General features: G+C 42.1%; 1 protein-coding gene and 1 pseudogene across 2 annotated transcripts; both read right to left on the bottom strand.

Moving 5' to 3' along the window:
• Nucleotides 1-24191: 24191 nt before the first annotated feature.
• On the bottom strand, nucleotides 24192-49708 carry LOC129837516 (intercellular adhesion molecule 5-like). Of its 2 annotated transcripts, XR_008756723.1 has the most exons (13): nucleotides 49412-49708; nucleotides 47563-47608; nucleotides 41903-41989; nucleotides 31835-32107; nucleotides 31428-31754; nucleotides 30650-30724; nucleotides 26908-26958; nucleotides 26343-26399; nucleotides 25867-25896; nucleotides 25644-25718; nucleotides 25464-25509; nucleotides 24678-24802; nucleotides 24192-24572 (listed from the first exon to the last, which is right to left on the bottom strand). XR_008756723.1 is itself a non-coding variant. In XM_055903752.1 (12 exons), the coding sequence occupies exons 1-12, from the start codon at nucleotides 49421-49423 to the stop codon at nucleotides 24778-24780; spliced, it is 1104 nt and encodes a 367-aa protein (XP_055759727.1). In that variant the 5' UTR covers nucleotides 49424-49708; the 3' UTR covers nucleotides 24192-24777. The 2 variants fall into 2 exon arrangements, 1 of the variants encoding a protein (XP_055759727.1); XM_055903752.1 differs by having other exon boundaries at nucleotides 24192-24802.
• Nucleotides 49709-66864: 17156 nt separating this feature from the next.
• The window catches only part of LOC129837134 (nephrin-like), a 78549-nt pseudogene continuing 73324 nt past the window's right edge, over nucleotides 66865-72089 (bottom strand).

Raw genomic sequence — 72089 nt, 5'->3', positions numbered from 1 at the left:
CTGTTTATCATATCCTGATGCCTAGTCACCTTACCCTTATACATACATTATCAACCTCTATCACTCCAGTAACCCTGCACATTGTAAAAATGGTATTGGATCATATTTATTGTGTGTTTTTGTTCTACATTACACAGTGGTGTAAGGTACTTAAGTAGTACTGTAAAGTATTTTTTACTTAAGTACTATTTTTGGGTATCTGTACTTTACTATTTATGTATGACAACTTTTACTTCACTACATTCCTAAATAATGTACTTTATACAGTTTCCCTGACACCCAAAAGTACCTGCTACATTTTGACTGCTGAGCAGGACAGGGAAATGGTCAGATTCACGCACTTATCAAGAGAACAGCCCTGGTCATCCCTACTGCCTCTGATCTGGCGGACTCACAAAACACAAATGCTTTTTTTGTAAATGATTGCGTAAGTGTTGGAGTGTGCCCCTGGCTAGCCATAAACATAAAATAAAATAGTACACTGTGCAGTCTGGTTTGCTTAATAAGGAATGTGAAATGATTTATACTTTTGATATATTTTAAATCAAATACTTTAGACTTTTACTTGATGACTCACTTTTACTCTGATAATTTTCTATTAATCTACAATATCTTTACTATGACAATATGGTACTTTTTCCACCACTAACCTTTTTTGTGCTACATTGATTACTGCATTGTTGGGTTTGGAGCTTGCAAGAAAGGCATTTCGCTGTACTTGTGCATGTGACATTAAAACTGCATAAAAGACAAACGACACTGCAGAGCCATGTCAAATACATTTACATGTCTGAATGTAACACCAGTCTGAATGCTTACGGCAGAAGGTGCTGCTACTCCATGGCTTGATTGGGACCTGGGAGAACTGACAGGCAGCGGTTTAGGCCTGCAGAGCCTGGCACAGGACTTCCTGGTTCTTTCACTTACTGATGACATTAGACCCTAGGGTCCATCACATCATGGCACCAACTGAGAGGGTTTTTCTATGCGACCAGATCCCAGACGTCCTGGAGCTTTCCTTACTGTACTTTAGATCCGTGTCGGAGCAGGGGCCTCCACAGTCCGCATGGCAGGACTGACCCTCCTAGTCCAAGACCCTCCTCCAGCTCCAGCCGAAGGCCGCCTCATCCACAGCAGTAGCACCCTCTGGTATGCGAAGGTCATCATCCTTGTTGCCATGGTTGTTGCCACACATGTCAGAGCGTCTCTTGGGCAGGCTTACCAGGATGTAGTAGAACCAGTCGTATTTGACATGGAGGCCGAAGCTGGTGTCAACGACCGAGAACAGACTGCTCTGATGGATCTTCAACGAGCCAGAATGGAGAGTCACAGGCAGGAGCCTTCTCTGGCCATTCACCTTCAAAGAGAGAAAGGAGACAAAGGGTAATTTCAGAGTAGAGGGTTGATGTATTTAATGTTACCATTTACTTGTGTGGAATAATTAATATAATCAAATGTGTCAATAGGCAATGATTAACTAAAATGGCATTGGAACATGTGATTGGCAGCTCTCAAATTGTGCAATCAACCCGAGTAATCATTCCACTTCAAAGTCATTCCACTGAAACATAACTTATTTTTATCTTATTAAAAATGTCGTCCCTGAAAGGCTTTGTACAATTCTGTAATCTCCATTTTTCACCCAGTCTGGCTAAAATGCCATACAGACTTGAACTTGACACAAATTTCTATTCAAACACAGCCCATCAGTCACCCAGAGAATGACCCAGTGAACTCTTATTACAAAAGGGATGTTAAACAATCACTCGATGGAAAACAATTACAGAACGGTTGACAAATAGACATGCCCAGAGGATGCATGTGTGTATTTGTAATGTACTGGCGTGGGTGCATTTCTGGACCAGAGTAGTTTCCATGTTAGTTAAACACCAGGCCATCAAAGGTGCAGTAGTGGTGGCCTGGTGCAGTAGTGGAGCACTCAGCAATTAGCTTTCTGGGCCAGGTCAACAGATTAAGGGCTTGGGCTGGAAAGACAGGCAACAAGAATTAGGCTCTTGAAAGAATTCACACAGATTTGACGACTACTGCAGTTGACCGTGTTCCAAATTGAATGTATCAAATTTCAAAGCATATCAAAATTGTCCATTGTTCTTGTGATTATTACAGTCTGTTCGTTTAAAGTAGATGATTATAAATGCGTTGACTATTGAGTGGCATCAAACGTTCCGAACAGGCATTCTAATCTGCACAGAGGAAAAAAGTGCGCTGTTGGAATCTTTCTAAAGTTGATGTATATTCAACCAGCAGTGTGATAGAGATTGACATGCATGCCGCTAGCTTCTGAACAATTGACAGGTTAATTAATTCTGACCAAGTTTTTGATTGACAATAACAATTCCACTAGCCCCTGTAGGCTAGCATTCAAGATTTGGTGTAAAGTGTGTGCAAAATGGTGAAATAAATAAGGTTATTGCCAACTCAGGGAGAATGAAAGCATTGAGGAAGTATGAATCATAGGTATAGTATAAATCCTAGTAAATACGTCAGGCCGAATACATCCAACGTATACGGAACAAAAAAATAAACGCAACATAAAACAATAAAGCTCTAACTGAGTTATAGTTTATGAGGTAATCAGTCAATTGAAATAAGTTCATTAGGCCCTAATCTATGAATTTCACGACTGGGAATACAGATATGCATCTGTTGGTCAAAGATACCTTAAAAAAGAACGGCCCTCAGGATCTGACCATGGTTTTTCTGTGCATTCAAATTGCCATCGGTAAAATTAAATTGTGTTTGTTGTCCGTAGCTTATGCCTGCCCATACCATAACCCCAATATGGGGCAAACTTCTCGCTTACACAACGTCATACATGTGGTCTGCGGTTGTGAGGCCAGTTGGACATACTGCCAAATTCTCTAAAACCACTTTGGAGGTGGCTTATGATAATTTAATGTTCATTTCTCTATCTGGCGACAACTCTGGTGGACATTCCTGCAGTCAAAATGCCAATTGCACACTCCCACATCTGTGGCATTGTGCTGTGTGACGAAACTGCACATTTTAGAGTGGCCTTTTATTGTCCCCAACACAAGGGGCACCTATGTAATGATCATGTTGTTTAATCAGATTCTTGATAATCCATCCACCTGACAGGTATGGCATATCTTGGCAAAGGGGATATGCTCACTAACAGGGATGTAAACAAGTGTCACAAAATGTGTGTATGGAACATTTCTGGGATCTTTTATTTCAGCTCAGGAAACATGGAACCAACACTTTACATGTTGCTTTTATATTTTTCTTCAGTGTAACTAAACAAACAAGCCCTCCAAGTTTGGTAACTTTCGAGCTTCTGTGTGTGTCAGTGAATCCAGCTGACCCAGCGGGGCAGTGATTACCTTGCCCAACACAGCCCAAGGAACTTTCAAGAAGGGTGCAGCTTGACCCTTAGGGCAGAGGCTGCCATCTCAGCGCAGGGAGCCAGGGGCGGAACATGTACACCTCAGAGCACCCATCCAACCAGGAAACCTCCCCCTTCTGCAGAAACACAATGAGTCCGTGTGTGTTTGTTACACAACCCTCCCTTCAACTGACACCCCACAAAGGTTTTGGGATTAGTCAAGTCCTGTACACAGGTGTAGTGACTCACATACAGTTAAGACATTAATCATAGGGCTGTTTGTGACAGCCTGGGCCAAATGAAGCATGGCACATTTTGGTCTGTGGTGTAGTTGTGGCAACATGTCAGGGATTACAGCCGCATTAGAGCTGCATAAATTCAGGTTTGGGAATTGATGATAAATAATATGTCATAATAAATGTGATAATGTGTCATTACTGACTACGCCCTCAGAGTAATCAAACCTCTAGTCTTGGAACATGAGAAAACAGTCAAATGTTCTGGTCAGAGCATGTATAACAGAAATGTATTCCCTTGGAACCAAACAGGACTACTATATACAAACAATTATTTTCTGATGCAAAACATTTTGCAAAGGTGTGTACCAATGACTACAACTCAGAAAATGCATGCTGAACAAAAATATAAACGCAACATGTAAAGTTTTGGTCCCACGTTTCATGAGCTGTAATAAAAGATCCCAGAAATGTTCTATACGCACAAAAAGCTTGTTTCTCTTAAATTTTGTGCACAAACTTGTTTACATCCCTGTTAGTGAGCATTTCTCCTTTGCCAAGATAATCTGTTCACCTGACAGGTGTGCCATATCAAGAAGCTGATTAAACAGCATGATCATTGCACAGGTGCACCTTGTGCTGGGGACAACAAAATGCCACTCTAAAACTTGCAGTTTTGTCACAACACAATGCCACAGATGTTTCAAGTTGAGGGAGCATGGATTTGGCATGCTGACTGCAGGTATGTCCATCAGAGCTGTTGCCAGAGAATGTAATGTTCATTTCTCTATCATAAGCTGCCTCCAACTTCAGGCATTGATGTCCACATTGTCTGTTAGATAGTCCTCTGGGCCTGTGTTGAAGTTGCCACAGAGGGAGCCAGAGAAAACCCTGGGCACTTGGACAGTCAGGAGGTCCCGGTTGTATGTGACCAGGACACCGAAGTCAGTCTCAATACACTTGGAGAGCCCAATCATGTAGATCTTCACTTTGTCTTGGCTCAACACTGAAGGAAGGCTCAAAATAATCCCATTCACCTGAAACAAGATTGAGAAGTAGTCAAAAGGGCATGTCCAAGACGAGGTGATATTACAAATCTTCTAACACTGATATTTTTAGACAATAGTGCAGACAGGAACTCTGTTCAATATGTATCCAAAACAGGCCAACTCACCACAACTACTTCATCCCAGTAATGAGAGATCTCAATAGAGTAACCATGTGTTGGTGTCGGCCCCCTCTTGTTCTGCGTCGCCACACTGGAACCAGGCAGGTCTCCCGAGCTAGGGAAGTGCCTCACCAGCTGGTACGCACAGGTGCCTTGGAAGTCATACCTGTTCCCGTCAAAAGTGGTGCAATGCCGATCCCTTTGAGCTGTGCACACCTTTAGCTCTTCCTTATGGTAGCCCAGCCAGAATATTGTGCATCTTGTCCTCCTGACATTGGGCTTGGACACAGGTGATGTTCTTGGAGGAAGGCTGGCAGGTGCACTGCTTCCGACACTGGCAGTCCATCCAGAACATCTCCTTGGGGAGGTAGTAGAGACGCTGATGTCTGCAGTCACACCTGCTGTATGGGACACAGTGGCTGCCACTGAGCAGGTAGCCAGCCTTGCACTGCGAGGTAGCCGGCCTTGAAAGACTCTGAGCCCCAGCCTCTGACATATGTCAGAGTAGGCCTGCATCGACCTAAACAGCAGAAGGATCTCCATCAGCAGCACGCTGGTCAGCCTTGCAGCTGCGGACGTCCGGGTCAGGATCAACATGGCCGTGGCTCTGCAGCAGCCTGAAACCGAACCCACTGCAGGTTTAGAGTTCACTTGGCCTGTACTGCACACAGGACATGAGGAGCTGCAGTCCTCTGTGCATAAGGCTCCGTCAGTGTCCACTTTCCAGCGAAGCGCGAAGTCCACAGCTGCCACGGTTCCATCAGGGGTGGCAAAGTCATTAGTTGCATTGTGGTTGTAGTTTCCACAGAGACCACACAGTGAACCAGACAGCTCCGGTGCCACTTCCAATTCAAGGTTGTGATGCCAGTCATACCGCAGCATCAGGCCAAAGTCTGTTTCCAAGACAACGGTGGAGCTGCTAGGGTATAAAGGCAAAGAGCCGGCGCCCAGGGCTAGGGGCAGGTTCCTCTTCTGACTATTGATCTGCAAAAGCAACGAGACGGTATGGACACGTACTAGCCACAATCATGGCAAAGTGTTACTACGACGAAGGTGCGGTAGTAAGAATCCCCCTATACAGAGCAGATCTTAGACTCTGAAGAGAAGACAGGCTTTCCGTGCTTCTTTACACACAGCCTGTGAGGTCCACAGTGCATCTCCTCACAAGGATCTGCAGATACAAAAACAAAGTAGTCAGTGGTTATGTTGCGTGTACCTACCTGAAGAAACCAAATTTTACATTTTATTTTCTTAATTAAAAAGGTTGAAAAGTAAAATCACCTATGGAGCCATGAGCTCGTCTCTAGTTGTAGTACATACCTTGTTTTTTACACATGTCTGGATAGTTCATGTTAGCATTAGTCAGGGGAGGGAAAACAAAGTCAGACTCCAAGTTAGAAACTGGCTTCAGGTCAGCAAAGCCGTAAGTGCAGTTGTCAATGTCCTGTTTAGAGCATGTGTAACCTGTTGCAACACCTACAGCCTTCTGAGAGAGAATCCCTGTCCTAGACAGGGTGGCCTTACTCTGGAGCTGAACCCTCTCCAGCGCCTATGTGGAGGATCAGGATATAGGACATTGCCATGTTAAAACTAAAATGGGGCTAATGAGATGTCTTCAATCTGAAAAAGCTATAAATTGTACAAACACTAGTCGAGTGTTAACATTTTATGAAACTAATTGTTGGAACGTTGCATTTGCAGAAAAGTGATTACTTTCACAGCTCACACTGATCACCTGTAAGTAAAACCTACTGTATATGTTTCACATCAAGCTAAGAGCACTGAGCAGTGTGCAAGTACTGGAAAACAGATAACACTATCAGGACAGGTGTCAGATTGCACCTGGCTCAGCAGCCAATGAGAGAACTCAGAGCACAGATCCTGGTTCCTGACCTCTGTCTGATGTGCACATTCTCAGGAAGCTCCCATGTTGCCAGGGATCACAACGACAGTGGAACAAAACATAGCAGTGGTCTAGAATCAACTCAGCACAGCTAGAAGTGTCAACACGACTTGAGGTGAGTGATGATTTCCAGTATAAACTTAGAATACAGCAAGAGCCTTGATTTTAATGTGTCAGATGTAAGGCTAAAATTACATTAAAACTATCCACTTTCAACACCATCTTGTATAATTTAGGAGGTGGGACTGTGATGAAACGGCTTTAGTATTTTTTGCATGAGCAGTAAAACTAAACTCTATAATACACAGGTTCGGAGCTAGACTAGTTGATGATTGACAGTCAACAAGGGGGTTACAGTATAATGCTTACAGAGGGATAGCCACTACAGAAAAGCTTTGTTTTAATATGGACATTCCCTAAAGCATAGCCTACAGACAAAGGTGCTCTGTTAACAGTATGTTCAATTTAAACCCAAACCTCAGTCACTGCGCTGTCAACAATCCTACAGAGCTTAGTTTTAATCAAGACTAACGTGAATAAGACAGAAAGGGAAGAGAGGTGACTATCTAAACTGTAGCTACAACACTTTACATGCTGCATGTCAAAAGCCATTATAAGCTGCCAGACAATGCACTAATCCTGCATTGCTTGTCAGATGGTTGAAAGCTTCCATTGGAGGACACATGACCACCTGACTAGCAATGGGAGAGAGGGGCCTAATTAGGAGTCTACGAAGGTGCCCCCAGCATTACCATGACATTAAATGGCACAATATCCAGGGAGGTCAATGTCTTCATTATCTCATGAACAGACACAGGTAGCCCCACCCCACTAATAACACAAATAGTTACTCAACTGATGAGTTTTGAGTGGCTTAAGGGAGAGGCAACAAAGCAGTATGTTGCATGTGTGGATTACATGAGATATTTCACAAGATATGTCATGTATATGGTCTACCCTGAGTGATGATTCACACCACACATACCTGCCCATACCCAATTCTGTGCAGTCCCATTTTAAATAAATTTTACCTTTATTTAACTAGGCAAGTCAGTTAAGAACAAATTCTTATTTTCAATGACAGCCTAGGAACAGTGGGTTAACTGCATTGTTCAGGGGCAGAATGACAGATTTGTACCTTGTCAGCTCGGGGATTTGATCTTGCAACCTTTCGGCGTTGGAGGTCCAACACTCTAACCACTAGGCTACGCTGCCGCCCCATTCAAGTGATACCTTTTAAATAAGGTATATAGATATAGGGACTTTTTATTAGATAATCAAATAATTGTTTGACTTGTAGCATAGGGGCCCCATCTAACAATACATATCAAATAGCTATGGTATAACTTATTAAGAGAAGGCTTACAACTCAGTATTGGCCTAATTGGCCTGCATATCAATCCAAGGCTTGGGCCAAGACCTACAACCTTTGTCTTGCATAATCAAACAAACAGGGTGATCTTTCATTTGAGAAACAATGATGGGAATGACATGGGATGGCAGACTTTGTAACAGGCAAAGGCAGCATGAGGGAACCAGGGCCAGCCTTATCCTTTTCGGGGCCCCCACCTCATGGGTAGACATTTGAGTGGACGCCCCCTTGACGTGCCCAGTCGGTAATTCAGCCATTATTATTACAAGTTTTAGATAGCTGGGTAAACTAACTTACCAAGCTACATATTAAAAAAAAGTATTAAAAATAATAACTGACGTGAGCTAATTCAATGACTGATTAAAAATAGGTAAACTACTGATGCTCAATCAAATTTGAAATTGCACCTTGTGTATTCTACTACTCAAATGCTAAGTTGAGACCCCGACTGAGTTCTTAAAAAAAACAAACACGCAACTCAGCCGGGGCCCTAGGCGACCGCCTATGTGACATGTCCAGGGCCGGCCCACGAGGGAACACAGAAATACCCGGAAGGGCTCCATCAATCTATTTCAAGAATTTTCCAATGACCTTGCACACAGAAGTCACATACACAATATATGGAAATGTACAACAGGCAAAGGCTTGCTAAACCATAATAAGAATGTAGTACTTACACCTGGAACGGCAATTACACTTAATTGTTGGGAACAATAACAGTTATTTAGTTGGATAAAATGAAATTTAAGTTGTCGTATTTTTTGTTGAAAAAATACGTTGCTAACCGCAAATTCACACACATGAGCATCATTAATGAAAATTGAAGCATTTGCACAGGTAGCCCAATTCTGATAGTTATTCCACTAATTTGTATTTTGACCAATCACATCAGATCTTTTAACTTTCAATATACCAATTAGTGAAGAAGATAAAATTGGTTTGCCTGTCTAAACGCAGCCATGGACTGAATTGCAGTTGGTGACTGATCTACAAATCACCTTGCATTATAAATAACTATTCATTGTTATTCATAGATCAGTCAGACAGTGACACTTTGCCCGCAATGTATCACTGTCACGAGAATTATGTTCTCAGTGTTCATAAACCCAATTGTATTAATTACTAAGCCTGAAACCCAGTTACAATAGTCAGATAATTTATTCACGAGAGCGCGCTGCCTATCATTTCCTGTACATTGGTCTATATACCTCACATTTCGTCATAAATGTCCCTCCTCCTCTCAGATACAATGGCAACATAGTTCACCAGTCTTCTCCTACTCACACGTTGTCTGCCACCTGCTAAACAATCTACTACAAGCCCAATGTCTCTCCCCTCCCAGGGTGGGGACAGAATGTCCTGTAAGGAACATAGTATTCCAGCTTGTCTGACAAAAAAGGAACAGAAAGTCCTTGTTCTAATTCTTGACTAAAACTACACACATTATATTTAGTTTTATGATTCTAATAGGTTTCATACAATCATACAGTGATAGGGTAGTATTCTGTTAGTTATAGCTCTACGTTAAATGTATACATCATTTCATTTTTCATAAAATCCATAACAATCACGGATTTGATTCTCTCGAACACCGGCAAGGTGTTGACAGCTGGCCCTAATTTGCTCAGATTGACAGATGAGTTTGAGCTCATGGAGGGAACAACATGACCACGTCACACTGAAATACCTCTTTCTGTCGAAGAAGGGCTGTAAAATTGACTTAAATTTTACAACCAAATGATAGAGCTTTCATTTCAGAACATTGCAATGGAAAATTCAAACTTTCAGACAACTGCCGCGCTGCATATGTGTCTGTGTATTGTATAGGCCTAGGCGTACTGTAACACAAGGGAATTTTTCATATCTTCCCTGCAAAACATCCGCACAAACATGTCAACAACATATTTAGGGTATTTCTTTCTACTTAGCGATGTGATACACCGCCAATGAATTCCCTTTTTGCTTCGAACAAGTTCCTCTGAACTTGGCCCTTGCTGCATCATAGTGCTTCCTGCCACCGGCGCGTGTACATCTTGCAGGTTTATTTTAGTCTCATAATAGCCTTTTGTGAAACACAGCCAGTCGCACGGTGCAGAAAGTCAGTGTAGGTGAGTACCTTTTGAGTGGGCGGCAGACAGACACAAATCTATAATATTAAGACAACCCTATCATTTATAGACTATGATATTATAGAAGAGAGTAAGGAAGTTTACTATATCAAAATGCTTTATTTTAAATCTTTTGGTGTTATTGAAATATATGGTTTAAATGGTCTTGCAATGCCTCGACACAAGTTGAGTAAATGTCAGCTCATGTTCTGTTGTTGGTTGTCTGGGGCTGATATATTAATACAAACATGATCAATTAGTCTACAGTAGCCTCAGTCTTGCCTACATAGGCGAACAGGAAACCTTTGCTCAGATTCTGTAATGTGTTGGCTACCTGAACAAGGTGAACATCTTTTTGCATCTTTTATGATCATTTTCATATGAGAGCAAAAACAATGGCGAAAGTTGAAGAAAAGGGTATTATGGATTTCCACCAAGGCTAAATAGGCTTATTGGTATGTGTTTTGTTGTCTTGCCAATATTGCTCTCAGTTGGAACAGAAACCATTCACCCTGCATGTGCACTGCAGTGTACTGTCTTGTCTTCTGCACAGCTGCCAAAGCAGAACGAGTTTGCCTTTATAAATATCTTCTCAGCCAACTAATGACTAAGATTGGGAATATTTTTTCCAACCACCAGGCAGGCTACTAAACCTAAGCGCTGTTTGTAAGCTGTCCTAACTGTGTAATGATAATGAATCACAGAAAGTTTTCTCATTCAAAAAGTGTCTGGATTGAAACTCTGAAGCAGTTATAACATTTTGGCATATTTATTCTCAACCACATAGTTGAGGTGATACTAGTGTTTTGTGAAGTTTGTTTATTAGCAGTCATTAACATTGGACCTGTAGGCTGCTACCTGCCTCACTGTCCTTTATATGATGCACTCCAAATAGTTACAGTAAGCTACATTTGCAATTCAAATGTAAAGACCCATAAGTAAGCAGGTTTATGGTCTGCACTTTTGCCTTTAACCAGTTGTGTTGAAAAGGGCTGTTGCTTCAGACAGATAAGGAGCGATCACACAGTCAGGCTTCATGATTTAGCATGAAACACAGACAAGGCAGTCATTCTCTCACCTCCTGTCTTGTACACGCGTGCATATGTTGTGCCTGTGTGTCTACAATGTGTTTTTGTGTTTGCATGTGTGTCAGCCTGACCTAAAAAAAATTCTCAGATCAAACAATTCCGTTTTTAGAGACCTTTAGTTCTACTATACTAACTCAAGTTTCCTCCCAAAGACTGGTGGGAGCCCACATTGACATCATATGGTTTAAACTTGGTGGGAGAAGTCTGTGCACAGAGCAGCCAAGGCAGAGGATTTTGAACATTTGTTGAATCGACCTTATTTCTGAGAGGCATGTGAGACCCAGCTATGAAGGTCTAGATTATAAAGAGGCTCGGATGAACATGGAATACTGAAATGCTTCAGTGGGCTTGAAACCTCAGGTTTGAAGGATTTCAATGAAGGATTTCAAGCTCACTGTCTATGTCAGTGTTAGACTAGATTATTTTCCAGGCAGGATGGAAAGGCCCATACATCAGTATACAGGGCTTCTAAAAGTTTCAATTGAAATCACTTGAAGACTTCTTCTCTTAGAGATCAGAGCTAGGTTGAGGAGCCCGCCACACCTTTACAGGTGTAGGGAAAACACTGGTCTGGTCTAGGTGTAGGGATTAGTCTGGTCATGGTGATAGTGCTGTTGAATTAACAAAACAAAGAACAGCAGTGGCATCTCTCCATCAGATGGCTGTTAGAGATGTTTTGTCTAATTGAATAGCATTAAAGTTTCCCTAAAAGAGACACAGTATAATCCTGTATAACACTGTTATGCAAGTCAGCGTGCCATAGGCCAACCACATCACATGTACAATGTACTGTACTTCAGTAATGGTGGTAGTGGCAGTCAGCACAGTGGTCATCATCATGTTAGAATCACTTCCTTAGTCTTGTGACGGTCTCTGTTGTATGTAGTTCCTTTTGTTGGTCAGACAGACAGACATACAGATGGTCAGACAGACACTCAGGCAGACAGATAGCAGAATCTGGGGCTTTGTTAAAAATGTTCCATTTGGTTCTGTGATGACGATGATGATGGCATGTCTGCAAAAGGATTGTCACATCCTCTCTGTGTACTTTGCCACTGTGGGTTTCATGCTGAAACGGCCCATTTCTTCATTTGGTTCACACACGCAGCCAGCCCAATGCCACACTCTTATGTTGCCTGATGCTGAATTGCTTCATGGCAACCTGTGTGCATTCTCTCAATAGCAGGTAATGTGCTCTGACTGTACTGTTTGTGTTTATGTACGTATTTACCTGCTCCATAATTGCTGTTTGTGGCCTGTTGCCATAGCTTAAGGGACATTTGTTGTTTATGGGTTATAGAAAGAGGCTATTTGCATTTAACTCACCTAGATAAACAGCTTCTGTGGAGGGGGCAGTTGAGTAAACATTTCAATATGAATATTTTCTCACTGAACAATAGAAAGCAGAGCTACCACATTTTGAAATTGAATGGCAATGAATAACAAATCATCAGGTAGCGTTCACCCTTTCTCTCCCTCTCCCTTTCCCCCTCTCTTGCTCACTTGATTCGTTCTGTCTGTTATTATTTTGCTCTCTTTTTATATTTATGTATGTTCTTACTGTGCTGTATGATAAAAGCTTAATCTAGCTTTTCTCTCTCTCTCTCTCTCTCTCTCTCTCTCTCTCTCTCTCTCTCTCTCTCTCTCTCTCTCTCTCTCTCTCTCTCTCTCTCTCTCTCTCTCTCTCTCTCTCTCTCTCTCTCTCTCTCTCTCTCTCTCTCTCTCTCCTCATTTCTCAGCTATCTTGCCACATCAGTGTTTTTTTTCACTCACGTCAGTCATAACAGCAGTGTGTGTTCGTGAGAGACAGAAATAGTGGCATTTATTCATCTAGCTGCCTGTATGGGAAAAATTGTATGTTTGTGTGCATTTTTCTTAGATTTGTGTGTGTGTTGGTTTATGTGGTAGTGTGTGTGTGTGTGGGGGGGGGGGGGGGGGATGAGTGTTATCAGTCAGAATAAACCCTGTAAATAAAATCAAGATGTTCTCTGGGACGAGCTTAGAGGTATGCTGCTCTGCTCAAAATACGTGTGTGCTGGGAAAAAAACATAAGGGATACAAATGGCAGAAAAACAAAGCCAGTTTACAAAACACCTTTCCATGACAGACTGACCAGATGAATCCAGGTGAAAGCTATGATCCCTTATTGATGTACCTTGTTAAATCGATATCAATCCGTATAAATGAAGGGGAGGAGACAGGTTACATAAGGATTTTTAAGCTTTGATACAATTGAGACAGATTGTGTATGTGTGCCATTCAGAGGGTGAATGGGCAAGACAAAAGATTGAAGTGCTTTTGAATGGGTCAATGGGTCAAGAACTGCGGTGCTGCTGGGTTGTTCATGCTCAACAGTTTCCTCTGTGTATCAAGAATGGGCCACCACCCAAAGGGAAGCATTGGAGTCCACATGGGCCAACATCCCTGTGGAATGCTTTTGACTACTTGTAGAATCCATGCCCCGATGAATTGAGACTGTTCTGAGGGAAAAAGGGGGTGCAAGTCAATATCAGGAAGGTGTTCCTAATGTTCTGTACACTAAGTGTAGGTTGCAGAAGCAGCTTCCGCTTAGTGTTGCGCTCTTGATTTAGGATGCATAGATTTATGATAGTCTAGGATCTTTGTAGCTCTGTTGCTTATCTCTCTCCTTTATTGGGAAGCCACTGCTTATGATAAGATGCAAATTGGGGCCTAGTAAAATCCTACATGGATAGCAATGCAAATTCAGTCACCATTCAAATATACAAGAATGTATTACCCAATTTAGAGAAATAAAACCATCTCGCAGGAGGCGTTTTGATTCTGAGGCAATGGACTGTGTTGATAAATGTTTCCAAATTGGATCAGCTTATTATTTCACCCAAAGCATCTCTGACTAAACTAGATTGGATACAGAGGGGGATTTTATTTGGGGCTGCTGCTTAGGTTGTTGAGAGATTTACTGCAGCTCTCTGTGAGGCCTGAGCAGAACGCAGTACACTGCAGCACACTGGTCTCCCTCTGAAATCAGTCTCTCTCCTGTCATCTGATTAACACCTTCAACTAACATATGTCTCCCTCCATGACACGCTTATTCAAGCCTGGTAATTTAGAAGCCCTGTCCACGCATCTCTCCCCGTCTCCCTCTGCGACCCTCCAGGATGGTGATTTGTTTACCATGGCAGTGTGAAGACATCTGGAGCCAAGGCAACACGTTCAAATGAGATTATAACCCATAGACTCCCGATCCTCAGGCCTTTCTCAAGCATCAAATCCCCTGCTGAACTAGTGAACTGAGATGGAGGAGACTCAGTTACTCTCCACTCCCTCCCCCGCCACCACTATAGTCCACCTCTCCCTCTTTCTTTTTACTGACTTCCCCTCACCATTATGGTTCGGGAGTCTATGGGTCATAATGTCATTTGTACCTGTTGCCTTGACTCTTGATGTCTTCACACTGCCATGGTAAACAAATGTACGGCAACACTGTCCCAACTGGAAGTTCAGCTGGACTTCCGTAACATATTAATGGTGTAGAGGGCAGTGAGGATAGGGGGTAGGAGGTTGGTGGAAACTCCCCAGGCAGCCTCTCAAAGCCCTGGTGTACAGCCTGTCAAATGGCCCAACAATGCAGTTCACCTCCGTTCACTTCCCAGAGCCCTCACATAGTAGTGTAGTCATTAGCTAAAGGAAGTAGGGTCCCTGTACACAATGGGCATTGCTGACAATGAGAGGGAGGGCAGTAGCAGCAGCATTTGCTCCAGTTCTCTAAGGGGGAATTCTCCACCACTCTAACCCTGGTTCCCTGGTAGAGCAGAGGCTTCTGGGCCCGTGCCAGGGAGCCGTGTTATATTTGAGCACCAAGGAGTCATCCGCCCAGTCGGACATTGACTAGGGAAGAGGTCATTCCCAAGCCTGGGCCCGTTTTAAAAATACAGCCAATTGTACTGCGGCTGGCCAGCTGGTTGCCGAGGCTTTGTTTAGCTAGGAACAGCTGTGTTCCACATCTGTGTGTTGGAGAGATGAGCGAATAGAGGAAGAGAACAGACTCTGTTCTGGGCCCCCTGCCAACAGGAAGTAGCGTGAAGTTTCTCAAGAAGGTGGCAGGAAAAAAACTCCCACTTGCAGCCAGACAAAACGAATGTGACTGTTGGGCCATCTTCCAAAGTGGAGCTGACAGAAACTAAAATATTTGTTTTAGTTACAAATAACTTTTCAGTGTCTTAACAGAGGGTGACAGAGTTTAATGGCTAACACGACATAAATTAATTACCTTTACCAATCCTAATGATTTATAATGTCTGGTTAGAACAAAGCACTGTGGCCTTACACACCATTCAAACCGTTACACACACAGTACACACAATACACAATACAAAATGTAAAAGTACACCGAGTCACACACGGTCCCACACAGTCCCACACCGTTACCCAGGTGGGAGGGGAAAGTGTTGAAAAGCCAATTCATGCCAGCTGGCTGTGACTGAGTGTTCAGAGAGGGACAGGGTTACTTTCTGCTGAGCACTGGGAAACACAGTTTACATCCACCCCTACCCCTGAGACAAGATATACATCGTCCTTTAACATCAGTGCAGTGCTTGTGCCACCTGTATGGAGTTGTGTCATCATGGTAGTCCGTGTCGTTATTGCAGAAGATAGTGTTCCCGATACCTGTAATTTTCCATTGACTACCTGTGGTTCTGAGGTAAACGTAAATGTTTGAGTAAACTACAGACAGCCTCAAAAACAGACTATAGATGACTCTTTCTCGCCATCTCACTTTCGCTTTTTCAAGTGGGAAGATTTTAATTTTTTACACACATCAATAGCAGAATATTAATGATCGGTATTTATAACTTGGTTTCTTCTCTTCTCTCCCCTCCAGCATTGGAAGATGTTGCGATTGCTGTTTCTGTGTCTGATTGTGACTCTGCGAGGAGCTGCTGGTACGTATTGCATGCTCTCACCTTCCCACAATGCTCTGGCAGCAGACACTGAGACACTGATAAAGATCTAATCACAGAGATCAGCTTTAATTTGTTTTTATGCCCTGTATGTGTTCCACATGAGAAATATACACCGTCTCTCTCTGTGTCCTATAGCTTCCAGAGATAGCAGAATATTAAGTGGAAAACTCCTTAGAAGAACCTAGGCTGATACTTAAGTATATTTTGAAGAAAGAATACATACATATTACATAAACCACAGTTCAACATAAAGAAGATATGAACCTGTGTATGCTACAGTAGTGTTTTACCATCTATCTAAAGGTATAGTTAGTTATTCCCACAAAACTCTGAAACTGGTAATATTAAGATGGATACCTTTACCATGAGCTAAATGCCCTAGCCACAGAGGTATAGAGTTCATGAGTGAGTATACCATCGGATGGATGGCACCTCAATCATTCTGTATATCCCACAGCAATAGTTCATAGGCGAGTAGCTCTGCTCCAGTACAGTGCAGAGATGTAACGAATGACCTTCGTGATGCACAGTAAGATGTTGCTGTGAGTTAATCTGGTCCCATCCTCCCCATCTCTATTCCCACACAGCTTCCTCAGAGGAGAGTGAAGGATCAGCAGACGTAACAGGTATGGAATACATCTTCATCTGGAAACCAAAGGGGACAAAATCACAAGTAGCATGAAATCAGGAGAATATGAAAAGCATTTTTTATAATGTTACAAAAGTGATGATTATGTTTAGGAGTACCGTGATGATCCGATAATGTTCCATGAGTGAACCCTCAAATGAAGCACAGCAATATAACTACTGCTAATCTTTAAATGTAATACAAACTACTTTATATTGATGCTGAATGGGTTTTTCCCTCTTCCTCTGTTCTGAATGTCCCACAGATGGAGACGATGAAGATCTATTCACGGAAAACTGTGAGTTTAACCCTTTAACTCGCCCCCTGTTAGAAATGTGATGGGCAAGCAGCCGTCAGCAGAGTAAGAGAGATCACACCTCTGTTACACCACCGTTCTCCTCATCATTACCCCAGAATGGAATCAATTATCTGTGGGGAGAACCCCCCCCTGTGTATCCATCAAGCAGAAGTTAGACTAGACAGACACGTAGAGATCCCCTCCCCCCCGCCCTGTCAGGGCGCTAATCCACATTGGCATTTTCATTTTCTCTCGGCGTCGCTCGCTGCCATTCTTCATCTTCCCCATGATGTTGCTTTGATATAATTACAGTGCTGTTAAGGACAGGGAGGGCTGTCCCACAGGCAGGCAGGCCACATCTTCTGGAGAAACACCTTCTCTCAGCCAGGCCAGGAGTGGAGCTGCACTGATGAAGCCCTCCTTCCTCCCCTTCATCAGAACCCAGGAGTGAATGTTGAATGAGTAATGATTGGCTGGGAGTGATATCGATCCAATCAAAATGATGATCTGTTAAATCTGCCAGTTCTGTTCCTCCTCTGCCACGTTGATCAGACAGTGATAGAATTAGTCCATGAAGTCAGTGAGCAGATGAATGAATGTTTGTTTGTATGTCTCTGTACCGGTGATATCCTTCTGAATGGAAATGGAGGTCGGAGAATAATTTGGTGTGTTGTTGCCTGTTTTAGTGAGCCCAAATCCCCGGCAAGATTCTACGCTTATCAAACCTGAAACTGATGATACTGTGGACACAAACAAGGCAACAGGAGAAAAAGTAGAGGAAGGTAGGAAAAACTTTATTTCCAAATTGTTCTACTTTTACATTATGTAGAATTTAAGTAACCTTATTTCTGCATATCAGTAGGCCCATAGATCCCTTCTTACTTAATGAACTGTAATTGAAATGTGCTATAAATCCATTTCTAAGTAAATATTTAGGCAAATTCATACTTCTTGGTTTGTATGAACATTAGCCATGTCATGCAAAAATAATTTTGTTAATTAAGTTTGTACGTTCATTTTGTCTCAGTGTGTTGCAACCATCAACTCCTTTTGTCGTGTGTTATCTGCTCTCAGATGGATTTACTACCATTGTCATCATCGTAGCCGTGAGTGTGGTGGCACTATCAATCGCAGTGATAGTAGGTAAGGATTAAAAGTCAAGATAAGACTGAGACAATATCAGACCAGATATACAGGCTACGTAACTGGCAGACCTCTTTTCACACCTTACAACACATTACAGGGCCTGTATCTGGCACATTATTACTGATGGTTTGATCAGGGACCAGATGTAGCATCCTTTAGAAAAGTGGTTTGTTGAAGTCAGTGAGTTCGCAGGCCTACGGCTGTTAGGCCCTTGAGTCAGGTACTTGACCTGATTTAATCCACTTCCAGGGTGTCATGTAAGCTCTAATACTAAGCAAATGTGAACTATTCTCCAGCGGCAAGGAGAAAACGGTGACCTTTTCCCTTTTCTGTTTGGTTTCAGCCATAGTGCTGGTCCGGCGCCGCATGCACAACCGACCACAAGGGTAAGGCCACACTTCTCCATTCACTCTGTTTGACTGAAAGTCTTACAATAAGTTGTGCATATTAGATCTCAGTGTAACCTAGCACCCCTAATTCCTCCACTGACACCATTGTCCTGATAAAACTATCAGGGGTGCAATTTTTGTCCATGGGGGATTCCATTGAGCAGTTATGGAAATTTCGTTAAATTATAGTTTTTAAAGCACGTTGAACTGTACATTTGTCTCTCCATGTTATTCCCATCGGAGTGTTTACTTTCCCTAAGAGGAACAGGCCTTGAGTGGGCCTTGCGATAATAGAGATAATAGAAATCAGTGTCTCTCAGAGAGATGTTCCACTTAGTCCTCCGCTACCTGACTGCCCGGCTGGAAGGGAGCGACAGAACCAGTCGAGTGAGTAACAGTCAGTCCATCCACCACACCGCTGGCTTGGCAACACACTCCGCCACGGCATCATGCCAGCATCATGTAAAACCAGACAAACGCTTGCTGGGGTTGCAAAACTCAATCAGGAGGAGCAGATCCACCCAGCCGCTGAGCCATCGAGCCCGTCTGGACTTGTGCTGCAATTACCTGCACAGCCTGAAGCCATCCAGCCCACTCCACTGCTCTACCTCGCCCCACCCTGTCAACTGTTAACAATAACCCAGAGAGAACGGTCGGCCCTTCATGACCCCTACAGGGCAAAACCCAGCCTGCTCCCAGAGCCCAGAGCAGGAATAGCATGTCCATAGAAATCTAGAGTATAAAGCACATTGCACAGTGAGCAGTAAATCCCAGCTCTGTCTCTATGGTATGACGACATTATCTGACAACAACAATCATAGCACAGAGAACAGCCTGAACCAGTTGAACAGACAGTGAGAGATAGTCATTCTGTTAGTCATTCTCCTGGGGCCTCTGAGGGAGGAAGGGGGGGGGGGGGGGTTCTAGCTGAGAGCTCTACCGGTCTCTTTCTCTTTTTTTCTTTCTTTCTCTGGGTCTGTCTTTGGGGTTGTGTAACTGTGCTGAGTGCTGTGGGCTGTGGGCTGGTGTTCTGCAAAGTAAACAGTTTCCTTTGTCCCATGCTAGCTGCTATGTGACCTAGCCAACGATAGAGGTTAGAGAGTTTACCTAGCATGTAGCCACCTCGGCACTATAGATCTGATGATGCAGGCTTAGAAAGAGAAAGGGGTTAAATTCCTCTGCAGGATTAATGCTGGGCTCCCAGGGCTGCAGTCAGCTCTGGCTGTGTTGTGTGTTGAGTGATAGGTGTGCTGAAAAGAGGCTTATTCGCACAGCAACCCCCGGCTTGTTGGATCAACAGGGAGGCTTGCCATGGCCATAAGTCCCACCTGGGGAGGGGATGTGTGGAGGTAATGCAGTCGCCATGTAGCACGCCAAACCCCTGCAGCGCGCTATAAACCGACATGCATTTCCTAGATTCCGACAAACAGGGATTGTAGCTACCTGCTTTCCATGTGCGAACTCGAACAGGCTGTTTTATGGGAAGGATCTCAAAAATTGTAATCCCCAATTCTCAAAAATGTGTAATGTTTATATACTGTAGTCTGGACATTCAATGTTTCTGTAAAATGATATATCCCCAATTTCTAACAAGGAAATAAATATCACTGAAGTATAATGTTTTTAATATTTTATAGTGGTGAATTAATAATATTTCAGATGTGTAAAGTCCCACAGGGTTTTTGGGATTGGTATAATACATTTCCCCCTCTTCTCTTCTCTTCTGTTCTCTCCTGTCCTTTCTTTAGGATCTACTCAGTTCCCGCAGAACAGGGAATGAAAGGAACGGTCTAACCACAGGATGAGCTCCAGTCCCATTGGACACCTGCAGGGGAGGACCAATGAACTGAGCTCTACAACATACTGCCCTTTGACCCAGGAAGGGTACACTTTCCATCCCAGCCTGCTCTTACTGAACCACTCCCTACTGCTCTCCTCCAAAGGAAACTTAGTTTCCTATATTTGGTCTCTTGTTTGTTTCTGTCCCACATATCCCAAAGTATGTGTGTATATTTAAAAGGGAATTCTGCAGTTGCTGCTTTTGTCCAATGGCATATTTTACAAGAAAAACAAATATCCCACTAGAGATCATTTGCAATTGTTCCGACAGGTTTCTCCACTCCTTCGCTACACTAAACTGTATTCAGAGTTGTTTTGGTGCATACAGAACATGCTTTTTTGAATGAGAAAATCTAGTTTAACCCACCCTAAACCAGCCCAGTCCTCACTAAATTTCCCCATTCAGTTCTGTGACATATCCTGTCCTTGGCCTATTAGTGACAACAGCCAATACAGTTGAAAGATAAAGCTTGTTCTCCCGTCTTCTCAACCTATGAAGGGAAAAAAGGAAAAGAAATGGGTGGAAAAAGCCAGAGGTCTGAGATGGAATTAATCAACCTTTGTGAATGATGATGTTTTCTTTTCAACACCCCCCCTTCTCTTTTTCTTTTTGAAATGCTTCCTTTCAAAACGTCAACCACATCACTGATTGTAAATAGCTCTTGGATGGCTGAGGAATGCCTGATTTTAATGGTTTATAGTGCTGGGACGGGGGTATGGTGGGGAGAAATTGAGAGGATAAAACAAAGTGTTGGGGTAGGTAGAGTGGGATGTGAGTGGGGAAATACCCACGATGCCCATGTTTCATTCATACTGAGTATAAGGCCACTCCACCATCGCTCCCTGGCTCTCTTTTCATTTAAATGGAAATCAATCGTGCCCCGTGAACAAAAGATTTAGGGCCGAGGTGCTGGCTGGCTTATTTCTTACTCTGCATTACAGAGAAAGGATGTTTTTGGGCAGGGGTCAGAGGAGAGGGGGAGTTGGACACGATGTGCTTCGGCATGACAGGGCTATTCATTTGTCACGTTATCATGAGGGGACAAGGGTTGTTGTGAGTGTGTGCGAATTACACCCAAGATCAAGTAGTGTTGAAATCACTGGGTCTGTCAAAACAGCGTGCGCACTGTCTTTCTCCACTCAACCTTACCGCTGTGATGTCATCAGCTGGGGATGGGCTTGGCTGGGTTCCAGGCTGTACAGAAACACCTGTGTGTTATTAGTGCCTCCATCTCATTTTGTGTTCTCTGGTTCACTCAAATCAGAATTGTCCCAATCTGTTTAAGTTGACGAAATTCAATTAGTAAACAGATTCTAAACGCATACAGTGTGGTATGTGTGTGTCTGCACTCTGCAGGTGTTTGTGTTTGGGGAGATTGTGTATGTGGGGTTTGATTGAAGCATCACAACTAGCCCAGTAAGCCGGAGATGTAGTCCAGCTCTGACAGCATTTCAAAAGGAGAATCATTTGACATACAGTAAAAGAACAAAACAACTTTCACTTTCTGTTTGTTTACTGACCACAGTCACATTCAAGAAAGCCTTTTTCCCCTACTCAGAAATACCCGTAGAAATTCCCTTCACCTACAAAGTTGACGTTGTGGTTACGAGTCAGCGACTAGTCTCACTATACGATGAGGTTTGCATAGAAGAGTTTTTCTTGTTTGCGATACAAAGTACATCTAAGAACCATTCAAGCAAGCATGTTGAATAAGCCATGAACCAAACAAAGTGCAAAAATCCTAAAATAATTGGTTTGACGTGTGTAACGCTCTGTACATTCAGCTACACTCGCACATCTCCATGGCATTATGCTCCTTCAAAGCCACTTCATCTGTTGCATTGCTATTGTGAATGCATCAAAACTGATTGTCCTTCATTTATTTCTTCCAGGCCTTACGTTGAAAAGGGTATGAAATGTTCAAATATTGGAAAAAATATTGTATTTGCAAAAGAGCTCCATGGGCTTTTTCAGCTGTGCAAAAGTTTCTCAAGGCCAATTTTTCATCTAATCTTTTTCAAAAAAATTGTCAAGAGAAAGCATTACTGAGTTCAGCCAATCCCTGACACTGTCAGACATGGCTCTCCAAGAGCCCTTACCTATTACACAAAAGTCCTTACACCACCCCCTCTCCAAAAAAACTGAATCTGCTTAGGGTTTAGATTTGTAATTTTTACAACAATGTTTCAGGATTGTGCATACTGTCTTTTGATGAAAATAGGAAAACGTATCAACCAGCAGATTCTGTGTGATGAGCTTGATGCATTTCAGGGATGATGCGTCCTTTGCACAGCAATACGTAATGCAAATGTGGACAACTAAAAAATATTTTAGCTTTTGTGTATTATTATATTGTGTTTTTATGAGATGTCCTATTGTGAAGTCAATATTCAAATGATAATTTAGTCTTGATTTTTAAGCACACGTCTTCATCAGTACTCATAATCAATGCTGATAAACCCTGTACATTCTGTTTGCTCAGGATCATTATCTGTTTGTAACGTACAGTAGCGAAGTGTTTCTACAATACTCTATAGCTCATCTATTCCTATGTCTATGAATCTGAGTGTGTTTTAGAATAACGAGACCTGAACTAAAAGTGTAATCTTGCTGTTCTACTTGTACTGTAGGTTTCCACAGCCCACACATTCTCCAATCATTCAATTTGGACTAGCATTACTCATGTTCTGTATATGGCTCTTCTATATCATGGATTATGACTATTTTTACATTAAATGTGTTCTGCTATGCTTTGTCTCGGCGTGAATGCTTCACAATATGCCATATGGACGCAGAGCTGGTACACTATGTGGCATAATCCAGAGTTTTGCTCGTTTAAATTTTTAATTCTACAATGAAAAGCCACCTAAGAAGCTTAAAATAACTTTCTACTAAAACATTTTGTCAGTCTGTTTTCTGAGTAAAGAACATGCTGGAACTACTGACCATCTGTTTTCTTTGTGAGTTATACAATACAGGAAAGGGAAGCAAACAGGTTTTATTTTTACATCCTGATCGCTTTAGGGGTATTTTGAAGATTAACAGATAGTGGAATGTTTTTTAGAACCATTTTATTCACTGGCTTGTATGAGGCTCGGCCGTTTCTGAGGTAGTGGTTTTAAAAATGTTCATAAGAACAGCTTGGCTAGAGTTGAGCAGGCTGTTCCATAGAGGTGGAAACACACCTAATATCAAACATGACTCATCTTGTCATTATCCAGCCAGACTCGCAATTCATTTTCATTTCAAAGTTGGATTCGGTAATGGAAGTAATATTTAACAAAGAGTAACAGGGAAATAATGTCCCTATTCTTCACCTGTCAGTGTGACTCATTTTTCCATAGTTTATTCTGGAGTTTTTAAAAATTCTCTCCACCTTTCTGTTCTGTTATAAGAACAATCATGATGTGGCCAGTGACACTATGCTTCTTCAAAGTCAAATATCTTGACTGCTGACATGTAAAACATTTTGGAAATGTATTAACAGTGCATTAATGGAAAACAATACCCAAATATAGTTTGAGTAAATTTTCCCTTTAAAGGTAGAACAGGGAAGCCTCTCAGACACCTATGTCTGCATTGTCCCTGTGGCATGTAGTATTGGCAATTCCCTACCCGGAACCAGAGGGACTGTTCGGTTAGATGAGGCTGTCAGAGGCATGATGGACCTCCATAATATCTGTGGAAATGAGACCATGAACAGGACATGTATGTGATTTATTAGAGAAAATATCATCCAAGTTGGTGACAAATCTACAGATAAAATCTGCACAATGATCTGTGAAAAGCTAGGCATGAAATTGCTTTCTCTGGAATATCAGAGAGAAAAAAGGATCAGTACCTCTTCCAGTGCTCTTGGGGGCGCCTCTGAGCTACGTAACATCTACAGTATGTATTCTGTAACATTTTGTAAGCATTTGAAAATATACATAGAAACATGAGTGTCAAAGTATAATAAAACTTGCATTCAAAACCACAGGTAAGTCTTTAGAAGAGTGAGGGAGGGGTCATTTCAGAATGTTGAGTGAGTCTCACTTGTAGTCTGTGGGAAAGGCACATGAAACACATCTCACGTTCTTATCTCTGAAATGAGAGACAGAGTTTTGTCCAACAACGTTTTCACACACACATAATGTGCACTGTCCCTGTAAAAATAAAATAAACTCAAACTCAAACATACACACGCACATGGTCGATAATGTCTGTTGTATCAGTGTAGTTTCTCCATGTCCCTCTGATGAACTCTTTTGGTGTCTTGAGGCCACTCAGTAACACGTTTGTCCCCTCACTACTCTCTGGCCACTTGGTACGACCTGGGAAAAAACACACATGACATCAATTAATGAAATGTCCATTTACAGTATCCAGGGTCAAGTCATCTCAGGTCAGATAATCAAATTTAAATGAATCAAACATTGATTATTCTAACATCAATTCATCAAACAATGCACTTTTTTTTTTTTTTACAGAACTGTACATGGCTGACGAACCAATCGATTACAGCCAAACAATGCTTTAAGCCATTTGTCAACAATAGGATCTAAGTCAGCAGTCCATTCAGTGATTATGACTGATGTCAGTCTGACTTTAAACACTTACTCTATACAGTGATTTATCCATGTTCACAGTACTGTATCTACATAAACTAGTTTAGGCGCACAGATCCTCACTCATGGTATAGATAGAATACAGTGGCATTCAATACCAACACAGAATGATATCCCTAACCATTGCAACCCTGCTGGTCCACTTGGCTTTTTACCTTGTCCCTTTATAGTCAGTCACTTCACTGGAACATTTCCATTACAAATACTGTTGCATGATTGGACCTGTGTTCCATAATGAGGTCACAGCCACAAAAGCGTTGCCACAGTTTTGTCAGTTGTAGGATGTGAAGCTGAAGGTGACATGTGTGGTTGGGTGTATACTGAGTGCGTGTCACATTGATATAAGTGGCTATAGAGGACTACTCACTTCCCTGTGCCCACATGACACCTAGGCATCCGGCATACTTTACCACCTGTGTGATAGAGAATGAGAGAGAGAGGAAGACAATAAAAGGGATAGAAATAGCTGTTTTTATGATGACAGTACAGTATTAACAGCGTGAATACGACAAAAAAAAGACACGGAGGGTAAATGTTTTCTACTCACAGCTAATGACCATAATACCCAGGATGAAGAGCGCTGCAGCCATAGACAGACCAACAACACGGAGGAAGTAGTAGTCTGAGCATAGACACAGTGACACATAGATGAGTCTATTACCATGTGATTGTAACCCATGTTTGAAGGCATTGTGGTGTTGATAAGTGGATTTTAGCTGCTTGGTTAATCATTGTATTTGTTAACTTTGGAAAAAGTCAGATCCTCTTACCATAACTGAATGGTTCATCCCACTTTGCGTCTGTGATCAAAGAAAAATACAATATCACTTAGTTGTTTTAAAGACAGTACTTGCATTGTATGTTTTTAGAGAATAAGAGGTGTAGCCTATATTCCTGCAAAAAAGAGAGAGGTGGGTCACATGAGAACAACAACACAATGAGATGACAACAGAGCGGTCTGGTCCAGTTGATGTATTGTTGAAGCCACATCTCAACGCTTATGTAAGCCTGCACAGCGGGACACACTTCTTATCTCTTACATCAGCCACAATCAAGCATTAATCTGAGGACAAGTTAGAGAAAGTGAGCTGAGGTGCTCTGTTTCTGTTTCCCAACTCCTCCAAGGGTTTTGTTTGGGAGACGGGAAATTGTGATACTGTCAAATTTGCTGTGAGATAACAATAACAAAACTCAGAAAACCCCTCCAGATTTAAGGCAAAGTTAGGCTAGGAAATGTCTTTGTTACCCCAGGCAACAGGAGAAACGACAGAGGTATTTTCAGAGGTGGTTGGAGATGGTGTCACTATGGACAGAGAGAGAGAGAGCGAGAGATAAAAAAAAAGAACATTTTCTCTGTCAACATTTTGAGTCCTTATCTCTGTCATATGGACCTGTACATAATTACATCTCATTAAATTCCAGGTGCATTCCTTTTATGTTCCACTCCTTTTTTTATAGAATTTCTGCATATTTAAATGGCACAACTCTCATAGGAAATCGGGTCAGTCTAATTACACTTTTTAAAACGTATCAGTGGTGTCCCTGTCAGGTGCTGTAAAATCCACTGTCTGTCTATCTTAACGAGAAAGGGGAATGTAACATTTGCTAATTACAGAGCTAATTTGATTTTAAATTGCATGCACCCTTGACGTGAAAGACAGACCTGGTTATGGGATTTTCTTGATAGCAAAGCATCCATTCACTATAGCTCTGTTGCAGTGCGTTTCAGGGACTACCAATAGGAGTGTTTATTTTTCAGGGAACAGGTAATTCCTATATATCAAGGAGGGAATAAGAGGTTTGTTATTTACCTGTGGTGGTTAAGGACTTAGCCGTGGGTGTTGTTGACTTGTTTGTGTGAGCTGAGGAGAAAAGCAGAGAGGATGACATTGAGTTAGAAGTGTGGCCTTGGTCTGTGGCAAGACCACACAATTTGAACTGTAATTTTAGTAATTTTATATGAAATACAATTGTGTGACTTGCTTCAGCTCTTTAAAATGATTTGTGTGGTAGTTGAAGAAGTTTGAAAGGTTTTCATTAAGTGAAGCAGTGAAATATAGTCAAAGTTAAATATATTAAAATATCAGGTCTGATGACTTTGATAGACTGCTATATCAACCTTATTACTGGAGTATGGGGTGTCATGTAAAAATGCCCACAGCGTGACATAGCTCACATTCAATGATTATTGTGAGCACATTTTTAAACTTGTGATTGGCTGTGATTGTGACATCACAGCATGAAAAAGCTCACAGCTTGATAATACTCATGTCACGTTCTGACCCTAGTTATTGTGTTAATCCTTTGTTTTTTGGTCAGGACGTGAGCTGGGTGGGCATTCTATGTGTTGTGTTTCTATGTTGGGTTAATGTGTTGCCTGATATGGTTCTCAATTAGAGGCAGGTGTTTGACGTTTCCTCTGATTGAGAACCATATTAAGGTAGGCTGTTCTCACTGTTTGTTTGTGGGTGATTGTCTTCCGTGTCTGTAGGTATGTTCGTACCACACGGGACTGTAGCGTTGGTTTGTAGTCTGTACCTGTTCGTGCGTTCTTCGTGTATTTGTAAGTTCTCCTGTTTTAGGTCAGTCTACGTCGTTTATTTGTTTTGTAGTTTGTTAAAGAGTTTTCGTGTTTCGTCGTTCTGTTAATAAATATTCATTATGTCTTCACAACCCGCTGCATTTTGGTCTGATCCCTACTCCTCCTCTTCAGACGAAGAGGAGGAGAAAAACCGTTACGACTCACTGGTCAATTGGATGGATATCTGTGTTTTTTAGGTAGATGACGTCAGTGCCTGATTGAAATTGACACTAAAGTAATGACCACTTTTTAAATATATTATTGTTTGTTTTGCGTTTCTTTCTGGGTTGACTAGTTAGCTCGCATCAGGTAACTTTAGCAAATTTTGATTGGTAGAAGTTCTGATTTCAGATTTATACAGCAGAGAAATAGACTAAGATTTTATAGCCTCTGCGGTTTTGTCTAAGTTGTTGGGAAAGTAGCTGACTTGTGTCAAAAGCTACATTGTTTACAGTGAATATAATGTTGGAAGTCATTTTCAACAATGGGAGCTTTAGAATGTTGAAAAAATCTCATTACAGTGGATAAAGTTGTTTTAGGAGGACAAAAAGTCAAATAGTTGAAGTTAATGTTTTATGAAAGAAACTTAATCCAGATGGAATGGCATTGTCACGCCCTGACCATAGAGAGCCCTCGGGGTTCTCTATGGTGTTTTAGGTCAGGGCGTGACTAGGGGGTTTTCTAGGTTTTATTTTCAATGTTGGTGTGAGTATGGTTCCCAATTGGAGGCAGCTGATGATCGTTGCCTCTAATTGGGGATCATACTTAGTGTGGTCCTTTTCCCACCTGTGTTGTGGGATATTGTTTTGTCTAGTGCTATGTGCGCTACGAACTGCATGTTTGTGTATTTATTTGTTGTTTGAAGTTTCATCTCAATAAATGTGGAAATCTACTCACGCTGCGCTTTGGTCCACTCATTAAATGACGGACGTGACAGGAATTTCTATTTTAAACTGTGTAAGAGGAGTGGTGTTCCATATAACTACAAGTCAAAATAAGTGATACATCCTTTAAATTGTGGTATTTAAAATGTTTACTTAAGTGAAGTAGTGAAATGTCAAAAGTACATCATAATGAATAACTACAGTCAGACTACTACACTTTTAGTCATAAGGAATTATACAAGTTGTAGGCTATTATTTTGCATCTAGAGGAAGAAGTTTGTTAGTGTTGATAAATTGAGGCTGGTATAGTAGAGGCAGTGACTGTCTTATAAATAGCTATAGTAGCCTTTAGTGGGAGACTAGGTGGTAGTAGTAAGTGGACCAGAAGTACTAGTAGCAGTACATTGTAGTAGTAATTCAGAATGTTTTAGGTAGGTAAGCCATGGGTTAGCTACAGTAAGTGGAGTCACTATTGTAGTTTGGTTAATGACTGTGGGGAGTTGGGGTGAGCTGTGTGGCATAATCAGTCTTATGTGCTCCCCCAGTGCTATAATCTGATTGGTAGAAGATAGTATGTGGAAAGGAATAGACCCTCAGCCCGTTAAAAGGTCAATTTAGTCCACCAAGCCAAAAGGAAACAAGACTTTCAGTAAACAGTAAAATGTAGAGGTTTTGATGACCAATAAGTCATACCCTCTACATTTGTGTCTTACTTGCTGGGAAAATGGTCAACATTTCAGTTGTTCGTAAAAGTTGAGAAGAAAAGTAGTTGATTTGATTACGAAAACAGCTGTATCGTTTGATTGGTAAAAGATATTTCTGTTCTGATATCAGATTGAAATAGGAGAGAAGTAGACTAAGAGTTCATACCCTCTAAGTTTGTTTAGCTTGTTGAGGAAGTGGTCAAAGTAGCTAATTTGTGTCAGAATCACATTGTTCACAGTGAATAGAATGTTAGAAGTCACAGCTTTAGAATGGTCGTTTTTAAAGAGTCACTGCCTTTAGAAATCCCCTTGAAAATGGCCTGTGTGGTGTCGATATGAGTCAGAAACAGTTATGCTAGTGTAAATAGGATAGTTTTGGTCATGAAGTCCATCTCGTCTACAACGGAGTTTGGAACATCTGTGCGTCACAACGGGTAAATAAAAGTTGTTTTGAGTTGATGTCCTTTTGCCCACTAACATAGGCTGAGCAGCTGTGGTGATTGCTCTCTATTCAATGTAATAGACAGTGAGACAGATCTTCCCGGCAGCTCTGACTTTGTTTACATAAGACATGTCGCACATTTTTTTACTTGAGAAATACTGCACCAAACACCTTAATTAGATGTAAAATTGCGCAACTAAAACATCCTCTGCAAAGACTTCAAAGTTATTTCCTATTTCTTGAGTTATCTTAGATTCATTCTTAGAACTTTGAAGAAGGGAAACAGGCATCTATAGTGTCTCATGGGGGACAAAAATCATTAACCAAACACACCGCCAAGACTGAAATCAGTTTTTTCTAATGAGAAACAGAAAAACACGTGCCAAACGAAATGTGCAGTGGCTCCTTAACAATGGGAGCTTTAAAATGTAGAAGAAATCCCATTAAAGTGGGTGAGGTTTATTAGAAGCTTAATAGGTTCAAAAGTATAAATGGTTTCAATCACACTGGTCCTGACCGGCCTGCATGTCTAAAAGGTTGAATGGCGTTTCTAGCTTAAACGGTGTAAGAGGAGTAGTGTTCCAAATAATAAGTATGATTTCTTCTGTCGCAAGTTCCAATAATGAAATAGTCCAAAATAAGTTATACATTATTTAAAGTGTGACTTCTTTCGCAAGTCACAGTAATTCCTCAAATTGATTACAGCTACTGAACCAAAGCCAGTTAGGAGGGGGACAAAGTAATTACAAACATTGGTGATCTAGCTGCCATGGTATACAGACATTGATTTCCATTCATCCTGCTGGTGAAAAAGATTTAAAAGAAGGTCCTATTAAGAGTGAAGTTCTGAGATTAACAGTGAGTTGTGACAGGTGGAAAGACACAGTGAAATATGAAATAGCCCCATGTGAAATCATCTAGAAATGACAAAGAGGACTGTACCAGTTCTGTCTGGAGAGGGAGTCACTTTCGCCGATCGATTGGGGTGTGTGGTGGTAGGGCTCTGAGCAAGGGGCCCTGTTGACAGAAAACAAATGACTTTTCAAGCATTACACAAACAAAGCAGTTGGGTAAAACCTAAACAACACATTACAAGACAGTCGGAAGCACAAAACATAGCTTCCAAATAACTACAACAAGTTAGAAATAAGTGGTACATCCTTTAAATTGAGGCATTTAAATGTTAAATGGGAAGTAGTGAAACAGTCAAAAGTGCATATTTCATCATAAATAACTACAGTCAGACTACTACTTTTAGTCATAAGGAATTATAAAAGTTGTAGGCTATTATTTTGCATCTAGTGGAAAAAGTTTAGAAGTTTGTTAGTGTTGATAAATTGAGGCTGGTATAGTAGAGGCAGTGACTGTCTTATAAATAGCTATAGTAGCCTTTAGTGGGAGACTAGGTGGTAGTAGTAAGTGGACCAGAAGTACTAGTAACAGTACATTGTAGTAGTAATTCTGAATATTTTAGGTAGGTAGGCCATGGGTTAGCTACAGTAAGTGGAGTCACTATTGTAGTTTGGTTAGTGACTGTGGGAGTTGTTATAGTGGGTTAGTCTAGTGGGTTGGGGTGAGCTGTGTGGCATAATCAGTCTTATGTGCTCCCCCAGTGCTATAATGTGATTGGTAGAAGATAGTATGTGGAATAGAATAGTCCCTCAGCCCGTTAACAAGTCCCTTTATTCCACCAACCCCCAAAAGGAAACAGAAGACTTACAGTGAACAGTAACATTAAGAGGTTTTGATGACAAGGCAGAAGGTTTAGGTCCCTCTGGTCCCAGGTCCAGCTCTGCCTCACATCTGTACTCTACTTCACCCTCATATCTTCTGTGGGTGATGGTGAGGGTGGAGGACATATTCACTGGTTCCTTTGTGGAGTCATTAAACCTTTGAGTCTCTATAGTTTCATTCCCTTTGTACCACCTCACAACCAGGTTCTGTAGAGGAGCGATGTTCTGGATGTCACACTGCAGCTGGTACTCCTTCCCCTCCATCATTGGACCAGAGTGGCTCAGAGGAGAGATAGACACGTTGTCTGGAGTCTCTAAAGACAAAATAGTTACATATAGTGAAATATAATGGATTTTACTGACAAAACTCACAAATATAAGAAAAATAACTTACTGTAGAGAATGACAGGGAGAATCTCAGCACACTGACTTCCATTTTGTGGATTGACGTAGCATTTAGGTTCTATTGTCCAGTCCATGAGGCTTCTCACAGTCCAGGTGACAAAGGTTACATTTCCTTGCAAACCTGTACCTCCGAACGTGGCCTCCCACTCCATCCCCTTGGGGTCTGTGGATGATGTGCAGTTGACTGAGACTGAGTCTCCATATCTCACCACTACTCTGGGAGGGTTGAGCTCAACAGGACAGGAGGCATGTGTAGGCGCACCTACAGTTCAGAGAATAACAGAGACCATAATCATATCATTTACTTTCTCAAGCAGACTTAGCTTAAACAAAAAATATATCCCAAGTATAGGCCTAGAATGCAGAACAAATAAATAATAGGTTGCATTAATGGCCTTTTTCGAAACGCAGTTTCTAATCAGTAACGTTAAAGCAGCAAAATGCAACTTTTTGGGCGACCTGACCAAATTCACATGGATATGTGAGTTATACAGTGGAAAGAAAAATTATGTGAACCCTTTGGAATTACCGGGATTTCTGCATAAATTGGTCATACACAAATTATTGTATTTTTCTTGTCTATATTGAATATATAATTTAAACATTCACAGTATAGGTTTTTAAAAGTATGCGAACCACTCGGCTAATGACTTCTCCAAAAGCTAATTGGAGTCAGGAGACAGCTAACCTGGACGAGATTGGAGATGTTGGTTAGAGTTGCCCTGCCCTTTAAAAAACTATTGCTATTCAGTAGAAGCATTGCCTGATGTGAACCATGCCTCAAACAAAAGAGATCTCAGAAGACCTAAGATTAAGAATTGTTGACTTGTATAAAGCTGGAAAGGGTTACAAAAGTATCTCTAAAAGCCTAAATGTATCTCTAAATGTTCATCAGTCCACGGTAAGACAAATTGTCTATAAATGGAGAAAGTTCAACTGTTGCTACTCTCCTTAAGAGTGTTCGTCCTGCAAAGATGACTACAAGAGCACAGCGCAGAATGCTCAATGAGGCTAAGAAAAATCCTACAGTTTCAGCTAAAGCCTTACAGAAATCTCTGGAACATGCTAACATCTCTTTTGACGAGTCTACGATACGTAAAACACTAAACAATAATGGTGTTCATGGGAGAACACCTCAGAAGAAGACATTGCTGTCAAAACAAAACATTGCTGCACGTCTGAAGTTTGCAAAAGAGCACCTGGATGTTCCTCAGTGCTACTGGCAAAATATTCTGTGGACAGATTAAACTAAAGTTGAGTTGTTTCGAAGGAACACACAGCATTCTGTGTGGAGAATAAAAGGCACAGCACACCAACATCAAAACCTCATCCAAACTGTAAAGTATGGTGGAGGGAGCATCATGGTTTAGGGCTGCTTTGCTGCCTCAGGCCATGGACAGCTTGCCATCATCAATGGAAAAATGAATTCCCAAGTTTATCAAGACATTTTGCAGGAGAATGTAAGGCTATCTGTCCTCCAATGGAAGCTCAAAATAAGTTGGGTGATGCAACAGGACAATGACCAAAAACACAGAAGTAAATCACAACAGAATGGCTTCGACAGAAGAAAATACGCATTCTGGAGTGGCCCAGTCAGAGTCCTGACCTCAACCCGATTGAGATGCTGTGGCATGACCTCAAGAGTGCGGTTCACACCAGACATCCCAATAACATTGCTTAACTGAAACAGTTTTGTAAAGAGGAATGGTCCAAAATTCCTCCTGGCCGTTGTGCAGGTCTGATCCTCAACTACAGAAAACATTTGGTTAAAGGTTATTGCTGCCAAAGAGGAGTCAACCAGTTATTAAATCCAAGGGTTCACATACTTTTCCCACCCTGCACTGTGAATGTTTACATGGTGTGTTCAACAAAGACAATGAAACGTAGCATTTTCTGTGTGTTATTCGTTTAAGTAGACTGTTTGTCTGTTGTTATGACATAGATGAAGATCAGATCAAATGTTATGACCAATCTCTGCATAAATCCAGGTAATTCCAAAGGGTTCTCATACTTTTTCTTTCCACTGTTGATATGTCATTCTTCATTGAAAGCAGGTCTAAGAAGTGATAAATCAGTTCCGTGTGAACTATTTCTATGGTTCCAGTTTAAGTTTAGTTTTTGCTTTCAGTTTTGTACACCAGCTTCAAACAGCTGAGAATACAACATTTGTGGCTGTGGAAAATATATTTCACATCATTTTAGTTGGTAAAATAATTCTCTACACTATACAATGCATTCAGGACGTATTCAGACCTTTGACTTTTTCCACATTTTGTTATGTTACAGCCTTATTCTAAAATGGATTAAACAGTTTTTTCCACTTGTCAATCCACACACAATACTCCATAATGACAAAGTAAAAACAGTTTTTCTAACTGTTTGCGAATTTATGAAAAATATACAACTGAAATATCACATTTACATAAGCATTCAGACCCTTTTCTCAGTACTTTGTTGAAGCACTTTGGCCGCGATTACAGCATAGAGTCTTCTTGGGTATTACACTACAAGTTTGGCACACATGTATTTGGGGAGTTTCTCCCATTCTTCTCTACAGATCCTCTCAAGCTCTGTCAGGTTGGATAGGGAGCGTTGCTGCACAGCTATTTTCAGGCCTCTCCAGATATGTTCAATCGGGTTCAAGACCAGGCTCTGGCTGGGCCACTGAAAGACATTCACAGACTTGTCCCGAAGCCACTCCTGTGTTATCTTGGCTGTGTGGTTAGAGTCCTTGTCCTGTTGGAAGGACCTTCGCCACAGTCCAAGGTCCTGAGCATTCTGGAGCAAATGTTCATCAAGGATCTCTCTGTACTTTGCTCCGTTCATCTTTGTTTCGATCCTTACTGATCTACCAGTCCCAGCTAATGAAAAACATCCCCACAGCATGATGCTGCCACCACCATGCTTCACCGTAGGGATGGTGCCAGGTTTCCTCCAGACGTGATGCTTGGCATTCAGGCCAAAGAGTTCAATCTTGGTTTCATCAGACCAGAGGATCTTGTTTCTCATGGTCTGAGAGTCCTGTAGGTGTGTCTGGCAAACTCCAAGCAAGCTGTCATGTGCCTTTTACTGAGGAGTGGCTCCCATCTGGCCACTCTACCATAAAGGCCTGATTGGTGTAGTGCTGCAGAGATGGTTGTCCTTTTTTTAAGGTTCTCCCATCTCCTCAGAGGAACTCTGGAGCTCTGTCAGAGTGACCATCGGGTTCTTGGCCCGATTATGTCCAATCAATTGAATTTACCAACGATGGACTCCAATCAAGTTGTAGAAACATCTCATGGATGATCAATGGAAACAGGATGCACCTGAGCTCAATTTCGAGTCTCATAGCAAAGGGTCTGAATACTTATGTAAATAAGGTATTTCTGTTTTTATCCTTTATAAATTTGCAAACATTTCTATAAACCTGTTTTTGCTTTGTCATTATGTGGTATTGTGTGTAGATTGCTGAGTATTTTTTATTTATTTCATCCGTTTTAAAATAAGGCTGTAATGTAACAAAATGTGGAAGGCATTGTACGTGTCGACTATTAGAATATAAACACATAGCCTACTCTTTTTATTTTTTATTTTTTTATTTTATTTATTTTTTTCAATTAACTGAATTACTTACCAGAGGAGAAGGACGGGTAACCCAAGACTCTAATATTTGTGTAAACTGTTCAGAATTCTGTAGGTGTCACTGAGTAGGCTGATTCCCCATTTCATGAGTGCACAATCCCTAGGTTAGACTCTACAGTGCAATATGAATGTTCAATACACACAATTAGCTGACTGGGTAGGTGACTTGTCAAATAAACAAATGATTGTATTTTGTAAAATTTACAACAACATTCCAACCTTTGTTTTGCCTTATTTAGTCCAAATATGCCATGAATCCACTATTTGTATCCGTTTGCATCAGTTTCAATGCGAGACTTTTATTTTGAAGGTGAACTGACGATTCTACTATTGTGGTCGATTGTTATTGTGGCTCAGTTCACATAGGTGCTTCAGTACGTGGGGTCGCTATTGTAGTTTGGTTTGTGTCAGTGGGGTTTCTTATAATGGGTTAGTTTATTGAGTTTGGGTGAGCTGTGTGGCATAATCAGTCTTATTTGCTCCCGCAGTGCTATGATTTGATTGGTAAAATATATTTATGTTCTGATTTCAGATTTGAAAAACAGAGAACTAGAAGATTTCATACGCTCTACGTTTTTGTCCAAGTTGTTGGGAAAGTGGGCAAAAATGCAGTTCTTCTAAAAAGTTGGGAGAAAGTTGGCAATGTTGTTACTAAAACAGCTATATCGTTTGACTGGTAGAATATATTCTATTCTGATTCCACATTTGAATAGCAGAGAAGTAGGCTAAGATTTCCTACGCTCTACGTTTTTGTCTAACTTGGGAAAGTGGTCAAAATGGCAGTTCTTTCAAAAGGTTGAGAGGAAAAGTACTTGATGCTCTTACTAAAACAGCTGCATCGTTTGATTGGTAGAAGATATTTCTGTTCTGATATCAGATTTGAATTGCAGAAAAGTAGACGAATATCAAATCAAATCCAATTTTATTGGTCACATACACATGGTTAGCACATGTTAATGTGAGTGTAGCGAAATGCTTGTGCTTCTAGTTCCGACCATGCAGTAATATCTAACAAGTAATCTAACAATTTCACAACAACAAGGAATGAATAAGAATATGTACATATAGATATATGGATGAGCGATGGCCGAACGGCGTAGGCAAGATGCAGTAGATGGTATAGAGTACAGTATATACAAATGAGATGAGTAATGTAGGGTATGTAAACATTATATAAAGTGGCATTGTATAAAGTGACTAGTGATGCATTTATTATTTCAAAATTGTAATTATTAAAGTGGTTAGAGATTTGAGTCAGTATGTTGGCAGCAGCCACTCAATGTTAGTGGCTTTTTAACAGACTGATTGTCTTGAGATAGAAGCTGTTTTTCAGTCTCTCGGTTCCAGCTTTGATGCACCTGAACTGGCCTCGCCTTCTGGATGATAGCAGGGTGAACAGGCAGTGGCTCGGGTGGTTGTTGTCCTTGATGAATTGTTTGGTCTTCCTGTGACATCGGGTGGTGTAGGTGTCCTGGAGGGCAAGTAGTTTGCCCCCGGTGATGCGTTGTGCAGACCTCACTACCCTCTGGAGAGCCTTACGGTTGTGGGCGGAGCAGTTGCCGTACCACGCGGTGATACAGCCCGACATGATGCTCTCTATTGTGCATCTGTAAAAGTTTGAGTGTTTTTGGTGACAAGCCAAATTTATTCAGCCTCCGGAGGTTGAAGAGGCGCTGTTGTGACTTCTTCAACACGCTGTCTGTGTGGGTGGACTATTTCAGTTTGTCCGTGATGTGTACACCGAGGAACTTCAAACTTTCCACCTTCTCCACTACTGTCCCGTCGATGTGGATAGGGGGGTGCTCCCTCTGCTGTTTCCTGAAGTCCATGATCATCTCTTTTGTTTTGTTGACGTTGAGTGTGAGGTTATTTTCGTGACACCACACTCCAAGAGCCCTCACCTCCTCCCTGTAGGCCGTCTCGTTCGTTGTTGTTGGTAATCAAGCCTACCACTGTAGTGTCGTCTGCAAACTTGATTATTGAGTTGGATGCGTGCATGGCCACGTAGTCATTGGTGAACAGGGAGTACAGGAGAGGGCTGAGAACATGGCCCCCTACCAAAACCTGTGGGCTCTCCTTCACCGCAGCCAACATGAGTAAAACAGCTTTTGGGGCCCAAGTGTTGAGGATCAGCGGGGTGGAGATGTTGTTTCCGACCCTCACCACCTGGGGACATCCCGTCAGAAAGTCCAGGACCCAGTTGCACAGGGTGGAGTCGAGACCCAGGGTCTCGAGCTTAATGACGAGTTTGGAGGGTACTATGGTGTTAAATGCTGAGCTGTAGTTGATGAACAGCATTCTTACATAGGTATTCCTCTTGTCCAGATGGGTTAGGGCAGTGTGCAGTGTGATTGCGATTGTGTCGTCTGTGGACCTATTGGGGCGGTAAGCAAATTGGAGTGGGTCTAGGGTGTCAGGTAGGGCGGAGGTGATATGATCCTTGACTAGTCTCTCAAAGCACTTTATGATGAAGGAAGTGAGTGCTACGGGGTGATAGTCGTTTAGCTCAGTTACCTTAGCTTTCTTGGGAACAGGAACAATGGGGGCACTCTTGAAGCATGTGGGAACAGCAGACTGGGATAGGGATTGATTGAATATGTCCATAAACACACCAGCCAGCTGGTCTGTGCATGCTCTGAGGACACAGCTAGGGATGCCGTCTGGGCCGGCAGCCTTGCGAGGGTTAACACGCTTAAATGTTTTACTCACGTTGGCTGCGGTGAAGGAGAGCCCGCAGGTTTTGATAGCGGGCCATGTCGGTGGCACTGTATTGTCCTCAAAGCGAGCAAAGAATTTGTTTAGTTTCTCTAGGAACAAGACATCGGGGTCTGCGACGGGGTTGGTTTTTGTTTTGTAGTCCGTGATTGACTGTAGTCTCTGCTACATACCCCTCGTGTCTGAGCCGTTGAATTGCGACTCTACTTTGTCTCTATACTGACGCTTAGCTTGTTTGATTGCTGTGCGGAGGGAAAAGCTACACTGTTGGTATTCGGTCATGTTTCCGGTAGCCTTGCCCTGATTAAAAGCAGTGGTTCGCGCTTTCAGTTTTGCGCGAATGCTGCCATCAAGCCACGGTTTCTGGTTGGGGAAGGTTTTAATATTCGCAGTGGGTACAACATCCCCGATGCGCTTGCTAATAAACTCGCTCACCGAATCAACGTATACATTAATGTTGTTGTTCGATGCTATCCGGAACATATCCCAGTCCACATGATCGAAGCAATCTTGAAGCGTGGAATCAGATTGGTCAGACCAGCGTTGGACAGACCTGAGCACGGGGGTTTCCTGTTTCAGTTTCTGTCTATAGGCTGGGAGCAACAAAATGGAGTTGTGGTTAGATTTGCCAAAAGGAGGGCGAGGGAGGCCTTTGTATGCAACAATGATTCAGGATTTTGCCTGCCCGGGTCACGCATTCGATATGCTGATAAAATTTAGGGAGCCTTGTTTTCAGATTAGCCATGTTAAAATCCCCAGCTACAATAAATGCAGCCTCAGGATATGTGGTTTCCAGTTTACATAGAGTCCAAGTTATTTCAGGGCCGTCGAGGTGTCTGCTTGGGGGGGATATACACGACTGTGATTATAATCGAAGAGAATTCTCTTGGTAGATAATGTGGTTGGCATTTGATTGTAAGGAATTCTAGGTCAGGTGAACAAAAGGACTTGAGTTCCTGTATGTTGTTATGATCACACCACGACTCGTTAATCATAAGGCAAAAATCCCCGCCCTTCTTCCTACCAGAGAGATGTTTGTTTCTGTCGGCGCGATGCGTGAAGAAACCAGGTGGCTGTACCAACTCTGATAACGTAATGAGCCATGTTTCCGTGAAACAGAGAATGTTACAATCTCTGATGTCTCTCTGGAAGGCAACCCTTGCTCGGATTTCGTCTACCTTGTTGTCAAGAGACTGGACATTGGCAAGTAGTATACTCGGGAGTGGTGGTTGATATGCCTGTCTACGGAGCCTGACCAGAAGACCGCTCCGTCTGCCCCTTCTGCGGCTCCGTTGTTTTGGGTTGCCGGCTGTGATCCGATCCATTGTCCTGGGTGGTGGACCAAACAGAGGATCCGCTTCGGGAAAGTTGTATTCCTGGTCATAATGTTGGTAAGTTGACGTTGCTCTAATATCCAATAGTTCCTCCCGGCTGTATGTAATAAGACTTAAGATTTCCTGGGGTAACAGTGTAAGAAATAATACATTAATAAAACAAAATAATGCATAGTTTCCTAAGAACGCGAAGTGAGGCGGCCATCTCTGTCGGCGCCGGAAGTCAATATGTCATACCATCTATGTTTGTGTCATATTTGCTGGGAAAGTGGTCAAAATGTCAGTTGTTTGTAAAAGTTGAGAGGAAAAGTAAGTTGATTTCATAACTAAAATAGCTATATCGTTTGATTGGTAGAAGATATTTTAAGATTTCTTACCCTCTAGGTTTTTGTCTAGCTTGTTGGGAAAGTGGTCAAAGTAGCTGATTTGGTTCAAAAGTGTGTCAAAAATCACATTGTTTACAGTGAATAGAATGTTGAAAGTTACAGCTTCAGAAGGGGATTTTTTAAAGAGTCACTGCCTTTAAAAATCCCTTTGAAAAGGGCCTTTGTGGTGTCGATATGAGTCAGAAAGAGTTATTATAGTGTTAAATTGACTACAAAGTGTAAATAGGATCATTTTGGTCATAGAGTTAGTCTCGTCTACGACAGAGTTTAGAACCTCCATGCGTCACAACGGGTAAATGAAAGGTGGGTTTTGAGTTAATGATGTCCATTTTCCCACTAACATAGGCTGAGCAGCTGTGGTGATTGCTCTCTATTCAATGTAATAGACAGTGAGACAGATCTGCCCAGCAGCTCTGACTTTGTTTACATAAGACATGTCGCACATGTTTTTACTTGAGGAATACTGCACCAAACGCCTTAGTTACATGTAAAACTGCGCAACTAAAACATCCTCGGCAAAAACTTTGTTATCTCAAATTCATTCAATAGGCTTCCGCGTCTATCGTGTCTCACGGCGGACCAAAATCATTAACCAAATGCGGAATCAGTGAGGAACAAACTGCCAAGACTGAAATATTGTTTTTCAAATTAGCAACAGAAAAACACACGTGCCAATCGACATGTTCAATGGCTCTTTAACAATGGGAGCTTTAGAATGTAGAAGTAATCCCATTAAAGTGGGTGAGGTTTATTAGAAGCTTAATAGGTTCAAAAGTATAAATGGTTTCAATCACACTGGTCCTGACCGGCCTGCATGTTTAAAAGGTCGAATGGCGTTTCTAGCTTAAAACCTTTTCTCAATAGGGGGTGCTGTTTTCACTTTGTAAAAATTTCGTTCCCAAATTAAACTGCCTCGTACTCAATTCTTGCTCGTACAATATGCATATTATTATTACTATTGGATAGAAAACACTCTCTAGTTTCTAAAACCATTTGAATTATATCTGTGAGTAAAACAGAACTCAAGTTGGAGCAAACTTCCTGTGAGGAAGTGAGAAATCTGAAATCAGGAAGGCTGTTCTGGGGTCAGTTTATTAATTTGCATGTCTTCTATTGGTCGAGATGCACTGCATACGCCTTCCCCTAGATGTCAGCAAATAGTGAGAATTGGAATGGAGTTGCCAGGCAGATCTGAGGCCATATAAATGGTCTTGGAACATGGGGTGCAGTCTTTTCAACATTCGCCATGACGCAAGACAGACCTCAGGATGGCGTTCTGGAAAGCTCCCGTTATAGGCCTTAGATATATCCGGCTCTGATTTTATTCGATATAGGTGTTAAAGACATCATAATGTTGATATTTTAAACCGAGTTATATCAGTTTATATCAGTATATTGCGATTTTCGGATATTTCTTAGTGCTGTGTTATAGTGAGTTGGACACGTCTTCGCCACATGGCTAATGTTTACTGCTAATTCCAAAGTTGAAGGCGACAATCTACAACCGAGCAACGATTCCTCTGGACAAAGGACAACTTGCCCAAGATTCTGATGGGAGCTCATCAAAAAGTAAGAAGTATTTATGATGTTAATTCGTTGTTCTGTTGAAAAATGTAAAACTACTATTCCGCCATTAATTAAACGGTGTAAGAGGAGTAGTGTTCCAAATAATAAGTACGATTTCTTCTGTCGCAAGTTCCAATAATGAAATAGTCCAAAATAAGTTATACATTATTTAAAGTGTGACTTCTTTCGCAAGTCACAGTAATTCCTCAAATTGATTACAGCTACTGAACCAAAGCCAGTTAGGAGGGGGACAAAGTAATTACAAACATTGGTGATCTAGCTGCCATGGTATACAGACATTGATTTCTATTCATCCTGCTGGTGAAAAAGATTTAAAAGAAGGTCCTATTAAGAGTGAAGTTCTTGAGTTAAGCTACAGAGAAATATGAAATTGCCCCATGTGACAACATCTAGAAATGACAAAGGGGACTGTACCAGTTCTGGCTGGAGAGGGAGCGGCAGTAACATTCGTCACCAGAGTCATTTTGGGGTGTGTGGTGGTAGGGCTCTGAGCAAGGGACCCTGTTGACAGAAAACAAATGACTTTTCAAGCATTACACAAACAAAGCAGTTGGGTAAAACCTAAACAACACATTACAAGACAGTCGGAAGCACAAAACATATCTACTGCTGCAATTATTCGCCACAACAATTGAGTAATGTATTCCTAGCAGCAGCCAGGGTTCAGAATGTGTCCACACACAGCCAGTGGGAGGGACAAAGGGAGGGAGTTACTCAGCTAACAACAAACGTTCCCACAACTTTAGAGAACATTCCCTTAAGAGTGTCATTAAGTAATGTTTCATAGGACTGTTCTGGTAATGTGCAAGGAATGTTTCCAAGAAACCATTCCCTTAATGTCAAATAGAACTTACCCAGAAGGGGGTTACCATGTTCTCAGAATTTAAAATATCAATGTTCTAGACCCGTTTCATGGTAACGTTGCAAGAACATTCATGTGTCCAGTTTTCTGTGTTATGAGAATTTTCCATCAACGTCCCACCAAACATACACAGAACATGGTTGCATGTTCTCAGAACATAATATATTAATGTTCTAGACACGTTTCAATGAAACGTTGCTGGAACATTTCTGTGTATTAGTTGTCAGGATGTCGCCTGATGGTCCCTAAGAAGTGTTCTCCCCCCAAAAAAGTGTAATTACACATCTTACACACCTTGTTACTGTTGCCGAGCCAATCAAGGCCCTGAATGGTGAACCACTTATAGCTCTTTGTCTGTTGTGAACATTAGGGATATTCACATACACAGTGCTTTTAACATAGTGTTTTTAACGTACACATGTTGCACACTTTAAAATAGATGATTACATTGTGAATGTGCATTTACACAATAATTATTCAACATGTCTTCACCTGGGATTTGAATTTACAACCTCTTGGTTCACGGTACTATGATCTCAGTGATTTGATTGACTTATTTCAGTATTTTAAGAGCTTTCTTTATAGTTGTCTAATGTTGTTGGGGCATGTTAAGCTGTTTTAATGATACTCCTGAATTACTATGATCAATGAAATCGTTTTTTTCTTGAGTGTACTTTTAACATAGCTGAGATTTACTACAAAGTTCACTCAACCTATTGCTTACACCTATCGAGTTGTTTTATCTACATAAGTGCCAAAGGAGGAGGGGTTAGGGTTTCTTCTGGACAGGGCCTAACTATACTGGACTAATAAGCACATGTCCTAGAGCAGGGACGGGCAACGTGTATGCCCGCGGATGAATTTAAAAGTAAATGATAGGAACTCAGTTGGGCTCTCAACTTACTATTGAGAGTTAAAATAGTAGAATACACAAGGTGCAATTTCAATTTTTATTAATTTATTGGCAAGTCTACCGGCCAGCTATCTAAACTTGTAGTAATTTTTGTTGAATTACTGACCGGGGGGGGCCTCGTTAATTTTGTTAGTCCACTCTCACACAAATTCACTACATGAAAAGTATGTGGACACCTGCTCGTCGAATATCTTATTCCAAAATCATGGGCCTTAATATGAAGTTGGTACCCCCTTTGCTGCTATAACAGCCTTCGCTCTTCTGGGAAGGCTTTCCACTAGATGTTGGAATATTGCTGAGGGGACTTGCTTCCATTCAGCCAGAGCATTAGTGAGGTCGGGCACTGATGTTGGGCGATTAGGTCTGGCTCGCAGTCGGCGATCAAATTCATCCCAAAGGTGTTCGATGAAGTTGAGGTCAGGGCTTTGTGCGGGCCAGTCAAGTTCTTCCACACCGATCTCGACAAACCATTTCTGTATGGACCTTGCTTTATGCACGAGAGCATTTTCATGCTTAAACAGGAAAGGGCATTCCCCAAACTGTTGCCACAAAGTTGCAAACACAGAATCATCTAGAGTGTCAATGTATGCTGTTGCGTTAGGATTTCCCTTCAGTGGAACTAAGGGGCCTAGCCCGAACCATGAAAGATAGACCATTATTTATCCTGACCCAAACTTTACAGTTGGCACTATAAATTGGGGCAGGTTGTGTTTTCCTGGCATCCCCCAAACCCAGATCCGTCTGTCGGACAGTCAGATGATAAAGCGTAATTCATCACTCTAAAGAAAGTGTTTCCACTTATCCAGATGGCGGCGAGCTTTACACCACTCCAGCCGAGCTTGGCGTTGAGCATGGTGATCTTAGGTTTGTGTGCGGCTGCTTAAAGGAACATTAAGGGTAACATTACGTTCTCTCTCCCTAGAATTGATAGCTGGGTAGATAGAGCGCTGTGAATGTATTCAAAGTCTGTGAAAATAATAGTCTTGTGAGTGGGCAGTGTAGCATTGTTATGAAGGGGCTGCTCTGGCCAACACAGAGGTAGATTGTCCTGGCCCTGAGAGACGTGAGAAGCAGGCCTTTGTACACACTCCACTCCCCATCAATACCTTCCAATTAACCACTCCATGATGAATCGCTACAAGCCCACTATGGGCCCACTGGGTTCCCACAAGCAAATGTGATTAGAACTGAATCAATTTCCTAACAGGGAAATCAGTTCTGTTGCTGAATCCCTGTGAGGTCATTTTAGATATTTACAGTGTGGTTCAGAGGAGGAGAGATGTCACTGAAAAAACAGATACATTCATTGGAGTGACTCAGGACTGTTAGGACCCTAGGGGTCTGTGGAGGTACAGCAGGTGAGCTGCAAAAATGTCTATATTTTTATGAATGTCTCTAGCAACAACAGACTAAACAAATGTTGTGCTACATACCTACAGTAGAAATGAGGGGAATGTCTTATTTTTAAACGATGTCTGTTTTTCTCAACTCCTAATATTGAGCTAATTACACTCATTGGAGTATCTGACAAAGGCTTTGAAAAAGCTCCCAAGACTACCAGTCGCGGCAAATGATGCTAGCTGCTGGCAAGCTTTTTTGACTTGGTCATACATTTTTTCCAACACATTGCTAACCTTTAAACAGCTTAACAGCTGCTATTAACCAACATGTATGTGGAGTGGGACTGGCACATCTATTATATAATTATCAAATAAAGTCAAAATCAAATCAAATTGTATTAGTCACATGCGCCGAATACAACAGGTGTAGACCTTACAGTGAAAGGCTTACATACAAGCCCCTAACCAACAATTCAGTTAAAAAAATCTGAATAAGAATAAGAAATAAAAGTAACAAGTAATTAAAGAGCAGCAGTAAAATAACAATAGTGAGACTATATACAGGGGGTATCAGTACAGAGTCAATTTGCGGGGGCACCGGTTAGTCGAGGTTATCACAATTATCTTAATACATTCATTTTAGGAGAATGAATACATAGAGAGGGTGAAGTTAATAATAATTGTACGAGCAGAACGACACAGTTGGGAGGAGAAGCTTCGTTTCCAAAAGTTCAAGGTGGTCAAAATCATTCGTTTTTGAGACAGGGGTGTTACCAAAGCTGTGTTGTATTCATTAGGTATGTCATAGCTCTCAATACGGTGCAGTCGTCCTGTCCCCTTTGCAGATAAACAGCCCCAAAGAATGATGTTTCCACCTCCATGCTTCATGGTTGGGATGGTGTTCTTGGGGTTGTACTCATGCATTATGATGCAATAAAAGCTCAAAACATTTTTCAACAAAAATGACAAATATGACAACTGTGGCCATTTGCATTACATTTAATTGTTACACAAAATTCTATAATCATCACAGCCCTAGTTTGGAGTTACCTTTCTAACTAATAGGCTATGTTAGAGTTTACACTTTTTCCAGTTATAATGTGTGTAGGTCAAAATAATGAAAACCTATCTACCAAATCTATTCATTTTGAAATGTTGGTTACTTGTCCTTGTCATTAATATTCATGTTCTGCTAACATATGATGGGGTCACCGGTTTGCCTGGGCGGGGGTCCGAGGGTAAGGAAAGGTTGAAGACCCTGTTTTAGTTTGAGATGAGGAAGGGAGAGAGTGTGTATACAGTATGTTTATATGAGAACAGTGTGTTTGACCGTGGGTGCATGCATGTGTATACAGTGGGGAGAACAAGTATTTGATACACTGCCGATTTTGCAGGTTTTCCTACTTACAAAGCATGTAGAGGTCTGTAATTTTTATCATAGGTACACTTCAACTGCGAGAGACGGAATCTAAAACAAAAATCCAGAAAATCACATTGTATGATTTTTAAGTAATTAATTTGCATTTTATTGCATGACATAAGTATTTGATACATCAGAAAAGCAGAACTTAATATTTGGTACAGGAACCTTTGTTTGCAATTACAGAGATCATACGTTTCCTGTAGTTCTTGACCAGGTTTGCACACACTGCAGCAGGGATTTTGGCCCACTCCTCCATACAGACATTCTCCAGATCCTTCAGGTTTCGGGGCTGTCGCTGGGCAATATGGACTTTCAGCTCCCTCCAAAGATGTTCTATTGGGTTCAGGTCTGGAGACTGGCTAGGCCACTCCAGGACCTTGAGATGCTTCTTACGGAGCCACTCCTTAGTTGCCCTGGCTGTGTGTTTCGGGTCGTTGTCATGCTAGAAGACCCAGCCACGACCCATCTTCAATGCTCTTACTGAGGGAAGGAGGTTGTTGGCCAAGATCTCGCGATACATGGCCCCATCCATCCTCCCCTCAATACGGTGCAGTCGTCCTGTCCCCTTTGCAGATAAACAGCCCCAAAGAATGATGTTTCCACCTCCATGCTTCATGGTTGGGATGGTGTTCTTGGGGTTGTACTCATCCTTCTTCTTCCTCCAAACACGGCGAGTGGAGTTTAGACCAAAAAGCTCTATTTTTGTCTCAGCAGACCACATGACCTTCGCCCATTCCTCCTCTGGATCATCCAGAGGCAAACTTCAGACGGGCCTGGACATGTGCTGGCTTGAGCAAGGGGACCTTGCGTGCGCTGCAGGATTTGAATCCATGACGGCGTAGTGTGTTACTAATGGTTTTCTTTCATTGACCAGGTCCTGCCGTGTAGTTCTGGGCTGATCCCTCACCTTCCTCATGATCATTGATGCCCCACAAGGTGAGATCTTGCATGGAGCCCCAGACCGAGGGTGATTGACCGTCATCTTGAACTTCTTCCATTTTCTAATAATTGCGTCAACAGTTGTTGCCTTCTCATCAAGCTGCTTGCCTATTGTCCTGTAGCCCATCCCAGCCTTGTGCAGGTCTACAATTTTATCCCTGATGTCCTTACACAGCTCTCTGGTCTTGGCCATTGTGGAGAGGTTGGAGTCTGTTTGATTGAGTGTGTGGACAGGTGTCTTTTATACAGGCAACGAGTTCAAACAGGTGCAGTTAATACAGGTAATGAGTGGAGAACAGGAGGGCTTCTTAAAGAAAAACGAACAGGTCTGAGAGCCAGAATTCTTACTGGTTGGTAGGTGATCAAATACTTATGTCATGCAATAAAATGCAAATTAATTACTTAAAAATCATACAATGTGATTTTCTGGATTTTTGTTTTAGATTCCGTCTCTCACAGTTGAAGTGTACCTATGATACGAATTACAGACCTCTACATGCTTTGTAAGTAGGAAAACCTGCAAAATCGGCAGTGTATCAAATACTTGTTCTCCCCACTGTATGTGTGAGAAAGAAATCGTTATTTGTCATGGCTTACCTGGTAGTGTGAGAAACAGACATACTGCCATCCAGCTCAGCTGAATCTGAAAGATGTGAGAGAGATGTGAGTGAGAGATTGATTGTGGTACAGAGTCTCAGCAGGGTCTGTAATTAATACAGCATTAAGCTGACTACTACTACAGCTGGAAATCTGCAAGATAAGCAAAGGCCCTTAAGCAGCACAGGTGACACTGCAATGAATACAGATCACTTAGAGGCAGCCACACAGGCACATCTGTTATACCGACAATAGATTACAACAGACACATGGCAACCACACATCTATCAACCTTCATTAACGCCCTGCTTGTTTGTGTGCTCCCGCTGCACGTAAACACACTCACACTCTGCCCATTATAGGGCTGAGGAACAGGTTTCAGAACCAGCTCCTAACGTTACAGTAGCTGTAATGGTTTTGTAATGATTCTCTAATGGTAGTCTACACAACGAGACATACACTACGAGCTACTGTGTGGAACAAGGGATGCGTTCATGTAGGCCCATGACTAATATCAGTATAAAGAGGAAGTAGCCGTGTTAAAGGTTTTATGTCAGTTACTGAGGCTACATGTCTTTTGAAACACAGGAAATTGTACTCATAGCGGTTGTTTCTACCACTTCCCTCCCCCACACCTAAGTGCAGTCAAGCACATTTTTCACGCAATGAAGATGGCTGACAATCTCAAACGAAATGTATAATACGATATACAAACTAGATGAGTGCACTCTCATTTTCTAATCCATGGAATTATACTGATGCCATGTTTCCATTTTTTTTCCAACTGAATGCCATGATCTCTGTATACTTACACATATCATCACCTAGCACACAGCACATGGCCCTGATTTAGCTGAATTGGAAGGTTGAGGTCATGTGTTGAGATGAGATAGAGTCCATGGCTATAACGGGAATCCTCCCACATGCTCCTTAGTACATTGTTGCTACCGCCGCTCCCTCAGCCATCACACTGTAAATCATATCTCGGAACTCCTTAGTGTCGCCAATTAAAAATCTAGTTGCGGAATGAGGATCTGTCATAACAGCAACACTTACAGCAATCAGGTGCTACTCAGAGCTTTCTCTGAGACACACAACTACTGTACAGGGTTATAAGATCTTTTTCTAATCACTCTTCATCTGCACCATATGGTAATCGTACACAAAATAACAGGCAAACAAGTAAACACATTCATTCTGAGGAGAATTTCAATCACCCTGACAACCTTTTAGTTCTGAGAAAAAGCAGTGTGTATACAGAAAAATTACATCATCAGTAAACCAACCAGGAACCCAATGATTATTTGTTCTAGAGGGACGGAGAGCAGAGAGCGAGGTGGATGAAGGCAAGGAAGAAGGGAGGGATTGACAGCCAGAGGAGTGTTTTGGTGTTGTATTAGTACCTAGCTGAGATGCCTCCCCTGACTTATTCTGATGGCAGCATGTCCTCAGGGCAGGGGAAGCGGTGACAGGTAAATATCAGTGGGCATCATGAGGCTTGACAGCTCAGATTAGCGGGTCACGCCAGTCCTAATTTCACTCTGAAGCATATGTCAAGGCAAGGGCCTGTTCGTCTGGGGCTGTCCCAGCCTCCCCACCAGACTCTCTCACCCCTCTAACCCCGTCTGGCCGCCGCTATCTCTCTCTCTCACTCACTCACCCATTGTCTGTTTATCTTTATGTGTATCTAGGCTGTTTGACTGTCCGTCTGTCAATCTCGAACATCCGCCACACGTTCTCTCTCTGTCTCTCACTTCACATATCATACTCTCTCCCTTTCTCATGAGTACCAATGTCCCTCCCTTCCTCCTCTCCTCTTTGAGTCCCAAATAAAAGTCATTCAGCTCACCTTGGTGTCCATCCTGAGTTGTCGCGTAGTTCCAGAGCTCGTTCCAGGGCAGCATCCACGGTCCCTTTCCTCTGTGTGTCAGTCAGGAACCATTAAGAACCATTAGTCGACCACACCCTTCTGCTCATGACTTCCTCCTTCCATTCCTTGCTAACTGCACTTTTTTTTTCTCTCACCCACTCTTTCTCTTTGCTGGCTCTCACACGTGGGCCTCCCCACTTTCTTTTTGTTCTCTGTCTTCCAGACTAGTCTCTCTCACTGTCAGTCTGCCTCAATCGTCTCTGTGTTAGTGGTTCTTGTCTGTCTGTTTTATACCCTGACGGCTGGTGTTTGTCTGTCTGTCTCTCTTTTCTCATTGTGTTTGTGTTTGCTTGTCTCTCTCCATGTCTGTGTTTCTGCGTGTCTCTTTTTTAATGTCTCTCTCCTTGTCTGCATGTCTCTTTTTGAATGTCTCTCTCCATGTCTGTGTGTCTGCATGTCTCTTTTTGAATGTATCTCCATGTCTGTATGTCTCTCTTTTTGACATCCTCTTGTACCCAAAAAGTTTAAATTAAAAAAATACTTAATTCTCACAGTACTCATACATTTAAGCATCATCAAAGATTAGTGGGAAGGGAACTGTCCTTCACAGATTCAATTAGTGCAGAACTTCCAGTAAGAAAGTGCATTGAAAAGCACAGTACTGTACTGAGAAACACAACAAGGAAAATAGCCCCACTGGGCACATACGTTGTCAACTAACGTGAATTCAAAGTGAAATCAACAAATAAATATCACAGTGTCATTGGATTTAGGTTAAAAGTTAGTTGAAAAAAATACAAAATACCCTTACGTTTATGATAATTTTTTTCAAATGCAATTAGTTTCCCATGTTGATTCAACATCATCACATTATTTTTGTGGGTTGAAATTATGCAGAAACAGCATTGGTTCCATCAGTTATAGCCCAGTGGGGCGATGCTCTTGGAGAGTTGTCAGCACAGCCTCTCCAGCCACTACAATATTACACAACAGTGAGACACCAGTCCAGGCCGGTCACAATGGACAATGGAGCCAATTCAGGCCCTCAAACAGAGGACACAGTCTTCGCTGCAGGAGTTGGGGTGGCTTTTGGACTGTCCCCATCCAGTCACGTTCTTTACTTCTCAACATGCTGTACGTCCTACTTCTCCTCCTCCTCACAAGACATGCCACTGGCCACACTGCACCAGACCACTGGATATAATACATTTTCTTAACCTTTTCTTCTCTTTTAGATTTCAGCAGGTAGTCTTCAAATAGGTGAATACAATCCAAATAAAATAAAATAAAATTGGTCACATACACATGGGTGCTGTTGCGCCTTCTTCACTATACTGTCTATGTGGGTGGAGCATTTCAGTTTGTCCATGATGTGTACGCCGAGGAACTTAAAACTTTCCACCTTCTCCACTGCTGTCCCGTTGATGTGGATAGGGGGGTGCTCACTCTGCTGTTTCCTGAAGTCCACTGACCATGGCTGAGAATCACAGGCACATAGGCTACTGTATTCTACAGATGTCTTCAGCAAGCTTACAGTAATGCAGTGCTGTCAACATATTGTAAAATGGTGAACATATGGACATTGAAATAATACTTTACATTCAATAAAAGATGGTCAGTTAAGCATTGTTTTTCTATTACCTCTATGGCTATTAAATGGCAAAAGACATACCTCAATGCGTGTTACACATCTTTAAAAGCCCTGTGCTGTTATAGCCTACCCAACATGTAAATACTTTTAGTCACCATGTACTCTAAATGCAATTCTATAATTACTGGTTGTATTGTATTCTGGTGTTCTTTATTAACCACGTGGTCCAGACAGGGAGGAACGTGTATGCCATGCCATTAAAGCCATTAGCCAACATCAATAGATAAAGAGGTTCACCATACTCCTTCAGCTTTAGCATGTATTCAAATCAGCCTTCATCAAATATTAACCATTTATTCTGTTTTTATTTCAAAGCTGCCTTTCATAAGACAACTCTTCTATTTTTTTTTAGAGTTTCACCCAAATCTAAAACTAACTTTGCATTCTCTTTGCTCACATAACCCGCTGCAGGAAACTGCGCTAAAGATGTCTGTATGTACTCTCAGTTTTTTGTAGAGCAGGACTGGGGTCATTTCTATTTCAGCTCTACTTAGTTCAAGAAGTGAAAATGTGGTGCAGCATGTAGGGAAAGGTTTTACTAATTGTATGGTTTGTGTTACTGCATTGGTTCAGCAACCTCATTAGCCACCTGGGATTGACAAATGTGTATTCACTTTTATTCGGGTGTATTTTATTCTATTGTGTAGAAAAAGGGTATAGAAAAGAGGTGTATAAAGAGGAAAAACCATCTCGTATCATTAAGCTAATTAATTTCTCAATTTGTTTTCCATTCCTACTCGTACCGTTGGGACCTTCTTCTGCACATAATACATCAAACAGCCCATGACATGAGAGAAGAGAAATGGACGTTGACGTGCCTGTATTAGGCTGTCAAACCTTCAATTTAGCAGATTATAGTTCCTCTCCACTTCTCCATGATGCATCGGCAGCAGGATAGAATAGATTTTCATTTGAATACCTGCTTGTCACTTTGACTGGAACTTAAGACAATTTTTCAGTAATGAGACAAATGTGTCTTGACAGTCCATGATGGAAAATAACACACCTAATTGAGAGACAGCACCAGCCGTCTGGTGAATCATTGAGATGAATCTCTTTCATATCTGGGTAGCTGGGTAGAGACAACCGCAGGTGCCTGGCAATGTGGGGGAAACTCATGTAGAATAGACTGTAGAAGAACAGACTTCATCATTATCAGTCACGTGCTTGATCTCAAATAGACCCTAACTGTAAATATTTCCACAACTGTGTTCACAACAGTTATGTTTTCAGGCCAATTTGGTGAGAATACTACTCTGTATTGGCAACAATAATAAATAATATCTGAGATCTCATGGGAGACTTCCTCCAGAAATAGAATAGGTCTTAAAGAAGGCGGAATGATCCTCATTAAAATAGAACCAGTGGCTTATTCTATTTTCCCCCTTGGAATGAGTAAATAAAGATGACGTTTTCGACTCTGTCTGTCTGTTTGTGTGTGTGCACTCATGTGACTGTATGACAAATCAAGCTGAAGGGAGAACAAGGAAGTAAGGTGTTGATTGGTTGTGTCTGTGTGTATAATATTGTATGTTTTTGAGTGTGTAAGTATGTGAGTGTGTGTTCAATGTGAGTTTTATGCGATTATCAGAGGGCTATGAGGAAGTAGTGTTGTTCTTTGACATCCTGGAACACACACATCCGCACGCATGCACATACACCCCCCCCCACACACGCGCACGCATGCACATACACCCCCCCCACACACGCGCACGCATGCACATACACCCCCCCCACACACACACACACAGATATTATGGGAAGTAGGAGGAAGCACAACCTTGTGTGTGCATGTGTAGATGCTATTTTCTCAGGACAATGTTGCGTGATTCAGATTCCTAATCTGAACCCTCACCTGAACAACACCACCAAGTCTTTTTAACCAGCTACATTGTCAAAATGTTCATATCAGTTCGATCTGTACAGACCAGGGAGCAATATCCTGCAATGAACTTAAACTACCTTGAACTAACTACAGATCTGCACAATAAAACCAAGTAATAGGGCTATCTGAGGCAGGGGCGAAAATCTGATATCAACTTGAGGGGACAATTACATGAAATTTTCTCAAGAGCAATTCCTGAGGGGGACACCAAAAGTAGTGCTGTAACACATAGCCTACGTTATAATATGTTAAATGTATATTGAGGAACCATAATCCCTACTACTGGATAATTGATAGGTACAGTAGTTAACTGAAGGGTTGTCCCAACTTGTTCAAATGTTTAAATCATTATAATACTAATAATATTAGTTATAGCAGTGTTCCTTATCAGTCCAGTATGTATGCAGGCATTTGTATTTACAACCAGCAATACCAAAAAAGCCAGTAGGTGGTAATGGTACTGTACACTGTATGGGTGCAGTTTTCATGAATACAATGAACATGGTGCGATCTCATCTCAAAGAATCTCCATTCAGAACCATCACAAAGTTGGTCTCCGCACTGAACTGACCATTTTATTTAACTTTTTCTGATTCATTTAAATAGTCATTAAATATGTGCCACTGGTTTGGGTCTATTACTGTCACGTCCGTCGTAACGAGGAGACCAAGGCGCAGCGTAATTTGAATACATTCTTCTTTTAATAAACGAAGAACACTTAAACAAACTAACAAAACGAACATGAAGCTATAAACAACTAGTGCTGACTAGTGCTGACCCCTAGACAATACAAAAACTAAACAAACCAGCCTTGTCACACCCTGACCTAAGCAAATAATAAAGAAAACAAAGATAACTAAGGTCAGGGAGTGACAATTACAATATCTCTACAAGAACAAAACGCTCAGAATAAGTACAGTTCTAAAAGCGAGAGAACTACTTCAATGAATAACTCAAACAAATCAAACAAAATATCCTTCAGAAATACTTAGTTATTGTTCAGTCAGTCTCAACTCTTCAAACAACAGCTATGGACAAGTATGTCACACAAAGTATGCAATTTTAAATAAAATAAAATAAATAATTAGTAAGTGTACTGTCATGTACTGAAAACTACAAAACAAAATAACAAATATCATTCTATACACCAGGGGTTCTCAAACAGGGGTCCGTGGAGCCCTAGGGGTCCCTGGTGTAATTGCAAAGGGTCCGTGAAATAAAAAGTGTAATGAAGGTATTCAGCAGCACAAGGATTGCAGTAACTTTACATATAATATAGAGGGGGTGGAGGTCCTTGAGGGCCGCTCAAAACCTTGCCTGCCTTACCTCAAAATATGCAGGGGTTCCATATGTGTAAACATACTGAATTATAATTGGATGCATTTTACCACCATATCATACTGTGCTATGATTGGTTAAGACCACCCAAATGGTTAGGTCATGGTCAGTTTGATCCTGGTTGGCGATACAGGAACATGCCAGTTATAGCTAGCTAATAAAGAGCTACGTTAAGAAATATCCTGTAATACTGCATTTTATTATTTTGTACAAAGTGTGGTGTCAGAGTAAAAGGTCTTAAAATATGGCTTTTTCTGGAGTTCCTTCACCTCGAATGGACTGGGAGTCTACAAACTTACCCGATGCATGGCGTAAGTACAAACAGCATGTGGAGCTAATGTTCACGGGTCCTCTGAAGGAAAGAGGAGAAGAGGGAAAGTGCAGCTACCTGCTCCTCTGGATCGGTGAAAAAGGGAGAGATATTTACAACACATGGACACTTACCGAGGCGGAATCAAAGGTACTGAAAACATACTACGATCGTTTTGAAGCATATGCTGTGCCGAAGACCAATACGATATTCGCTAGGTACAAATTCCATGAGAAAGTACAGGGAGCTAGCGAGTCTTTTGAACAGTTTGTGACAGAGCTGCGTCTCCTTGTGAAAGACTGTGATCATGCAAACAAGGATGAGATGGTCAGGGACCGTATTGTATTTGGAATACACTCACCGCGAGTGAGAGAGAACTTTTGAATGTTGGGTCTGAGGTAACGCTGGACAAAGCTATTGACATAGCCCGATCTCACGAGCTAGGACAGGCTCAGATGAAAACCATTTAGCGCGGCAGCACGAGCGCATCACGTGAACACGCAGTGCACGCAGTCAGGCAGACATCAAGCACACCTCCGGTGCACAGAGAGCGCGTTTTAGAACGTAGAGAGACATAACTCCAAAACAGAGCGACACAGACTCAAAACGCCCCAAAACATGTGGATATTGTGGATACAAAGTGCATAGCGAACAAGGAAATTGCCCAGCTAAAGGCAAACAGTGTACTAAATGTGGAAAATATAATCACTTTGCAAAAGTGTGCAGAGCTTACCGTGGAAAAACAGTACACACAGTGAGTGAAGATGAAAGTCAATCATAGTCATATGCTAATGAACTATTTACTGATTCAGTGACACAGAAAAGTCAAATATCAGAGACAGAGCAAGCCTTTGCTGACATTGAGATAGGAATACAAGGCACAAAGCTAAAGTTCAAACTAGACACTGGTGCACAAGTAAACATTCCTCTGAATAAGTACCGCAGCTTGACATCTGAGTGTGAGCTACAGCCCACCACACGCAGACTGACTGGTTATGGTGGTGAACAGCTCTCAGTAAAAGGCACATGCACTTTCAAATGGAAATGCAAGGAAAGTGACATGATGTTGGACTTTTATGTTGTTGACACTAGAGCACCTGCAGTGCTAGATCTTAAACCATGTTTAGACATGGACCTCATCAAGCTAGTTTTATCAGTGACAGCACCAGTAGAGACAGACAATGTACTGGAGGAGTTTGCTGATGTTTTTACAGGAATAGGATTATTCCCAGGAGAATGTACCATTCACCTTGACCCAGACGCAACCCCTGTGGTCTACCCACCGAGAAAGATTCCCCTTGCTCTCCGTGCCCGTCTGAAGAAAGAGTTGGAGAGCATGGAGGAATCTGACATAGTCACCAAGGTTACAGAACTGACTGACTGGGTAAATACGTTAGTGGTGGTGGAGAAACCACGCACAGGCAAGCTCCGAGTATGTCTCGACCCAAGAGACTTGAACAAGGCTATCAAACGCCCCCATTATCCTTTACCGATGCTAGATGGCATCACACACAAGCTAGCGGGAGCACACTACTTCAGTGTCATGGACGCTAGATCAGGCTACTGGGCTATCAAGCTCACAGAAGAGTCATCTAAGCTCACAACATTCAACACACCGTTTGGACGCTACAGGTTCCTTCGCCTGCCTTTTGGGATTATCTCAGCCCAAGACGAGTTTCAGCGAAAGATCGACGAAGTGTACGAAGGCCTCGATGGAGTTGTGGCAATTGTGGACGACATCCTTGTCTATGGTCGAACCAAAGAGCAGCACGACCGAAACCTCCACGCGATGCTGCAAAGGTCCCGCGAGAGAGGAGTCCGGCTCAACCCCGAGAAGAGCACAGTCGGCGCTACAGAGGTCAGCTACTTCGGACATCTTCTTACAGCGACTGGAATCAAGCCAGATCCACAGAAGATCTTAGCCATAAAAGAAATAGAGCCACCAAAGAACCGTGCAGAGCTGGAAACAGTGCTTGGCATGGTCAACTACTTAGCCAAGTTCGCACCCAGCCTCTCCAATGCTAATGCACCCCTGCGTCAACTGCTAAAGCAGTCCAGTGAGTTTCTCTGGGACAAGCAACACAACATTGCTTTCCAGAATGTGAAAGACTTGATCACGAGAGAACCAGGACCAATCCTTGCCTACTACGACCCCGACAAAGAGCTCAGACTCCAAGTGGACGCGTCGAAGTATGGACTAGGTGCAGTGCTACTGCAAGAAAGAAAGCCCATCGGCTACGCTTCCAAATCTCTCACAGACTGTGAAATCAACTATGCTCAAATCGAAAAGGAGCTCTACGCCATTCTGGTCGGATGTAAACGTTTCCATCAGTACATATATGGACGACAAGTCATTGTGGAATCCGACCACAAGCCCCTTGAGTCAATTATGAGGAAACCACTAGCCGCAGCCCCGCCAAGGCTACAGAGAATGATCCTTCAACTACAAAAATACAACTTTACAATCACTCACCGTCCAGGCAAAGACATCCCTGTCGCAGACATGCTCTCCAGGAAGTTTCTTACCTATAAGGACAGCAGCCTCAGTGAAGGCATGGAAATGCAAGTGCACACTGTGTACAGCAACTTACCAGTTAGAGACACAAAACTGAAGGAGATCCAAGCAGAAACAGAAAAGGACTCACAACTCGCACAGCTGAGGAAAGTCATACAGGATGGATGGCCTGAGGAGAGGAGAAAATGCCCTCAGAGCGTCTCAGAATTCTGGAACCATCGTGATGAACTTCAAAGGAGAGAAAATCATTATTCCTCCCAGTCTCAGAGAAGAGATCTTGACAAAGATCTATGCTGGACACATGGGCATGGAAAAGTGCAAACAGAGAGCACGGGACATTTTGTTTTGGCCCGGAATGTGCAAACAAATAGAGGACATTGTTGGTAAATGCGCCATATGTCTTGAACGACGCCCCTCAAATACCAAAGAGCCAATGTTACCTCACTGTATCCCAGACCGACCCTGGCAGGTCGTGGCAACCGATCTGTTCACCTGGAACAACGAGGACTACATCGTAACAGTGGACTACTACAGCAGATACTTCGAACTCGACAAGCTTCACAGCACCACATCTGCAGCTGTGATACACAAGCTGAAAGCAGCCTTTGCCAGGCATGGCATTGTAGAGAACTTAATATCTGACAATGGGCCCTGTTACAAATCAAATGAGTTTGAATCCTTCACAAAAGCGTGGGAGTTCATACATGTCACCACAAGCCCACATTACCCTCAAAGTAATGGTCTTGCTGAAAAATCTGTGCAGATTGCTAAATAACTCATGGATAAAGCAAAAGCAGACAAGAGAGACCCCTACCTCAGTCTCCTTGAATACCGCAACACTCCAGTTGACAACTTCAAATCACCAGCCCAGCTGTTGAGGAGCCGCAGACTTTGCTCAATCCTTCCCAGCACCAACCAGCAGCTGCAACCTGAGGTCGTCAGCTACAAGGAAATGCATGAAAAACGTGCACAGAGACAACAACAAAAGCGATACTACGACAGGTTAGCTAGACCACTGCCACCACTGATCGACGGAGAGTCAGATAGAATCCAGGAGCATGGCCTCTGGAAGCCAGCAGTCGTCATCCAGCCAGCTGACACTGAACGTTCATATCACATCCGCACCGCAGAAGGAGCGGTGTACCGCCGCAATCGTCGTCACCTACTGAACACAAAAGAACAACACACTGATGAGATGAACTGTTCCCCTGAAAGAGAATGTGATGGACTAAACACACACATACACAGCACAACATACACCATACTTACCTGCAACACCACAAGAGCTGTTGACTGACACAGAAGCATGCTCAGCATTATATCGCACAAGGTCAGGAAGAGAGGTCAAGCCCAGAGCTGTCCTAGACCTGTGAAATGTCAAAGGGTGTAGGCGGATCGCTGCCCTAAAAGAGTTCCAGACTGTAAACTTGTTATTGAAAGTTCACTTGAAATGCTTTGGTATTGTATTTGTTTGAAATGTTAAGATGTATTTCTACTGTGAAAGCTGAGTTGCTGAGAATCCCTTGTTCGAAAAGTAACAGTATGTTGGATCATTGTTTCAGAGTCTATGTTGATTCAGTTGGTGTAGTATGCAATATAAATGGTTACTTACCTTGAGTTCAACCTGCAGAGCATGTTTTCAAAAGAAACTCTTAGAATATGTAAACATTTTTCTTTTGTTTTAAAATAAAAAAAGGGGGGATGTAATATTCATATGTGTAAACATACTGAATTATAATTGGATGCATTTTACTGCCATATCATACTGTGCTATGATTGGTTAAGACCACCCAAATGGTTAGGTCATGGTCAGTTTGATCCTGGTTGGCGATACGTGAACATGCCAGTTATAGCTAGCTAATAAAGAGCTACGTTAAGAAATATCCTGTAATACTGCATTTTATTATTTTGTACAAAGTGTGCAAAACAAGACATCCAGTACCCAAAAATGGTTGAGAACCACTGTTATACACACTACTGAACAAAAGAACCGAACATATGTTTGCGGGTTTCAATGGATCCAACAAATTGCTGGCAGATATTTTCCCTCGAGACTGTCCAGCCTGTCTTTATGTACATTTCAGACAAAATTCTGATCAGCACCTCAACTTGGTCAACCAACCCCCGCACCTCCACTGGAAGCCTCCTGAGGACCTCTGCTGCCTCTCCACTGCTGCTACAGGGGTATTTGTTGCAAAAGAGAGGCAACTGCACTGAAAGAGAATCTATGAGAATCTATGAATCAGGGTACTGATCTAGAGACTTATCCAACTCCCCGTGAGAAGCGCTCTTTCCAACTTTTGCAGGACGTTTAGACTGTCCTGGTCAAAACGTTCGCCAAACTGAACCTCCACACCATCCAACACTTTTAAAAAATCTGCCCTATAGTGATCCACTGCTTTGCCAGCAAATCGTTTTGAGTGTGTCTCAATGGATTCAATCAATGTTGTTGCTTTCTCATACAGTGCAAGGTAGCTTTTGTCATTTCTGCTGTTTACCCCACGTGCTGGATAACTGGGCACTGATTAGATTTAGCTGGTGTGCTGTTACAGTTACAAAGTGGCGGTGGGTTTGGCAGTTTTGATGTGCTGTGAATTTTTCAATGGCTTTTCTCCAGTTCCTAAATCCTGCACTTATGAAGGCAGCATCAGCTCTTTGGCCAAAAGATGGCTGGCTTGAAAACCCTTGGCTACAGTGAAAACCCAACACTCCTTTTATTGATGGATTATAATGTAGCCAGGGGAAATCGCGAAACCATCTCTCTTGAAACGTCAACACTCTGTTGGCAAGAGTTTGTGGTTCTATAAATTGTGGGTGTGGCTGATATGGTTTTTTACCATCACTGAGGTAACTGGACAATGCTGTGCCACTGTCCCCTATACTGGTGCAGCTGGCGTCAAGGTTGACACCTGGTCCTGCCGTGGCTGTGACACTGTCCTCTGAGGTCTCTCACCCTGGCTCTTTCCCTTTCACCAACCTCACTGACTCACAGTCTGTCTCCTAGAAAATAAATAAGGTGTTTGCCATACTCATAACTACCGGTTCCCAAACTACACAATTCATCACAACAGCAATAGCATTGCCTTAAATAAATCTTAGTTCAGTCACCAGTTTAATTTGAGAGTGGGGGAATCCATGGCATTTTCCAATTATGTCCCCATTTTACAAGTCAAAAAAAGAAAGAACCTTTCATAATGTTGCCAAAAAAGACTCAACAAACTTACCTGAGACTCCACTCCCTGTCTCTGCCCATCTGTCCCCAGCTCTGCTGTCTGTGTGCCATCTGTTGCCTGCTCTGCCTAATGACATCATTGTGAAACATTTCCATTAGCATTTCACTTCTTTCTTATGAACATTTTATCAACTCGTCTTTGAGATATTAGGCTACCTGGGTTCTTACTTTGCGTTTTGGTGTACTGAAAAATACTGATGTCCGCCATTTTTCTACCTGGCTGGCTACACACACACACATACACACACACAGTATGCAGGATATTTAAAGTAGGAGATGGGCTTCTATCATCTTATATCATTCTAGATGTGCTTCTATCTATAAGGTAGCTAGCTAGTCAGCTAGCAAATGTGAAACGTATTGCAGTGACAAGGGTTGACAGCTGTATGAGTTCACCATTTACACAACGTATGCTGCAACCTTTTGTCATTTTAATATAGTATGTTTTATATTGGCTGGCTTCCAACAATAGCTGAATTTGCAGATCTAGCGAGCACCAATTCCGTTTCTGTGGTGTTTGCTATATAATCTTTGCTATCGTCAGTTTACTCCAAGATTGGCACACAGGTGCTTCAAAGTCTCCTAGCGACAATTTAGCTTTTTGCAACGAGACCATTAAAGATATTTAAGACAATGGTAGAAGAGAGTGTAGTTCTTTTCAGTTGAACTTCAGTTTATCGCTAACCTTATCACAGGGACTTCGAAGCACTACAGCTGCATGCTGATCTTGGAATAAACTGACGACACATAAATGGAATAGGTACTAGCTAGCTTGATAGTTAATGTTTGCTTTAGTTTGCTCGCTAGCTCTGCAATTTCAGCTATAGTGTGTGTGAACCCTGCCAACATAAAACATCGCTATGGTGCGCTTGACAGGTACTGTGGGAATGACAGTGTCTGTCGTTGGTGGCTGACCTCCAGTAAGTAGTTCAAATAAAGGATATATTAGACATTTCTTTACTTCTACCACTCAATACAATACACATTTATAACTGTCACCAGTCTTCATTTTAATTTTTTCATTAAATTACAGGTCACTCTTTATATTAGCTAGCGGTTAGCTGATTGCTAGGTAGCTACAGTAACATCAACCAGTGTTTGCAGCTATTTGAATTTGAGTCAATGAGAGAAGCTAGCCTGTCTGGGACGGTCCCACATTCCACTGAAAAGGCAGAGCGCGAAATTCAAAAAATATATATTTTTTAAATATTTAACTTTCACACATTAACAAGTCCAATACAGCTAATGAAAGATACAGATCGTGTGAATCCAGCCAACATGTCCGATTTTTAAAATGTTTTACAGGGAAGACACAATATGTAAATCTATTAGCTAACCACCTTAGCAAAAGACACCATTTTTTCTTTGTCCACCAACACCACTAGCTATCACCAATTCGGCCAAATAAAATATTGATAGCCACTAACCAAGAAAAAACCTCATCAGATGACAGTCTGATAACATATTTATGGTATAGGATAGGTTTTGTTAGAAAAATGTGCATATTTCAGGTATAAATCACAGTTTACAATTGCACCCACCATCACAACTCGACTAGAATAAATACAGAGAGCAACGTGTATTACCTAATTACTAATCATAAAACATTTCTTAAAAATACACAGCGTACACTAATTGAAAGACACAGATCCTGTGAATCCAGACAATATTTCAGATTTTCTAAGTGTCTTACAGCGAAAACACAATAAATCGTTATATTAGCATAGCACATGTGCAAACATTACCCCAGCATTGATTCACAGCAAAAAGAGCAATAGCATTATCACCACCAAAATGTATTAATTTTTTCACTAACCTCAGAATTCTTCAGATGACACTCCTGTAACATCATATTACAACATACATATAGAGTTTGTTCGAAAATGTGGATATTTAGCCACCAAAATCGTGGTTATACAATGAGAAAAGTAGCCGAGCTGGTCAGAAAATGTCGGGCGCCATATTAGACAGTGATCTAGTCTTATACATAAATACTCATAAACTTGACAAAAAAATACAGGGTGGACAGCGATTGATAGACAATTTAGTTCTTAATGCAATCGCTGAATTACATTTTTTAAATTATCCTTACTTTTCAATACATGTTGCGCCAAACGAAGCTACACCAAACAAAATGGCGGCATAAGCGTTTAACATTTTTTGACAGAAACACGATTTATCATCATAAATTGTTCTTACTATGAGCTGTTCTTCCATCAGAATCTTGGGCAATGAATCCTTTCTCCGGTCTAATCGTCTTTTGGTCGAAAGATGTCCTCTAGTCCCGTCAATGGCCACTAACATTCACCATGCACTCGAAAAGTGTCCAGCTCCTCAAAGTGCATCACACAGAAATGCCATAAAATCGCCCTAAACGGATATAAATTCCTATAAAACGGTTCAAATGAACTACCTTATTATGTTTTTAACACCTATAACGAGTAAAAACATGACCGGAGAAATATTACTGGCTAAACAACAGCTTGGAAGGAGGCAAGTCCGACGACCATCGTGCGTAAGGCACAGAGACGAAAAGAAAGCTACTTCCGGTCATTGGTGTTTTATACAGGCCCTGATTGCGCAATAGACTCCATTCAAAGCGTCACCCCTTACTGACATCTATAGGAAGAGGTAGGCAGTGTTTGTATCCTCATAGCATTTACAGGGACTTTACAACTGACTTGGGAACAGGGGCCAAGATTTCTGAAATCTCACTCCATGTCAGGGAAAGTGCTGTAGAATGAGTTCTGTTTCACTCAGAGACATAATTCCAACGGTTATAGAAACTAGAGAGTGTTTTCTATCCAATAATAATAATAATATGCATATTGTACGAGCAAGAATTGAGTAGGAAGCCGTTTAAAAAGGACACGTTTTCCAGAAAAAGTGACAACAGCACCCCTTGTCCTCATCAGGCTAGCAATGCAATGTAGTGTTCCTTAGCTGGCAAGGTACCGGGGTTCGTGACTACGGTCTGAAAGGCACCCAATGCATGTAACTAACGTGAGGTTAATCCAGTCAATCGCACCATAGCGATGTTTTATGTGTACCTGCATCATGTGCCACTGGCAGTGGATCAAACCCTTGTGAAGCAAAGGGCGGGGATCGCAATCTTTTGAAACTTAAAAACGCGCTATTAACCTGTCTAGGATCAGCGTGGCGCTAGCGGCACACCCCCCCCCCCCCCCCCCCCACTGAAAAACCAGTGCCGCGAAATTCAAAAAAAATATTTTTTTTAAATATTTAACTTTCACACATTAAAGTCCAATACAGCTAATGAAAGACACAGATCTTGTGAATCCAGTCAACATTTCCGATTTTTAAAATGTTTTACAGGGAAGACACAATATGTAAAGATGTACATCTATTACCTAAAAACACATTAGCATAATCCACCATCTTTTATTTGTCCACCAACACCAGTAGCCATCACCAATTCGGCTAAACTAAGATATTTATAGCCCCTAACCAACAAAAAAACTCATTAGATGACAGTCTGATAACATATTTATGGTATGGGATAGGTTTTGTTAGAAAAAAGTGCATATTTCAGGTAGATGGCATAGTTTACAATTGCACCCACCATCACAAATGGACTAGAATAATTACAATGAGCAACGTGTTTACCTAACTACTAATCATCAAACATTTCGTAAAAATACACAGCATACACGAATCGAAAGACACAGATCCTGTGAATACAGACAATATTTCAGATTTTCTAAGTGTCTTACAGCGAAAACACAATAAATCGTTATATTAGCTTAGCACATAGCAATTAGCAGCCCAGCATTGATTCTAGCCAAAGTGAGCGATAAAAGTCAACATCGCCAAAAGATATTAATTTTTTCACTAACCTTCTCAGAATTCTTCCGATGACACTCCTGTAACATCACATTACAACATGCATATACAGTTTGATCGAAAATGTTTATATTTAGCCACCAAAATCATGGTTAGACAATGTGAAATGTAGACAAGCTGGTAAAGAAAAAGTCCTTGCGCCACTTAGACAGTGATCTACTCTTATACATAAATACTCATAAACGTGACTAAAAAATATAGGGTGGACAGGGATTGATAGACAATTTAATTCTTAATACAATTGCGTTATTACATTTTTTAATTTATCCTTACTTTTCAATACAGTTTGCGCCAAGCGAAGCTACGTCAAAAAACATGGCGTCCTAAGCCACTAAAATGTTTCGACAGAAACACGATTTATCATAATAAAAATGTCCTACCTTGAGCTGTTCTTCCATCAGTATCTTGGGCAAAGGATCCTTTCTTGGGAGAAATCGTCTTTTGGTGGAAAGCTGTCCTCTTGCCATGTGGAAATGTCAACTGCGTTCGGGATGAACTGAAAAGCGTGCCCAACTTTTCACATCGTTGCAAAAATAAATGTCCCAAAATCGCACTAAACGGATATAAATTGCTATAAAACGCTTTAAATTAACTACCTTATGATGTTTTTAACTCCTATAACGAGTGAAAAGATGACCGGAGAAATATAACAGGCTAAACTAACGCTTGGAACAGGTGCGCGCCGGTGTCCTCTAGGCTCATGACGCAGCTCCCAAAGAATGACTAGCTTCAGGGTTTTTTCATTTGTAGGGCCTGTGAACGCGCAATCGACCCCGTTGGAATCGTCATCACGTAAAGGCATCCAGGGGAAGACGTAAGAAGTGTCCGTATAGTCATAGCAACGACAGTGCCCTTATAACTGACTTCAGAAGAGTGGCCAACATTTCTCAAATCTGACTCCATGTCAGGGAAATTGCTGTAGAATGGGCTCTGTTCCACTTAGAGACAAAATTTCAACTCCTATAGAAACTATAGACTGTTTTCTATCCAATAATAATAATAATATGCATATTGTACGATCAAGGATTTTGTGGGAAGCCGTTTAAAAAATTAGCCAAATTAGCATAAATAGTCTAAACAGCGCCCCCATCCCCAACAGGTTAAGTGTCTATAATCAACACAAGTGCTTTCATTGCATATTATTACTATTATTGAAATTACAGTTATGTTTCCAGTGATATATTGGGGGGGACAAATTATATTTTTCCCAGGATGGGGAGCTCGTGTCCCCCCCGTCCCTCCTGGGATTTCCGCCCATTATCTGAGGGTAGACTTTCTACATAGATCTTAAATTACAATAAAACCAAGATAGAGGGCAATCTGAGGGTAGACTTTCTACATAGATCTTAAATTACAATAATACCAAGTTAGAGGGCAATCTGAGGGTAGACTTTCTACATAGATCTTAAATTACAATAATACCAAGTTAGAGGGCTATCTGAGGATAGACTTTCTACCTAGATCTTAAATTACATCTATCTCTCATACTCTCTCTCGCTCTCCACTCGCTTAACCTCTCTCTCTGCCTTCCTCCCTTCCTCTCTCTCTCTCTCTTTCTCATAGCACAGTAGGACTAACCGCCTGCATGTTCTCTCTCTAGAATGATGAGTTGAAACTGAAATGTGAAAGACAACAGGATTAGCAGGAGGGATTCAGCATGTAGATACAGTGTGGTGGTTTTACCTTCACAACACATTACCATGCTCAATTACTGCCTTCATCCCCAACCTTCAAAGGCTCACCCCAGGACTGGAAGGGCGCACCGGGAGGACTCAGTGTCTCTTTGTTTCAGAGGAGGGGGGAGGAGGTTGGGGGGAGAGGGAGGGAAAGGGGGAGGGAGATGGAGGAGGCTTGGGCAGTGATCATGTGTTGTAATAATCCCAGGCTTCATCTGCTGCTGTGAAGGACGTGTGTCACAGACAGGCAGATTGTTCAAAAGGGCAAGGTGCCCGTGGCGAGCAGGTGCATGGAGATGGTTTCCGCTTGGGCGACACTGCGAGTCCTGCTTCACATATGGCCCAAAAGTGCCAGGGGATGTCTGACTGTCTACCTTGAGTGTCTGTGTCACTGTCTACCTGTCTGCCTGTCTGAGTGCAGGCTCTGTAGGATGTAGTACTGACTGGGTTAAAGGGAAGTGGGCGGGAGGAGGGTGGGAGGGAGGAGGGTGGGAGAGAAGAGCGGTGGGTGGGAGGAGGGTGGAAGAGAAGAGTGGTGGGAGGGAGGAGGGTGGGAGAGAAGAGTGGTGGGAGGGAGGAGGGTGGGAGAGAGGAGGAGAGGGAAGTGGGAGGGAGGAGGTTGGGAGAGAGGAGGAGAGGGAAGTGGGAGGGAGGAGGGTGGGAGAGAGGAGGAGAGGGAAGTGGGGCATTGCGGTAGGAAGATGGTCTGGAGAGGAGGGAGGGAAACCTGTGGCCCTACATGACTGAAAACTTGATTTAAGTTTCCTGTCATCTTCTCTGACTTTGCCTCTTCATCTCTCATCTTGCTGGAGTGACATTTCCAGTAAAGGCTCTTGTTGGAGAAATATTTTGGATTTGACATGTATCTGTATAAAACAGTGGAGGCATGTTGGAATTGTGTATCAATTAGGCCTAGGCCTAGATTATCAATTTTATTTGTACAGTAGAGTATAATCAACTGTTACTAAAAAATCTGTAATAAAAACTCTGCATGTTTTGTTGCTTCATCTTTTACATTTTATGTCTTTGGATCGTTGGTAGGCCTGATTTGTATTGATTGACTGTCCCACAATATCACCTACTGTAAATACTGTACCTTTTGGTAGTAACAGTTGGAAGGCTTCCTATTCATATAGTACTCAATACCAGCACAGCACTAAGTGTTTCTATTTGAGTCTGAGGTATTGTCCACATTCTGGAATCAAGGCCTAAGCTTCCTAAACTAACTGTCCTCTGAGCTCAAAAGGTAAATCATAGTCGCTTCTCTCTGGGCGTCGCTCATCCACCGGATTCTTCCTTTTGATTGGCTGCTGCAGGGCAGTCATGCCCCTCTCACTTCCCTGTTGGAGAAGAAAGCTGTGTCAAGAAGGTGAGAGACATGACAGTACTATATAGCACTTTAGGCCAAATCCTAATTTTAAATAATTTTGATGCGAAACTTCCCATCCAATCTCTATGTTATTTGGAAAAACCCAAGGTGATAAAACACATCTAGTCCAATATGTGAAACTATAAGGGTCATCACCCCTCAGGGATCAATAACTACTACTTTATCCCAGTGGGGTTGTGCTGTCCTGAGGGTAACTGGGTGGTGGTGGTCTCCACTCTCGCCTCTGCTCTGGTAACCTGGGGTCAAACTGGGAAGGAGGCAGTGGGAGAGACAACCCCAGCATGTCCTGATACATGCCCCAGTCTCTCAACTCCTCATACTCATGGCCTATGGCCTCCAGTGGGTAGTGGCGGCCATCTTGAAAAAGGGAGAGCCAAAGAGATAAGTTAAACAGAGAAATGTCTCTGTCTTTACTCTTGTGATGTATTATTCATAGGTAGTATTTTGATTTCTCTCACCTTGCCCTTGTGCTCCCTCGGGGTGGGGGTAGAGAGAGGGGCAGTAGTCACTGGTGGGGTAGTAGTAGTGGGAGCTCTCCTGGGAGGACAAAGACCATAGGTGAAAAACAGAGACAGATGCTGTACTGTACATGGTGACTCTGTAGAGAGATACCTGACAAACAGTATATTTTGTAGCCTAGACTAGATGTATTGCTTTATAACTCAAGGTTAGCTAACATCTCTGAGGAGAATTTTCTTGCATTAGAGCTTATTCTGATAGTCTCTTTCTGACGGTGTTGTTATATTCTACTTAACATTTTTCTGCAGGGTTCAAAGCCTTGTTGGCCTTCTACAATGTGCAATTTCACCAGGATCGAAGTGTATTTTGAATGCTAATTGTGGGCTATCGATCTCCCTTTCCTACTCTGAGAAGAGCCAAAGGTGTTTATTAGTTTTTCTCTCCTCTGTTTCCCTCGTATGCCTGACTCCTCCACTTCCTCTCTTCTGACCGATCTCCCTCTTCCTTAATCATCCTCTTCTGTTCACCTCTCCACCTCTGTCTGCTAGCATCCTCCTACCTCTCACCCCTCCTGTTTTCTCACTTTATTCTTCTCCTATTCCTCTCTAAGCCCCTCCCTCTGTTTCTTTATTTTGTCAACTTCCTCTTCTCTCCAATTCATCCACCACTCTACCTTACTGTGTTTTTCACTCTCTCTACTATCTCCCCCTCTGTCATCCCCCTTTCTCTCTCGTTCCTCTCCTTACTCCCTCTTCTCAGTTGTGCAACTTACTAAGTATCCCCCTTTTCCCCCTCTCTTTCCTCCCCCAGCCTCTCCCCACCTCCTCCCCCCTCTCCTCTTACCCCAGCATAGCTCCCATAGACGCTGCTGTCTGGTTCTGATCTGCTGTCGATGAGGAGGGTGCGCTGGACCGCAGGGTTCACCAGCTCTCTGACCTCGTACCTGGTGGAGCCGCTGGCAGAGAACACAGTGGACCTGGATATGACAGACAGAACAAATCATCTAACCTACATTATTTATTTTATTTTATTAGAAAACACAGTATCACATCCCAACTCCCTAAGCACCCACCCACATCCTCCTATCTCAATCTTTTATTTATTTATTTTCCCATTTTTAAATTAAAGCATATCAACATCATCCAATCAACATCCTCTATCTCATCACCCACCCACAACTCGTATGTCACTCTTTCTTCATCCTCAGGGAGAAAATAGCTAGATACAAAGACATGTACACTACAGTACAGTGCACAAGAGCATAGCACTGTCAATGCAATGTGGCGTATGGCATTTGAAGTATTTTTGGATGTGACACCTGTATTTGCACTGTTGCTTTGCCCCCTAATTTCAAATTTAGACTGACACGAGCGTCTGCTTTACTCTTTTGTTGCTACATTACATCATACAAAATGGGAGACTTTTGTCCGTCACAGGGTCCTGTAGTTTTGCTGTTGTGGGTCCTGGGTGTGGTCTGTCAGTAGGGCAGGGTTTAGGCCTCTGAGAGGGGATTAGACATATAGTCATTTGTCTGTACCCACTGGACTGGATTGGGTGCTGATTAGCCTGGACACACAAAGACAGACTAAGATGATGACTCACCCATCTCCTTCACTCTTCTTCCCATCTGAAACACTGCCTTTACTCTCTGGAGAAGAGAGGGAGGGAGGGAGAGTAAGCGAGAGAGAGAGAGAGAGAGAGAGAAAGTGAGGGTGAGAGAGAGAGGGTGAAGGATGAATGAGTGGGGATTAGAAATGGGATAGGGGCACTACTGAAGAAGTAAAAGAGGTCTGACAGAGAACGATGGATGAAGAAATAGAGAAGTGGATGGTAGGTGAGGACGAAGGGTGGAGAGGAGAGTGAGATGAGAGGTATATGAGATAGGCGACCTGACAGTTGCAGGGAACAGAAACTGAGGGAGACAGATAGAGAGATAAAGGAAGTGAGGGAGGGGTGATGGAGGGAGAGAGAGAGCAAGAGAGAGAGAGAGAGAGAGGGAGGGGGAGAGAGACTAGAAATTAAACAAATGAGATAAAGGGAAAGATAGACGGAAAAAGAGACAGCCTTGGAGGATGGTTGCGGAGGGAGGGGCAGATGGGTGTGTTTGGAGGGAAAGGAGGAAGAGAAGAGATAAGAAGACACAGAGAGAGAAATTGCGGGAGAGAGAAAGAAAGAAATACAGTACATGAGAGTTGCATTAAGATTCAGGCTCAACTCTTTGGTGACTTGGGCAGAGGTTTCTGAGACTGAGATGCAGAAGAAAACAGTCACACAACCTTGACCATGGTATTGCCACGGTTACCTGTCTAGCCCCGCCTCTTCTTCCACCTCAGACACAGAAAGCAGCCCAGCCAGTTGAGAGCCAGCAGCGGAGCCACACCAACCACTGCCATGAACACAGTCTGATACAGCGACAACCCTGTCGTCTCTGGTTTACAAGAGAACCAAGAACAGGAATGAGTTGATCCACCATGATGACATCATAGGAAGCAAGATCCAGGAACAGGTTGTTTGATTGTAAATAATTGTGGTTTGTGTGATTTAATAGCTTTTGTGTGATTAAGGGGGAGAAGAACGAGGCCTTACGTCTCTGGGGATGTTTTTATATTGTAAGGTGATAGTAAAAGTAGAGAAAAAGGATTAGTTGATATTAGGGAGTGTGTAGTTTTAGGTAACTGTCTGTTAGGGCTCCGGTCACTGGAAACCACAGATATTCTCAATGGCCTAAACAGCAACAAGATAAGAGGAAGTTGTGCCAGCAGTGGTTGAGATGATTGAAACTCCTTGGTCATGGTTAGCAGAAGACCTAATCAGGGTGAAAGGCTCAGTGGAAAGTGCTGTGTGATGTGAGTGTAAAACTACTGATATATCATTGTATGGGTGGGGAGCTTTGCTTGGATATAAGAGTGCTGCGCCACTCGAAAGACACGTATACGGCTGCACCGTTTGACAGGCGCCTATTACAGCTTTTGCGTCTTTGGTATTAAACAATTGAACTTCACTCTGAGTTTTGACTCTTTTGTGGTAAATACATTTATTGCATATTGAGTCAAACGTATTAAAGGATAATAATAGTCTCTCACTTCCTTCATTGATAGAAGACTAACACAAGGAAAGATGGTAGCATTTATGACCACGGCTGCCATAACTACAGTACCATTATTCAAAGAGCAAACATGATTTAGCCAAATGAAGCTAGCTGCTTTGCAAATAGCCATTTTCCACAGTCCAAACAAAAATAAAATTAACTTGCCCTCCCCTAAGGGATCCTCTTCCTGGACTGCTCCTTCCCACTCTGGTTAGAATAACCATGGAAGACAGGGGAAAAAATCAATGCTGTTCTAACACTGCAAAATAAACCTGGGTCAAATGTCAAATGACATCCTATTCCCCATATAGTGCCAAGATTATTTCTGTTCTACAAAATGGGGCATAGGGTGTCATTAGAGATAAAACCTGATCTCAATACCAGCTGGGCAGGAGTCCAAACCATCAAATGTCCGACCATTGTCCCTCTCCTAGCTAGGACCCAGAAGTCATGTTGTGAACTTGCTCTAGACTGACCCTCGGTGGTGATGGTGAGTACTGAGTTGTTGTCTGCGTAGCCGCTCTCTCCCATGGAGTTGAGTGCGTTGACAGAAAAGTTGTATGTAGTGGCGGGGGATAGGCCTGTCACAATGAAGATGTTTGCTCTCGGAGGGAACACATCCACGTAGAGGAAACTCACAGAGTCAGCCCAACGGTACCTGTTAATCAACAGTATCTTAGTCAGTACAGGGATGGGCTCTAACCTGAGAGGAGTGAAATGGAATTGACCCTTGATCCAGACCTGTTCCTAATATGCCTATCAAGGATGTGCTGGTTGCATATGAATGAAAAGAAGAGATCACAATATTTGACACATCATGTTCGGTCAAACTGTAGTCAATGCTCTATCACCTGACAAGGAATCTCTGCTCCAAGACCCCTTCGAAGCCTGGGATCCATTCTAGAGTTGCAGAAGCATGGGTGAAGCTGACCATGCGAAACTCTGAGGGAGGATGTGGTTGATCTGTGTGTTAGAGAGAGAGATGGAAGGTGAGATAAAGAGAGGGGGGGTAGAAAGAAGGGTAGTTGAAATGGGAGGATAGAAAGGATAAACGAGAGAATGACAGAGGAAGAGAGCAGAAGAGAAGGAGAGAGTTCAGCACTAGAATGAGAGAGAGAAGCTGTGCTTGCAGGCATGCAGGCAGCTCTGTTTGCAGTCTAAATCATTTCCATTATCAGTTCCGCTCATAAGATACGAGGTTAGAGGGGTCAGTCTTATTTGTGTCTGTCTTTTTTTAATCCAAACCGCG

The sequence above is a fragment of the Salvelinus fontinalis genome, chromosome 38 (genome assembly GCF_029448725.1).
Source record: "Salvelinus fontinalis isolate EN_2023a chromosome 38, ASM2944872v1, whole genome shotgun sequence".
Classification (NCBI taxonomy): domain Eukaryota; kingdom Metazoa; phylum Chordata; class Actinopteri; order Salmoniformes; family Salmonidae; genus Salvelinus; species Salvelinus fontinalis.
Note: the sequence above shows the minus strand (reverse complement) of the source record. Positions and strands in the feature narration are given on the sequence as shown.

What these genes read in the sequence shown, in the direction of transcription:
- LOC129837516 (XM_055903752.1), bottom strand. An exon ending in TCCCTCTCCAGACAGAACTG is followed by an intron (nt 26,959 to 30,649) that starts GTACAGTCCTCT and finishes TTTTCTCCTCAG; the next exon opens with CTCACACAAACAAGTCAACA. An exon ending in TAAGTCCTTAACCACCACAG is followed by an intron (nt 26,400 to 26,907) that starts GTAAATAACAAA and finishes CTCTGTCCATAG; the next exon opens with TGACACCATCTCCAACCACC.